This window comes from Pseudophryne corroboree, chromosome 4 (genome assembly GCF_028390025.1).
Source record: "Pseudophryne corroboree isolate aPseCor3 chromosome 4, aPseCor3.hap2, whole genome shotgun sequence".
Taxonomy (NCBI): Eukaryota; Metazoa; Chordata; class Amphibia; order Anura; family Myobatrachidae; genus Pseudophryne; species Pseudophryne corroboree.
In genome coordinates this window covers 63,627,012-63,699,100 of record NC_086447.1, presented here as the reverse complement: position 1 = coordinate 63,699,100, position 72,089 = coordinate 63,627,012, and the positions used below count along the sequence as shown (strand labels likewise).

At 47.8% G+C, this 72,089-nt stretch overlaps 1 protein-coding gene across 1 annotated transcript; it reads left to right on the top strand.

Moving 5' to 3' along the window:
* Positions 1–45,245: 45,245 nt before the first annotated feature.
* On the top strand, positions 45,246–66,430 carry CTSB (cathepsin B). The gene is made up of 10 exons (XM_063915108.1): positions 45,246–45,335; positions 50,283–50,424; positions 53,970–54,058; positions 54,297–54,411; positions 54,502–54,620; positions 54,739–54,824; positions 54,933–55,079; positions 55,195–55,311; positions 63,393–63,521; positions 65,736–66,430. Exons 2-10 carry the CDS (start codon positions 50,299–50,301, stop codon positions 65,810–65,812), a joined length of 1,005 nt encoding a protein of 334 aa, XP_063771178.1. The 5' UTR covers positions 45,246–45,335; positions 50,283–50,298; the 3' UTR covers positions 65,813–66,430.
* Positions 66,431–72,089: the final 5,659 nt, after the last annotated feature.

The following is a 72,089-nucleotide window of genomic DNA, read 5'->3' as shown; positions in this document are numbered from 1 at the left end:
GTCAGGACTATATGACTGTGACAGCCCACTGGGTAGATGTATGGACTCCCGCCGCAAGAACAGCAGCGGCGGCACCAGTAGCAGCATCTCGCAAACGCCAACTCTTTCCTAGGCAGGCTACGCTTTGTATCACCGCTTTCCAGAATACGCACACAGCTGAAAACCTCTTACGGCAACTGAGGAAGATCATCGCGGAATGGCTTACCCCAATTGGACTCTCCTGTGGATTTGTGGCATCGGACAACGCCAGCAATATTGTGTGTGCATTAAATATGGGCAAATTCCAGCACGTCCCATGTTTTGCACATACCTTGAATTTGGTGGTGCAGAATTTTTTAAAAAACGACAGGGGCGTGCAAGAGATGCTGTCGGTGGCCAGAAAAATTGCGGGACACTTTCGGCGTACAGGCACCACGTACAGAAGACTGGAGCACCACCAAAAACTACTGAACCTGCCCTGCCATCATCTGAAGCAAGAAGTGGTAACGAGGTGGAATTCAACCCTCTATAAGCTTCAGAGGTTGGAGGAGCAGCAAAAGGCCATTCAAGCCTATACAATTGAGCACGATATAGGAGGTGGAATGCACCTGTCTCAAGTGCAGTGGAGAATGATTTCAACGTTGTGCAAGGTTCTGATGCCCTTTGAACTTGCCACACGTGAAGTCAGTTCAGACACTGCCAGCCTGAGTCAGGTCATTCCCCTCATCAGGCTTTTGCAGAAGAAGCTGGAGGCATTGAAGAAGGAGCTAAAAGGGAGCGATTCCGCTAGGCATGTGGGACTTGTGGATGCAGCCCTTAATTCGCTTAACAAGGATTCACGGGTGGTCAATCTGTTGAAATCAGAGCACTACATTTTGGCCACCGTGCTCGATCCTAGATTTAAAGCCTACCTTGGATCTCTCTTTCCGGCAGACACAGGTCTGCTGGGGTTGAAAGACCTGCTGGTGACAAAATTGTCAAGTCAAGCGGAACGCGACCTGTCAACATCTCCTCCTTCACATTCTCCCGCAACTGGGGGTGCGAGGAAAAGGCTCAGAATTCCGAGCCCACCCGCTGGCGGTGATGCAGGGCAGTCTGGAGCGACTGCTGATGCTGACATCTGGTCCGGACTGAAGGACCTGACAACGATTACGGACATGTCGTCTACTGTCACTGCATATGATTCTCTCAACATTGATAGAATGGTGGAGGATTATATGAGTGACCGCATCCAAGTAGGCACGTCACACAGTCCGTACTTATACTGGCAGGAAAAAGAGGCAATTTGGAGGCCCTTGCACAAACTGGCTTTATTCTACCTAAGTTGCCCTCCCACAAGTGTGTACTCCGAAAGAGTGTTTAGTGCCGCCGCTCACCTTGTCAGCAATCGGCGTACGAGGTTACATCCAGAAAATGTGGAGAAGATGATGTTCATTAAAATGAATTATAATCAATTCCTCCGCGGAGACATTAACCAGCAGCAATTGCCTCCACAAAGTACACAGGGAGCTGAGATGGTGGATTCCAGTGGGGACGAATTGATAATCTGTGAGGAGGGGGATGTACACGGTGATATATCGGAGGGTGAAGATGAGGTGGACATCTTGCCTCTGTAGAGCCAGTTTGTGCAAGGAGAGATTAATTGCTTCTTTTTTGGGGGGGGGTCCAAACCAACCCGTCATATCAGTCACAGTCGTGTGGCAGACCCTGTCACTGAAATGATGGGTTGGTTAAAGTGTGCATGTTTTGTTTATACAACATAAGGGTGGGTGGGAGGGCCCAAGGATAATTCCATCTTGCACCTCTTTTTTCTTTTCTTTTTCTTTGCATCATGTGCTGTTTGGGGAGGGTTTTTTGGAAGGGACATCCTGCGTGACACTGCAGTGCCACTCCTAGATGGGCCCGGTGTTTGTGTCGGCCACTAGGGTCGCTTATCTTACTCACATAGCGACCTCGGTGCAAATTTTAGGACTAAAAATAATATTGTGAGGTGTGAGGTATTCAGAATAGACTGAAAATGAGTGTAAATTATGGTTTTTGAGGTTAATAATACTTTGGGATCAAAATGACCCCCAAATTCTATGATTTAAGCTGTTTTTTAGTGTTTTTTGAAAAAAACACCCGAATCCAAAACACACTCGAATCCGACAAAAAAAATTCGGTGAGGTTTTGCCAAAACGCGTTCGAACCCAAAACACGGCCGCGGAACCGAACCCAAAACCAAAACACAAAACCCGAAAAATTTCAGGCGCTCATCTCTAAAATTGACAAGGAGGATTCTGATGGTGAGGTAGTTTGTTTAAGTCAGGCACCCGGGGAGACACCTGTTGTCCGTGGGACGAATATGGCCTGGTCAAAAAAAAAAAAAAATCAGCTCTTCGGTGTGGAATTATTTCAACACAAATGCGGACAACAGGTGTCAAGCCGTGTGTTCCCTTTGTCAAGCTGTAATAAGTAGGGGTAAGGACGTTAACCACCTCGGAACATCCTCCCTTATACGTCACCTGCAGCGCATTCATAATAAGTCAGTGACAAGTTCAAAAACTTTGGGTGACAGCGGAAGCAGTCCACTGACCAGTAAATCCCTTCCTCTTGTAACCAAGCTCACGCAAACCACCCCACCAACTCCCTCAGTGTCAATTTCCTCCTTCCCCAGGAAAGCCAATAGTCCTGCAGGCAATGTCACTGTCAAGTCTGACGAGTCCTCTCCTGCCTGGGATTCCTCTGATGCATCCTTGAGTGTAACGCCTACTGCTGCTGGCGCTGCTGTTGTTGCTGCTGGGAGTCGATCGTCATCCCAGAGGGGAAGTCGGAAGACCACTTGTACTACTTCCAGTAAGCAATTGACTGTCCAACAGTCCTTTGCGAGGAAGATGAAATATCACAGCAGTCATCCTGCTGCAAAGCGGATAACTCAGGTCTTGTCAGCCTGGGTGGTGAGAAACGTGGTTCCGGTATCCATCGTTAATTCAGAGGCAACTATAGACTTGATTGAGGTACTGTGTCCCCGGTACCAAATACCATCTAGGTTCCATTTCTCTAGGCAGGCGATACCGAAAATGTACACAGATGTCAGAAAAAGAGTCACCAGTGTCCTAAAAAATGCAGTTGTACCCAATGTCCACTTAACCACGGACATGTGGACAAGTGGAGCAGGGCAGACTCAGGACTATATGACTGTGACAGCCCACTGGGTAGATGTATTGCCTCCCGCAGCAAGAACAGCAGCGGCGGCACCAGTAGCAGCATCTCGCAAATGCCAACTCGTTCCTAGGCAGGCTATGCTTTGTATCACCGCTTTCCAGAAGAGGCACACAGCTGACAACCTCTTACGGAAACTGAGGAACATCATTGCAGAATGGCTTACCCCAATTGGACTCTCCTGGGGATTTGTGACATCGGACAACGCCACCAATATTGTGCGTGCATTACATCTGGGCAAATTCCAGCACGTCCCATGTTTTGCACATACATTGAATTTGGTGGTGCAGAATTATTTAAAAAACGACAGGGGCGTGCAAGAGATGCTGTCGGTGGCCCGAAGAATTGCGGGCCACTTTCGGCATTCAGCCGCCGCGTGCCGAAGACTGGAGCACCACCAAACATTCCTGAACCTGCCCTGCCATCATCTGAAGCAAGAGGTGGTAACGAGGTGGAATTCAACCCTCTATATGCTTCAGAGGATGGAGGAGCAGCAAAAGGCCATTCAAGCCTATACATCTGCCCACGATATAGGCAAAGGAGGGGGAATGCACCTGACTCAAGCGCAGTGGAGAATGATTTCAACGTTGTGCAAGGTTCTGCAACCCTTTGAACTTGCCATACGTGAAGTCAGTTCAGACACTGCCAGCCTGAGTCAGGTCATTCCCCTCATCAGGCTTTTGCAGAAGAAGCTGGAGACATTGAAGGAGGAGCTAAAACAGAGCGATTCCGCTAGGCATGTGGGACTTGTGGATTGAGCCCTTAATTCGCTTAACCAGGATTCACGGGTGGTCAATAGGTTGAAATCAGAGCACTACATTTTGGCCACCGTGCTCGATCCTAGATTTAAAACCTACGTTATATCTCTCTTTCCGGCAGACACAAGTCTGCAGAGGTTCAAAGACCTGCTGGTGAGAAAATTGTCAAGTCAAGCGGAACGTGACCCGTCAACAGCTCCTCCTTCACATTCTCCCGCAACTGGGGGTGCGAGGAAAAGGCTACGAATTCCGAGCCCACCCGCTGGCGGTGATGCAGGGAGTCTGGAGCGAGTGCTGACATCTGGTCCGGACTGAAGGACCTGGCAACGATTACTGACATGTCGTCTACTGTCACTGCATATGATGCTGTCACCATTGAAAGAATGGTGGAGGATTATATGAGTGACCGCATCCATGTAGGCACGTCAGACAGTCCGTACGTATACTGGCAGGAAAAAGAGGCAATTTGGAGGCCCTTGCACAAACTGGCTTTATTCTACCTAAGTTGCCCTCCCTCCAGTGTGTACTCCGAAAGAGTGTTTAGTGCAGCCGCTCACCTTGTCAGCAATCGGCGTACGAGGTTACTTCCAGAAAATGTGGAGAAGATGATGTTCATCAAAATGAATTATAATCAATTCCTCCGTGGAGACATTCACCAGCAATTGCCTCCAGAAATCACACAGGGATCTGAGATGGTGGATTCCAGTGGGGACGAATTAATAATCTGTGAGGAGGGGGATGTACACAGTGAAAGGGGTGAGGAATCGGAGGATGATGATGAGGTGGACCTCTTGCCTCTGTAGAGCCAGTTTGTGCAAGGAGAGATTGATTGCTTCTTTTTTGGTGGGGGCCCAAACCAACCAGTCATTTCAGTCACAGTCGTGTGGCAGACCCTGTCGCTGAAATGATGGGTTCGTTAAAGTGTGCATGTCCTGTTTATACAACATAAGGGTGGGTTGGAGGGCCCAAGGACAATTCCATCTTGCACCTCTTTTTTCTTTCATTTTTCTTTGCATCATGTGCTGTTTGGGGACAATTTTTTTGAAGTGCCATCCTGTCTGACACTGCAGTGCCACTCCTAGATGGGCCAGGTGTTTGTGTCGGCCACTTGGGTCGCTTAGCTTAGTCACACAGCGACCTCATTGCGCCTCTTTTTTTCTTTGCATCATGTGCTGTTTGGGGACTATTTTTTTGAAGTGCCATCCTGCCTGACACTGCAGTGCCACTCCTAGATGGGCCAGGTGTTTGTGTCGGCCACTTGGGTTCGCTTAGCTTAGTCACACAGCTACCTCATTGCGCCTCTTTTTTTCTTTGCATCATGTGCTGTTTGGGGACTATTTTTTTGAAGTGCCATCCTGCCTGACACTGCAGTGCCACTCCTAGATGGGCCAGGTGTTTGTGTCGGCCACTTGTGTCGCTTAGCTTAGTCACACAGCGACCTTGGTGTGCCTCTTTTTTTCTTTGCATCATGTGCTGTTTGGGGACAATTTTTTGGAAGTGCCATCCTGCCTGACACTGCAGTGCCACTCCTAGATAGGCCAAGTGTTTGTGTCGGCCACTTGTGTCGCTTAGCTTAGCCATCCAGCGACCTCGGTGCAAATTTTAGGACTAAAAATAATATTGTGAGGTGTGAGGTGTTCAGAATAGACTGTAAATTAGTGGAAATTATGGTTATTGAGGTTAATAATACTTTGGGATCAAAATGACCCCCAAATTCTATGATTTAAGCTGTTTTTTTAGGGTTTTTTGAAAAAAACATCCGAATCCAAAACACACCCGAATCCAACAAAAAAATTTCGGTGAGGTTTTGCCAAAATGCGTCTGAATCCAAAACACGGCCGCGGAACCGAATCCAAAACCAAAACACAAAACCCGAAAAATGTCCGGTGCACATCACTAGTAAAAATATTCATTGGGAACTTCCTGTTAGGTCGGATGCGGTGTGCTCCATCACCTGATCCGCAAACAGTTTTAGCCTGGTAAAAACGGCAAGATATCGCAATTAATGACCGATGGTCATTATCATGGTATCCTATTACAGGCCGTTTTCATCAGGCGAAAACTGAACCGTGATCACGCGATAACACTCCCATCTGTTATCGTGACTCTGTCAGCCACATTGCGGATTATGCTTTGGGTGCCTGAAGTTTAATCAGTGATAAGTGGGGGGAGGAGCCCGACACATCAGGCCTAATAGAATAGCCCCCGGCGATACTTTGGGTAATTGGATCCCCCCCCTGTTTCAGCATAGAACTCCTACCATAGTATTAAAGGAAACAAATGCAGATTTGTTATTGTATCCAGTTGTGTCAACAGCATAAATGCAACTATTTACCAAAGGGTAAATCCTGTTTAAAAAATGATTAGAGACAAAGGGGGCCATTCCAAGTTGTTCGCTCGCTAGCGGTTTTTAGCATCCGTGCAAACGCATAGTCGCCGCCCACGGGGGAGTGTATTTTCACTTTGCAGGAGTGCGAACGCCTGTGCAGCAGAGCGCCTGCAAACACATTTTGTGCAAAACAAGACCAGCCCTGTAGTTACTTATCCTGTGCGATGATTGCTGCGACGAGTGACACGGTAATGACGTCAGATACCCGCCCAGCAAACGCCCGGCCACGCCTGCGTTTTTCCAATAAACGCCCTCTTTCTGTCAATCTCCTTGCGTTCGGCTATGCGATTGGAATCGTTGCTAGAACCAGTGCAAAACCACAATGGACTTCGTACCTATACGACGCACGTGCGCATTGCGGTGCATACGCATGCGCAGATTAGCCAATTTTTTCACTGATCGCTACGCAGCGAACAACGGCAGCTAGCGATCAATTCGGAATGACCCCCAAAATGCTGATAAATACAGCTACTTGCAAGTGTATCTAATTGTATCAAGCTTGCTGTTGTATATAGCATTCCTATATAAATATAAATGATTGTGCACAAATCTCAGGATTGTTAATCTTATAGGAACTGACTGTATTCAGACTGTATCCAAACACAAGCGTACGATATTGCGCAATCCACTGATTCACGTTTTAACCAGCAAATGTTTGAAAGTTCTTATTTTCAATGTTTTTTTTTGAGGTTAATAAAGCATAAAATAAGAGGGGAGGGGGGTGCAGAAAGAAAGAGGGGGGATGGGGACCAGGCAAAGTGGACACACCAAAACATTCCAGCCATATGCATGTGTATTGGAGGGTATCCGGTCTATAGAGCTACACTAAAAAGGTCTACAGTCAATAGGTCGACCACTAATGGTCGACATGCATTAGGTAGACATGGTCAAAAGGTTGACGGGGTCAAAATGTCGACGTGTGGTCAGAAGGTTGACGTATGGTCGACATGTATTTTAGGGTCTTGCTGCATTTACTATACATGTCACAAACTATTACCCTTAGTAACCTTGTGGTGAGTGAAGCGGAGCGAGCCACCGAGCCCGAAGCGTGGCGAGCGGATGCATTTCATCAAATTGACTATCCATGTCACAAACTATCACTGTTGGTAACCTTGTGGCGAGCAAAGTGAGTCCGGTGAGCAAAGCAAGCCTGCCAGGCGACGCATTTCAACAAATTGGGGTAAAAAAATGTTTAAACACACAAAACACCCAAATTTTTGGTGTGTCAACATTTTGACCCTAAACCACAAATACAAAGAAGGGTAAACTTATCTGGCGCTACTGATAGGTTAAAGATCCATACGAATGATCCTTCAGTACATGTCAGCTATGAGAACTTGTATCCACCCAAAAGTAAAACAAAGTTACATATAGTGAAGTACAATTTTTAATTCTCGTCTTGGGTTAATAGCAATTAAAACAAGTCACATATAAAAGCTCCACACACAACTACTTAAAACAAATGGAAGCCTTAATGACTGTGATTGAATGATTTACCAGAAGCAAAGAACTGACAAAGCTGTTCAGTATCAGCATATGTGTAGTGTGTCCCGGGCTCCCACAGATCTTATATCACCGCTGAATCAGCTTGCCTGAAAAAGACCTCAGTTTTAGAGGTGGAAACGCGTTGGAAACGGGGACATCGATACTTGGTGGTCGAGGTGACAGTGACGAAGTGAAACCCAGGCATGCTGATTCAGCGGTGATATAAGATCTGTGGGATCTGTGTTGACCTTTTGACTGTCGACCTTTTACTGCCGACCTAATAACTGTCTATCTTTTTAATGTCTATCTTCTAATCACACCCGTATCGGAGTACAGACAATAACAAGGTTCTTCCAATATGAAAACTGTAAGAGTAATATTATTATTATTATTATTATTATTAATAACAACAACATTATTACAGTCGCTCAGACATACAAACAGAAAAAAAGAAAGAAAAACACTAACAGAAAAAAAAAGAAAAAAGGCAAAGAAAATAGCACACATAGCAACAGTAGCTGGAAAATCCTCACTATCGGAGGTATAATATGGACCAAAACTAGGAAGGTCATATACCTACAAAAGGCAGGCTAAATCTTGTGGTTAGCGGCCCAGTATTCACTCCAGCTGAACCAGCGTAGTAGCGGGTCATTGGCTGATGATGAATAAGAAGATCCCGCAGTTTCAGACTCAGGATGGGACTGTACATTCTTCTCTACCATAATAACATTGGGGACAGTAGCCGAAGACCTGTGTTGGGCAATCAGGAGTTTAGTCAAAATGAGTATATGGCCCATTATATATCTGTCATTAACAGAGATGTCTCCGTGCAATACATGGAATAGAGCCAGTAGCGGATTTGGAGAGACAGAAAAATGCAGCATTTTTTTAAATAACAGCAAAAACTGAAGAGCATAAAGCAGTGACGGCGAGGCAAGACCAGAATATGTGGATGAGGGAGCCAACATTACTACAGTTACGCCAACATAGGTTAGAATGTGATCTAGGTGGGAGACGCATTGAGATAAGTGAAAGCATGTCTGGAAAATCGAGTGCCAATCGTCATCAGTTAGAGAGCACGATAGATCGGCCTCCCATTTTAATAATGAGGGGAATTTAAAAGGGTCTCGGGTGCTCACCCTAATGGCGTACCACTATGAGATCCCTCCTTTACTGTCCGCTTTATTAAATCTATCAGTGTGATATTTAGGGAGTTTAGGTAATACATGTGGGGTCGTCGTGACACTAAATAGACAGTGCCTAAGCTGGTGATACTTATAGAAGTCTCTAGGGGACAGGGAATACTGTGATTGTATTTGGGAGTGTGGTTAAGAACACCACGTAGTGTTAACTCGGTCATGGAATGGACCACCTGAGATAGCCAAGAGTCATACCTGAGGTTCGGGATAAGGAGCGCTAAACCTCTGAGGGAAAGTGCAGTAGAGGGGAGAGAGATATCGTCAGATCTCGCTACAAATTCTAACCACGCTTTGAAAGTTCTTATTAGTGCTCCAATGAAATATATATATATATGCACTTTGGGATACACGGTATCTGGTCTTTAGGTCGACTACACTTAGGCCCTCATTCCGAGTTGTTTGCTCGCTAGCTGCTTTTAGCAGCATTGCACATGCTAAGCCGCCGCCTACTGGGAGTGTATCTTCACTTAGCAGAATTGCGAACGAAAGATTAGCAGAATTGCGAATATAAAATTCTTAGCAGTTTCTGAGTAGCTCCAGACTTACTCCTACACTGCGATCAGTTCAGTCAGTTTCGTTCCTGGTTTGACGTCACAAACACACCCAGCGTTCGCCCAGACACTCCCCCCGTTTCTTCAGACACTCCCGCGTTTTTCCCAGAAACGGTAGCGTTTTTTCACACACTCCCATAAAACGGCCAGTTTCCGCCCAGAAACACCCACTTCCTGTCAATCACACTACGATCACCAGAACGATGAAAAAACTTTGTTACGCCGTGAGTAAAATACCAAACTTTTGTGCTGATTTACTTGGCGCAGGCGCACTGCGAACATTGCGCATGCGCAGTTTGCGACTAATCGCTCTGTTGCGAAAAAAACTAACGAGCGAACAACTCGGAATCACCCCCTTAGGTCGACAGTCATTAGGTCGACCACTGCTGGTTGACATGCCTTAGGTCGACATGGTCTTTAGGTTGACATGGCAAAGGTCGACACATGAAAAGGTCAACATGAATTTTTCACAATTTTTTCAACTTTTTCATACTTTACGATCCACGTGAACTACGATTGGAAGGGTAATCTGTGCCGAGCGCAGCGGTAGTGGGGCGAGACACTAATTGGGGTTCCCGGTCACTGTGCAAGGAAAACGACCCCCCCCCCCCCCCCCCCCCCGAAAAAAGTCAAGTCGACCTCTCCCATGTCGACCTAATGACGGTGTCGACCTATTTCAGGTGTCGACATAGTTACTGATGACCAATCGTAGACGACCTAATGACTGTTGACCTAGTTAGGGTCGACCCCATGAACCACCCCCGGGATATACAGGGGGCGAGTATAGTATAGCTCCAACGTCCTGCATGACACTATTATCTGCTGAAATGCTGGGACTTACAGGTAAATAACGGGCAGTGTCTGCAAAAGTGCAGGCCTGAAGTGACCGTTTTTTTGCGGTGTGTCTTGGTGTGCTGCTGCAACCCCATACGCATAAGGCATGGCGCCATTGCCGCAGCTCCTACAGCCATTCTGCAAGGCCATGAAGGCACTTATGGAGCCGATGTTCCTGGTCAGAGTATGCAGTCGCTGAGCATGTTGCGATGACTTCGGTGGGCATGTCTGTTCACTTGTGGGTGGCTGCTACACTTGCGTCGCAGTTCCGTCACTGGAATGGATTGCTGCTGCATGGGCATTGCGACCGCAACTGAATCAGGCCCACTGTGTACAACTATACGCTCAATTACCTGACAAAAGAAAGATTGCACCAAACAGTTACAAAAATCTTCAAATGCTAACACATAAACACTTTTACCCCATACTTTATATACAAGACTTCCATGGCTGTCTGGTAGGACCCAGCACTAGGTGTTACCGCTGCAATTTGATGATGTCATCATCATTTGCACCATTGTGCTGTCATAAGTCTGCTCCGCCATTACTCACGCAGTTCCCTCCATCTGTCCCGGATGACAGCTCCGAATGGTTAGTTCGTACATTTTACACTGGTCAATGACTGGGTCAGATGTATTAAACAAAGAGATCTATAACATATTGCTCAAACTTATATGTTTTAGACTGAGTATATCATTACTTATTAATAGCGGGGCAGATATTTTACCCTGATTTCGCCATTTACAAGACAGAAAGGTCAGAGAGGGTTCATCAGGAAGACATCAATTCTTGGAGTTTCAGCCTGAGCTGAGTGTGTTACTGTAAGTGCCAGATTCCATAGGTGATACTAGAAAGGGGGGTAAGTGGCTTGTTATAGAGAAGTGCTCAGGGATGACGTGCGCTGTGAGACACTATAAGTGTCAGGAATCCCAGCTCACTCTCAGCACAGGTCACACCCCAGGTGAAGTGGTTTAGTCACCAGGAGTGAAGGATTATGGTGCTGCAGTTACACAGGTCAGGCTCACCGCTCAGTGACAGGGTGAGAGCCGCGGAAGGTCTTGGAACGCATGATCTTCTCATCAGTCCTGATCTTCTCTGTCTTTTTCTGTTGTATCCATTATAGGTCCTAGGAGTCATTAATAAAGAAATGGGACAGATACACGGTGGCTTTTGTTCTTCTGGGCCTTGAGCGAGTACTGAAAATCAGGAATACCCATAATGCTCTTCTGAATCCTCCATTCCTACCAATGTCCCAATTTTGGGGGAAAACAGTCCCTAACTTGTACCCCAATTTTTTTATAAATTAATTTAATTTCAGTGACCTGCCCCAACCAGAAGGAGCACCTCTAATTTGTACTAATACTGCAATAAAGTGTGACACTACGGGTGACACTCAGCGAGTCCCCATTGCTATGGGTGGTTAGAATCATTGAGCTCAGCTTTCCATTTACAGTATATCATTGCTGAGCAGTGCTGCGTTCTGTACATGACCTGTAGTTACCTACTCTCCAACGGATGTCAAGGAGACTGCATCCTGCATGGTGGGCAGGGATTTGCGGGGATGGCGCAAATGACATCATCCAACTGCAGTTACCTCATTATGGGCCTGATAGAGAGTTGAATGCAAATCTGCTGTAATTACTCCAGCATAGCGTGCAGTGACCTGAAAACATACCTCCCAACAAATGATGTCTACGAATTAGGGATGGCCATCGACCATCGATGATTTGAAATCATCGATGGTTTATGACCGATGTCAGCAGAGCCGGCCCTAACCAATATGATGCCCTAGGCAAGATTTTGGCTGGTGCCCCCTAGCACCACCGCTAGTTCCGCCTCTGACCCTGCAACCCTTTCCCAGCACCATCACCCCCCACCCATAGCAGTCCTTTTTTTTGTTTTCCTACCCCCTGTAATTTAAATAAGAACAGTGTGCACATTTGGCCTTACACATATGCCGCACATTAGTAGTGCCCTTATACACATAATGACACACATAGTGCCCCTTACACATATGTTACACATTATTAATGCCCTTATACACATAATGACACATGTAGTTCCCAGCGTGAGTCAACTGGCAGCTCTGCTAACGTCGGGTGCCTATTTTTTTATGAAAATGCATCTTATTTGCATTGCTATGTGGCTAGGATGCACAAGCAGCTTCTGCTGATTAAAATGATATGTGGCATGCCTATATACTGTGTGCGACTGTGGCTGTATCTGCATACAAAATGCTACACACAGAATATAGGCATGCCGCATATCATTTTAATCAGCAGAAGCTGCTGATGCCCCTAGGCATACCAGATGCCCTAGGCAATTGCCTAGTTTGCCTATACCTAGGGCCGGCTCTGGATGTCAGATACTTTTACCATTGATGGGGGAGAACCAGATAGTTTCCCTCCATCGATGGTTCAGTGCTACTGATTTTTTCCCCCCATCCCTCAAAGGGTCAGTCCCGGCCCCTGACTCCCGTGAAGCCACGCCCATGGGTTCTGATTGGCCCACACTTCATTATACAGGAATCCAGGGGTGACCATGGATGGGTAAAACCTTACAGATGGTTTTACACCATCAAGGTTATCAATCGATGGTACCGTCGATGATGACGATCGATGTATTACCCACCGATGGCTATCCCTACTACAAATCGTTGACCTTGCATGCCTCCGAAAAGGGGGTGAGGCCTCAGTTGGATGGGGTGTGGTCTTGGATGGGTAGGCGTGGCCTCACGGCATGTCCTCCATTTTTGTCAGTTTATGGGCATGTCCAGCGCTCCCCTGGCCCACCGTGCACTGTTTAAATGCCATGCGTATATCCGCCCATACGCAGATCGGTACACAACTTTGCAGAGCACCCCTATTTGCATTATCATCATCAGTGCACATGTGTGCCAGCCAATACCTTTTTCCATGTCGACCTATTGCAGGTGTCGACCTAAGGTGTGTCGACCAATTGGTGTCGACCTAAGGTGTGTCAACCTTTTTGGTGTCGACTTGGAGTCCGGATACCCCCCGCACCTTCCTCGCCCCACAAATACCAATCATGCCGCGGCGTAGGGGGCACTGCGGCCATCGTTGCACACACAGACCCGCACATGCGCAGATCAGAAAACATCCGAGACCATTGGTTTTGCATATATCTCTGAATTAGGCCCTATGATTGGACAATGGGATTTTCCAGACATCCAGTTTACTGATAAATAAATAAAAGCATCGGCTGCTTCTGCACATAGTTTAACCATCGATGGCTAAACCAGCATATGGTTATGATGCAATGGCTAGTAGCCATCGCATTGCATAATTTAATGTCAGAATCCCGGCAACTGTTCAGTGCCGGCCTTCTGACGTCCATCCCTAAACACAGGGGTTAAAGTGAGCCGGAACAGGGCCGCCTCCTCCGGCTCACCTAACCCAATGTGTACCCAGCGCCGCAGGGAAATGCCGGGCGCCCGCTGAGATTGTGTTACCAGCGAGCGCCCGGCTCTCTCTCCACAGCGGAAGCCGATGGCAGGAGCTCACTACTGAGCTCCAGCTTCTGGCTCTGTCAGTGCGCGCTATGGGAGAGACGTCATGTTTTAGTTTTTTTTTTCTATATGTGAGTGCTTCTACTGGGGGCTAACTACAAGGGGGCAAACTACTGGGGGCAAGCTACTGGGGGCAGACTACAAGGGGGCAAACTACTGAGGGCAAACTATAAGAGGGCAAACTACTGGGGGCAAGCTCCAAGGGGGCAAATTACTGGGGGCAAACTACAAAACTACAGGGACATTACTGCTTGGGGGCATTACTACTTTGGGGCAAAATACAGGGGGGCTAAACTACCGGGGGCATTACTGCAAGGGGGCTTAACTACTGGGGGCATAACTACAGGGGCTAAACTACTGAGGGCATTACTACTTTGGGGCTAAACTACAAAGGGGCAAACTACAGGGGGGCATTACTACTGGGGGCTAAGCTACAAGGTGGCAAACTATAAGGGTGCTAAACTACTAGAGGCATAACTACAGGGGCTAAACTACTGGGAGCATTACTAATGGGGCAAACTACATGGGGGCTAAACTACTAGAGGCATAACTACAGGGGCTAAACTACTGGGAGCATTACTAATGGGGGCAAACTACATGGGGGCTAAACTACTAGAGGCATAACTACAGGGGCTAAACTACTGGGATCATTACTAATGGGGGCAAACTACATGGGGGCTAAACTACTAGAGGCATAACTACAGGGGCTAAACTACTGGGAGCATTACTAATGGGGGCAAACTACATGGGGGCTAAACTACTGGCGGAATAACTACTGGGGCTAAATGACTGGGGGCATTACTACAGACGACATTACTACTGGGTGAAATACTACACAGGGGCATTACCATTAAGGGCATTACTAATGGGGGCACTACTAATGAGGGCATTGTAAAGGGGCACTTGATAAGGGGCATCACTCCGAGGGACATAAGGGGCACTACTACTGGGGGCATTGCATAAGGGGCACCACTACTATGGGCTCTGTATAAGGGGCACTACCACTGTGGGCACTACCAGTACAGTGGACATTGCATACTGTGGGCATTGTATAAGGGGCGCTACTGCTGTAGGCATTATGTGTATTACGGGGTGCTACTACTGTGGGCAATTATTACTATTGTGGGGCCACGCCCCCTTTTGACATGGGTGCCGGGGGGGGGGGGGGGGGGGGCTGTGAGTTCCACCACCTCTCTAGGACCACTTTAAGCACTGCCTAAACGTGCCCCATATATGGAGCTGTATAGCCTGGGAGCTTTGTAAGCAGAGTGCAACTCCACTAACTTCCATGTCACACTGCTATCCCGTGTCTCCTGGCAACAGTATTGACAGACTTTGGCTTAACCTTAGGACTATTAATTAGTAGACTCCATGCTCCGATTAACTACTGGAAGCCTATCTAATAGGCAGTGCCTGAGTCACGGGAGTCACTTCTGGCTAATGATCACTGTGGGTTTTGTGCTTAGCCTGCACTTATATTATGAGGAGCAATGAGGCAGACGCAGGGAGGTGTTACCTATATTGTATCCAGTGCATTAAAGGTGAGAATAGCAGGAGAGTAGGCGTTGGCATGGTGACCGCCGGGATCTCGATTGTCAGTCACATGACCGCATCCCAGAGAATAGCAGAGCTGCAGTGGGAATAGCCCAAGCTGTAGAGTGAGAGGGAAGGGACAGGTATAGCGGGCTGACACTGAAGCTGCTGCGGTACTGCTTACTTGCCAGAGAGGGGCGTTGTTGCCACCAGACTGTGAATGAGGCGGATACCCCAGGTGTTGGCTATAGAGAGGACTATGACTGTAATATGTTGTTTCCCTTTATGCTGTAACGAGCTGTTACATTGTGATTGTTTAACCCTTTCATAAAAGTGTGCCTTCAGATAATATCAGGTACATTCACCCAAGTCAGGGCAGGCAAATAAACTGCAGGTGCCCCAATATTGTGCCAATCCCTACCAGTCCTACCTGTACTGTGCCAATCCCTACCAATATTGTGCAAAGCCCTACCAGTCTTACCTGTACTGTGCCAATCCCTACCAGTCCTACCAGTATTGTGCCAATCCCTACCAGTCCAACCTGTACTGTGCCAATCCCTACCAGTCCTACCAGTATTGTGCCAATCCCTACCAGTCCTACCTGTACTGTGCCAATCCCTACCAATCCTACCAGTATTGTGCCAATCCCTACCAGTCCTACCTGTACTGTGCCAATCCCTACCAGTCCTACCAGTATTGTGCCAATCCCTACCAGTCCTACCTGTACTGTGCCAATCCCTACCAATCCTACCAGTATTGTGCCACGCCCTACCAGTCTTACCTGTACTGTGCCAATCCCTACCAGTCCTACCAGTATTGTGCCAATCCCTACCAGTCCTACCTGTACTGTGCCAATCCCTACCAGTCCTACCAGTATTGTGCCAATCCCTACCAGTCCTACCTGTACTGTGCCAATCCCTACCAATCCTACCAGTATTGTGCCAATCCCTACCAGTCCTACCTGTACTGTGCCAATCCCTACCAGTCCTACCAGTATTGTGCCAATCCCTACCAGTCCTACCTGTACTGTGCCAATCCCTACCAATCCTACCAGTATTGTGCCACGCCCTACCAGTCTTACCTGTACTGTGCCAATCCCTACCAGTATTGTGCCAATCCCTACCAGTCCTACCTGTACTGTGCCAATTCCTACCAGTGTTGTGCCAATCCCTACCAGTCCTACCAGTATTGTGCCAATCCCTACCAGTCCTACCTGTACTGTGCCAATCCCTACCAGTCCTACCTGTACTGTGCCAATCCCTACCAATCCTACCAGTATTATGCCATTTTCCTACCAGTTCTATCTGTACTGTGCCAATCCCTACCAGTCCTACCTGTACTGTGCCAATTTCCTACCAGTTCTACCAGTATTGTGCCAATCCCTACCAGTTCTATCTGTACTGTGCCGATTTCCTACCAGTTCTACCTGTACTGTGCCAATCCCTACCAATCCTACCATTATTGTGTCAATCCCTACCAGTCCTACCATTATTGTGTCAATCCCTACCAGTCCTACCAGTATTGTGCCAATCCCTACCAGTCCTACCAGTATTGTGCCAATCCCTACCAGTTCTACCTGTACTGTGCCAATCCCTACAAGTTCTACCTGTACTGTGCCGATTTCCTACCAGTCCTACCAGTATTGTGCCAATCCCTACCAGTTCTACCTGTGCTGTGCCAATCCATACCAGTTCTACCAGTATTGTGCCAATCCCTACCAATCCTACCATTATTGTGCAAATCCCTACCAATCCTACCAGTATTGTGCCAATCCCTACCAATCCTACCATTATTGTGCAAATCCCTACCAATCCTACCATTATTGTGCAAATCCCTACCAATCCTACCAGTATTGTGCCAATCCCTACCAGTTCTACCTGTACTGTGCCAATCCCTACAAGTTCTACCTGTACTGTGCCGATTTCCTACCAGTCCTACCAGTATTGTGCCAATCCCTACCAGTTCTACCAGTATTGTGCCAATCCCTACCAATCCTACCATTATTGTGCAAATCCCTACCAATCCTACCATTATTGTGCAAATCCCTACCAGTTCTACCTGTACTGTGTCAATCCATACCAGTTCTACCAGTATTGTGCCAATCCCTACCAGTCCTACCAGTATTGTGCCAATCCCTACCAGTCCTACCAGTATTGTGCCAATCCCTACCAGTTCTACCTGTACTGTGTCAATCCTTACCAGTTCTACCTGTACTGTGTCAATCCATACCAGTTCTACCAGTATTGTGCCAATCCCTACCAGTTCTACCAGTATTGTGCCAATCCCTACCAATCCTACCATTATTGTGCCAATCCCTACCAGTTCTACCTGTACTGTGCCAATCCTTACCAGTCCTACCAGTATTGTGCCAATCCCTACCAGTTCTACCAGTATTGTGCCAATCCATACCAGTTCTACCAGTATTGTGCCAATCCCTACCAGTCCTACCTGTACTGTGCCAATCCCTACCAGTCCTACCAGTATTGTGCCAATCCCTACCACTCCTACAGAGTGGATAAGCTATCATGGTAGTCCACTGCAATAGGACCAAAGGAGATGTTGTGCGCTCTCTAATGGAATGGGATGGCATGCAGTGGCGTCCCATCAGAAGTGACTCAGGGGGTAATTCAGACCTGATTGCTCGCTAGCTATTTTTTGCAGCGCTGCGAGAAGATAATCGCCGCCCACGGGGGAGTGTATTTTCGCTTTGCTAGTGTGCGATCGCTTGTGCAGCCGAGCGGTACAAAAACGTTTTGTGCAGTTTCTGAATTGTCCAGGACTTACTCAGCCGCTGCGATCACTTCAGCCTGTCCGGGGCCGGAATTGACGACAGACACCCGCCCTGCAAACGCCTGGAAACGCCTGCTTTTTTCCAATCACTCCCAGAAAACGGTCAGTTGCCACCCACAAACGCCTTCTTCCTGTCAATCTCCTTGCGATCGGCTGTGCAAATGGATTCTTCGTTAAATCCATCGCTGAGCAACGATCCGCTTTGTACCCGTACGACGTGCCTTTAGGCTCTAGGTGACTGAGTTTGCTGCTCCCCCTCCACCCCATCATTACTACTCTGCTCGGGGGGCGGAGTGTCGTGCAATGACGCATTTGCGCCGTGACGTCACGTTACGCGTCATTAAAATGGGGACACTTGCTTGCCATAATGTGTAAAATGGGGACTCTTGCCTGCCGTAATGTGTAAAATGGGGATTTAATGTATCAAGGACATTGCGGTGTGTGGCATAATATGGTGCAGGGGGCATTACTGTGTGGGGCTTAATATGGTAGAATTTTTTTTTTCCTGTGGTGGCCGTGATTTGTTGGTGCAGGGTCAAAAACTGGGGTGTGAGGTAGTCGTTCCAGGCGAGGCCACGCCCATTTTAATGATCCCACACCCATTTAACAAGGCCACGCCCACTTTCCAGGAGCACACGCGCAAATTCTTTTTTTTATATTTAGGGGGGGGGGGCAATTTTTATGGCAATGGGGAAGGGGGGGGGGGGGGCATTTTTAAATCTTGCACTGGGAGCCAAATTTCCTAGAAACAGCCCTGCCTGGGTACATCTATTCTAAGTACATCTTTCAACGTACAGTTACAATTTTAAAGATAATTTTGACGTTACATCGATGTTACACTGAAGTAAAACGGAAGGGGATCATTCTATCCATAGTCAGGAATAGTGAAGGATTGCATTTACACAGCAAATGTGACTTCACTTTACTCCTCACAATACACAACCCCTGTCTGTGTAACCTGGCACTCAGCACTGCACAGTGATTTGGACACTTCAAGATCTTTCCACTACACCTGCAATTACTTGTATTTATACGTTCAGGTTTTCACAAACATCTGAATTCATAGATGTACCAATGTAATTTTGCCTTTATACATATAAAAGTCCTGTCTGAATTACCATTGCTCTTTTGCCTACCCTCTCATCCTCTCATTTCTAACATAGGGGTATATTCAATTGAAGTCGGATCCATTCCGACATTTATTCATGACCTGGGCTATTCAATGCTATCTCAATTCGACTTTTAAAAAAGTCGAATTGAGATGCGGGAGGGGAGATGGTGGAGAGCGCGGGCACATAGGGGAGAGCAGCACTACAGCAGTGGCTATATAGCCTCTGCTGTAGCGCTGCTCTCCCCCGTCTGCCTGCGGCTTCCCCCGTCTCCCATCTCTGCCTCTCCCCGTCCCCGCATCACAGCCGCTGCTCATGGCAGGGTCCACCCGGCTCCAGCAAGCGAAGTCTCGCATGCTGGAGCTGGGTGAACGCTGCTGTGAGCGGTAGCTGTGACACATCCTCCGGCGTTGCTCTCCTCATCTCCGGCGCTGCTCTCCCCATCTCACTTAGACATTTTCAAAGTCGAATTGAGATGGTCGAAAAGGAGGCCAAAACCTGTCGGTTTTGGCCCCGTTTTTGACATAAGCACGCAGATCGGCAGCTATTCCGCCGATCCATGTGCTTTTCGACGAGTCGAATTCCTCGACTTGTCGAAAAATTTGGGGTTAGATTGAATAGGTCAGAACCCCTTCCGACCTAAAAAAGTCGAAAACTGCTATGTTTTTGACAGTCGGCAGCTTTTGACTTCAATTGAATATACCCCAATAGTCCCTTAAAATTAATACCTTAAAATTCAGTTTCTGCAACTGTATCATCTTCACTTTTATTTTGCCTGATACTGTTCTACATTATTGCTGTTGCACATATACATTTACCAACCCTGTATCCTCAACCTGCATTTCTGCAGTTCTACCGCTCTGTCTTTCATATAGCCATCACCCTATATACAATTTTACACCCCCTATTTACCTCACCCACACTGCAGTATGTCTTGGTTTTCTTCAACTCTCCCTAACACTCCTTGCCTACCTAATCATTTATTTTGCCCCCTGTTCCCACCTCTATCCTTCCCCCTAGTCTCCTACATGTCCTCCTCTCTCCATACCCCTGTGTCCCTTCCACCCCTCTTCTTCCCCTCCTGTTACCCCACTTTCATTCATCTGTGCTCCACCATGGACATACTAACCCCACCTCACCTCCGTCTGCTTCACAATGTACTCTCTCCCAGTCCACCTCCTGCAGTTTCCTTCCTAGCTCAGGAGCCCGCACCATCAATACAACCGCTTTTCCCCTGCCATCCAAATGAAACTCACCTCAACGCTACAGCAACCCTATTAATCTCATTCACATCTCTCTCTCTCTCTCTCTCTCCTGTGTCCCCTGGAATACCAGATCTGTCTGTAACAAATTGATCCCCACCCATGACCTTTTTATCTCCAACTCCCTGAATGGCCTACACATTACCAAACATAGGTGTGCGCTGGGGGGGGGGGGGTGCCTGATGCGCACAGGCACCCCCTAATGTCTGGTGCAGCAATCACCGAGCAGATTACTGTCCCCTCTGTGCTGCACCCTGTCAGGACTGCATTACTGACCGGACGCCTGGGTTAATCAAGGGTGCCACTGCCACCGGCTTTCAAATTCCCTGCTCCACCTCCACGTACAAAAACAGTGTGATGTGACGTGATTACGTCATGCTGCTCGCACGCCCACCCGTCACACCCGCCACATGCCCACCTCTCTCCTTCTATGCTATGCCAACGCCAGCCACTGATGAGGAGCAGCAAGCAGCCAGCGTTCCTCTTAGGAAGACAAGTTCAATACTGGCAGGCAGTCTGCAGCAGCATTGACACGTCACTTGTTTTTCCAGCAGCAGCAGTAACTAGTCTGCGACTGTCAGTGTCAGTGAGTGACTGACTTGTAAGTAAGCTGCTGCAGCTTGCAGGGGAAAGAGAGGGGGAGCCAGACCAGGCTGAGGAGGAGCAGTGTAATTGCAGTGAGTGCCATCAGGGGTGTTTGTTTGGTGCACACCACAACATCTGACAATGTATCTGCTTTATTAGGATTGGTACAAGGGTGGACATTTTATATGCGTTGACCATCAATAGATGTCAATAGATGGTGCTAGACACACCCAAAAGGCGGTGCTAGACACACCCCTCCAACGGTGCACCCCCAAATAAAATGTGCTGCGCACGCCAGTGTTACCAAAACCTGGGTTTCCCTCTCAGACACCACCGCTGCTCTCACACTGGGTGCCTCTCATTCTCTCACACACACCGGCCTCAGGGTCACCATGGTGGTGGTGGTGGTGGGGTCCTTCTATCCTCTGGCTACTCCTACCAACTCATACCCCCAGAACCAATCCTTACATTCTCTACATGTAAGGCTATACGCCTCTTCAAACCTGTTCACCTTTGAGTAGCTGTCATTTACCATTCTCCTGGCATTCCCACCAAATTCCTTGACAACTTTGCTTCATGGCTTCCTCACTTCCATTCTTTGGACCAGAGGCAACACCCGGGGTGGCAGGCTCGAAAGGGTGTGTGGCTTAGCATGATGGGGGCATGGCTTAGCGTAGCAAAGGTGTGGCCAGGCTTCCCGATCCCCTGTTTTTTGTCACTCCAGGGGTCAGGCTGCACCGGTAGGATAAAAGAAATAGTGTGGAGAGTTCCCTAGGTGGCGCAAAACCAGCTTTGGTGTAGTAAGCTAGAAAAAAAATGTTGCCACATTTATAAACATAAATAAGATACACAAGAATTCAAGCTTATATCACACACTGAGCGCTAGAAAATTAATAATACGTCCCTTTATCATGGGCACTCTTTGGATGTATCTTCTTGCAGTAATAGGTCTCTGGTGAGCCAGTTCCAATCTAAAAAATAAAACAGGAGCACAAATGTGTAGTAGGTTCTATACGTCAGGTATGTGTAAAATGACGATGCCACAAAATCAATACTGAAGCGTACCCCCACTCACACAGATAAAAGCAAATGAATACACATCAAGGTTTCTTTGTTCCAGTCCCAATCACAAATCTTTGTAAGGAAGGGATGTATTGCCAGGAAGAAACAGGTGATTTTATTAGGTAAACACGCGTACCCCAACACTCACAGCCAACAGATTGGTGGTAAACTCATCAAGGTTTCTTTAGAGTGTACACAGATAATACACACAGCGTACCCCGACTCACAGTACAAGGTGTAGCAATGTTCACATAAAGGTATCTTTTAGGCAATATGGTGTTTTCCTCCTCCAAAAGCCAGTCCCATAATCACTTGGGTCCAGAAACCGTTTTGAAAAAATAACAACTTTTATTGGCTCACAACAAGATCCTCACATATAAACAATACCGTCCAAAAAATAAGAATTTACTTACCGATAATTCTATTTCTCGTAGTCCGTAGTGGATGCTGGGGACTCCGTCAGGACCATGGGGATTAGCGGCTCCGCAGGAGACAGGGCACAAAAGTAAAAGCTTTAGGATCAGGTGGTGTGCACTGGCTCCTCCCCCTATGACCCTCCTCCAAGCCTCAGTTAGGATACTGTGCCCGGACGAGCGTACACAATAAGGAAGGATTTTGAATCCCGGGTAAGACTCATACCAGCCACACCAATCACACTGTACAACCTGTGATCTGAACCCAGTTAACAGCATGATAACAGCGGAGCCTCTGAAAAGATGGCTCACAACAATAATAACCCGATTTTTGTAACAATAACTATGTACAAGTATTGCAGACAATCCGCACTTGGGATGGGCGCCCAGCATCCACTACGGACTACGAGAAATAGAATTATCGGTAAGTAAATTCTTATTTTCTCTGACGTCCTAAGTGGATGCTGGGGACTCCGTCAGGACCATGGGCATTATACCAAAGCTCCCAAACGGGCGGGAGAGTGCGGATGACTCTGCAGCACCGAATGAGAGAACTCCAGGTCCTCCTCAGTCAGGGTGTGCCCCTGACCAAGTAGCTGCTCGGCAAAGTTGTAAAGCCGAGACCCCTCGGGCAGCCGCCCAAGATGAGCCCACCTTCCTTGTGGAATGGGCATTTACATATTTTGGCTGTGGCAGGCCTGCCACAGCATGTGCAAGCTGAATTGTACTACACATCCAACTAGCAATCGTCTGCTTAGAAGCAAGAGCACCCAGTTTATTGGGTGCATACAGGATAACAGCAAGTCAGTTTTCCTGACTCCAGCCGTCCAGGAAACCTATATTTTCAGGGCCCTGGCAACATCTAGCAACTTGGAGTCCTCCAAGTCCCTAGTAGCCGCAGGTACCACAATAAGCTGGTTCAGGTGAAACACTGACACCACCTTAGGGAGAAACTGGGGACGAGTCCGCAGCTCTGCCCTGTCCGAATGGACAATCAGATATGGGCTTTTGTGAGACAAAGCCGCCAATTCTGACACTCGCCTGGCCGAGGCCAGGGCCAACAGCATGGTCACTTTCCATGTGAGATATTTCAAATCCACAGATTTGAGCGGTTTAAACCAATGTGATTTGAGGAATCCCAGAACTACGTTGAGATCCCACAGTGCCACTGGAGGCACAAAAGGGGGTTGTATATGCAGTACTCCCTTGACAAACTTCTGGACTTCAGGAACTGAAGCCAATTCTTTCTGGAAGAAAATCGACAGGGCCGAAATTTGAACCTTAATGGACCCCAATTTGAGGCCCATAGACACTCCTGTTTGCAGGAAATGCAGGAATCGACCGAGTTGAAATTTCTTCGTGGGGCCTTCCTGGCCTCACACCACGCAACATATTTTCGCCACATGTGGTGATAATGTTGTGCGGTCACCTCCTTCCTGGCTTTGACCAGGGTAGGAATGACCTCTTCCGGAATGCCTTTTTCCCTTAGGATCCGGCGTTCAACCGCCATGCCGTCAAACGCAGCCGCGGTAAGTCTTGGAACAGACATGGTACTTGCTGAAGCAAGTCCCTTCTTAGCGGCAGAGGCCATGAGTCCTCTGTGAGCATCTCTTGAAGTTCCAGGTACCAAGTCCTTCTTGGCCAATCCGGAGCCACGAGTATAGTTCTTACTCCTCTACGTCTTATAATTCTCAGTACCTTGGGTATGAGAAGCAGAGGAGGGAACACATACACTGACTGGTACACCCACGGTGTTACCAGAGCGTCCCCAGCTATTGCCTGAGGGTCTCTTGACCTGGCGCAATACCTGTCCAGTTTTTTGTTCAGGCGGGACGCCATCATGTCCACCTTTGGTCTTTCCCAATGGTTCACAATCATGTGGAAGACTTCCCGATGAAATCCCCACTCTCCCGGGCGTCGGAATGAACACTGCTGACAGTGCTATCACCTGATTTTCCGCCCAGCGAAGAATCCTTGCAGTTTCTGCTATTGCCCTTCTGCTTCTTGTGCCGCCCTGTCTGTTTACGTGGGCGACTGCCGTGATGTTGTCCCACTGGATCAATACCGGCTGACTTTGAAGCAGAGGTCTTGCTAAGCTTAGAGCATTGTAACTTGCCCTTAGCTCCAGTATATTTATGTGGAGAGAATTCTCCAGACTTGATCACACTCCCTGGAAATTTTTTCCCTGTGTGACTGCTCCCCAGCCTCTCAGGCTGGCATCCCTGGTCACCAGGACCCTTCCTGAATGCCGAATCTGCGGCCCATTAGTAGATGAGTACTTTGCAGCCACCGCAGAAGAAACAACCTTGTCCTTGGAGACAGGGTTATCCGCTGATGCATCTGAAGATGCGATCCGGACCATTTTTCCAGCAGATCCCACTGAAAAGTTCTTGCGTGAAAACTGCCGAATGGAATCGCTTCGTAAGAAGCCACCATTTTTCCCAGGACCCTTGTGCAATGATGCACTGACACTTTTCCTGGTTTTAGGAGGTTCCTGACTAGCTCGGATAACTCCCTGGCTTTCTTCTCCGGGAGAAACACCCTTTTCTGGACTGTGTCCAGAATCATCCCTAGGAACAGCCGATGTGTCGTCGGAAACAACTGCGGTTTTGGAATATTTAGAATCCACCCGTGCTGTCGTAGAACTACTTGAGATAGTGCTACTCCGACCTCCAACTGTTCTCTGGACCTTGCTCTTATCAGGAGGTCGTCCATTTTCTTTGAAGAAGAATCATCATTTCGGCCATTACCATGGTAAAGACCCGGGGTGCCGTGGACAATCCAAACGGCAGCGTCTGAAACTGATAGTGACAGTTCTGTACCACGAACCTGAGGTACCCTTGGTGAGAAGGGCAAATTGGGACATGGAGGTAAGTATCCCTGATGTCCCGGGACACCCTATAGTCCCCTTCTTCCTGGTTCGCTATCACTGCTCTGAGTGACTCCATCTTGATTTGAACCTTTGTAAGTGTTCAAATATTTCAGATTTAGAATAGGTCTCACCGAGCCTTCTGGCTTCAGTACCACAACATAGTGTGGAATAATACCCCTTTCCTTGTTGTAGGAGGGGTACTTTGATTATCACCTGCTGGGAATACAGCTTGTGAATTGTTTCCAATACTGCCTCCCTGTCGGAGGGAGACGTTGGTAAAGCAGACTTCAGGAACCTGCGAGGGGGAAACGTCTCGACTTTCCAATCTGTACCCCTGGGATCCTACTTGTAGGATCCAGGGGTCCTGTACGGCCCCAGCGTCATGCTGAGAAACTTGGCAGAAGCGGTGGAGGCTTCTGTTCCTGGGAATGGGCTGCCTGCTGCAGTCTTCTTCCCTTTCCTCTATCCCTGGGCAGATATGACTCTTATGGGGACGAAAGGACTGAGGCTGAAAAGACGGTGTCTTTTTCTGCAGAGATGTGACTTAGGGTAAAAACGGTGGATTTTCCAGCAGTTGCCGTGGCCACCAGGTCCGATGGACCGACCCCAAATAACTCCTCCCCTTTATACGGCAATACTTCTTTGTGCCGTTTGGAATCTGCATCACCTGACCACTGTCGTGTCCATAAACATCTTCTGGCAGATATGGACATCGCACTTACTCTTGATGCCAGAGTGCAAATATCCCTCTGTGCATCTCGTATATATAGAAATGCATCCTTTAAATGCTCTATAGTCAATAAAATACTGTCCCTGTCAAGGGTATCAATATTTTTAGTCAGGGAATCCGACCAAGCCACCCCAGCTCTGCACATCCAGGCTGAGGCGATCGCTGGTCGCAGTATAACACCAGTATGTGTGTATATACTTCTTAGGATATTTTCCAGCCTCCTATCAGTTGGCTCCTTGAGGACGGCCCTATCTGGAGACGGTACCGCCACTTGTTTTGATAAGCGTGTGAGCGCCTTATCCACCCTAAGGGGTGTTTCCCAACGCGCCCTAACTTCTGGCGGGAAAGGGTATACCGCCAATAATTTTCTATCGGGGGAAACCCACGCATCATCACACACTTCATTTAATTTATCTGATTCAGGAAAAACTACAGGTAGTTTTTTCACACCCCACATAATACCCTTTTTTGTGGTACTTGTAGTATCAGAAATATGTAACACCTCCTTCATTGCCCTTAACAAGTAACGTGTGGCACTAAAGGAAAATACGTTTGTTTCTTCACCGTCGACACTGAAATCAGTGTCCGTGTCTGTGTCTGTGTCGACCGACTGAGGTAAATGGGCGTTTTAAAGCCCCTGACGGTGTTTGAGACGCCTGGACAGGTACTATTTTGTTTGCCGGCCGTCTCTGTTGACATTATCACGTAATTCCTTGAATAAGCCATCCATTCCGGTGTCGACTCCCTAGAGAGTGACATCACCATTACAGGCAATTGCTCCGCCTCCTCACCAACATCGTCCTCATACATGTCGACACACACGTACCGACACACAGCACACACACAGGGAATGCTCTGATAGAGGACAGGACCCCACTAGCCCTTTGGGGAGACAGAGGGAGAGTTTGCCAGCACACACCAAAAACGCTATAATTATACAGGGACAACCTTTATATAAGTGTTTTTCCCTTATAGCATTTTAATATATATAGTCATATCGCCAAATAAGTGCCCCCCCTCTCTGTTTTAACCCTGTTTCTGTAGTGCAGTGCAGGGGAGAGCCTGGGAGCCTTCCCACCAGCATTTCTGTGAGGGAAAATGGCGCTGTGTGCTGAGGAGAATAGGCCCCGCCCCCTTTTCGGCAGGCTTCTTCTCCCGTTTTTCTGAGACCTGGCAGGGGTTAAATACATCCATATAGCCCCCAGGGGCTATATGTGATGTATTTTTAGCCAGAATAAGGTACTATCATTGCTGCCCAGGGCGCCCCCCCCAGCGCCCTGCACCCTCAGTGACCGCTGCTATGAAGTGTGCTGACAACAATGGCGCACAGCTGCAGTGCTGTGCGCTACCTTATGAAGACTGAAAAGTCTTCTGCCGCCGGTTTCTGGACCTCTTCACTTTTCGGCATCTGCAAGGGGGTCGGCGGCGCGGCTCCGGGACGAACCCCAGGGTGAGACCTGTGTTCCGACTCCCTCTGGAGCTAATGGTGTCCAGTAGCCTAAGAAGCCAATCCATCCTGCACGCAGGTGAGTTCACTTCTCTCCCCTAAGTCCCTCGATGCAGTGAGCCTGTTGCCAGCAGGACTCACTGAAAATAAAAAACCTAACAAAACTTTTACTCTAAGCAGCTCTTTAGGAGAGCCACCTAGATTGCACCCTTCTCGGCCGGGCACAAAAATCTAACTGAGGCTTGGAGGAGGGTCATAGGGGGAGGAGCCAGTGCACACCACCTGATCCTAAAGCTTTTACTTTTGTGCCCTGTCTCCTGCGGAGCCGCTAATCCCCATGGTCCTGACGGAGTCCCCAGCATCCACTTAGGACGTCAGAGAAAAGAAATAATAGGAAAGGCAAAAATTTCACAGAAATAAAAAAATGAAAAGAGTAAAAAATCCAAATGGTGGTGAACAGCTGCTCATGCTCCTGGTATCCTTATCAACGCGTTTCGGTCATCAGACCTTTATCAAGATGTAATGGAGTGTGCAGGAACTAGATATTTATAGTGCAAGTAGCCAATAGCATGCAATCAGGAAATTACCTCATTTAACATTCACAGAATTAAACTTCTGCGCTATTTGTATACTTTCCTTATAAGTATTCACTTAGATTAAGGAACGTCATGTGTATAATTAACTCAGAAACACAATATATACAATTAAAACAACGATAAAAACTATAAATCCCACCGCCGGCCGGAAAGATGTAATGTATGCCCCACAATCGGTGGGCTTTGAGTAAGTTTTAGTGTTAATTCTTTGTTCTTGTATGTAAGTTGTTAAGTCCAAAAAATTGATTGTATGTGTGTCCATAGTGAAGGAAAGTTTGATATTTCTGTCATTTGAATTGAGGAAGGAACAGAATGTTCTAAGGGCTTCTTCCTCTCCCCTCCAAACGAAATATCATCTATATACCGAGCATAGGTTACCAGGTTCACTCCGAGCACGCCACCTGACCAGATGGTTTCGGTCTCCCACAGTCCCATGAAAAGGTTGGCGTACCTCGGAGAGAACCTGTGATATCACGTGATCCGCGGCAACCAGAGATGAATGAGGAAACTATGTTTCCCATCATACCTATGTGTCAGTTTCCTTGCCTACCGCCGAAAACGGAAATGAGCTGTCCCACATGACGCGGTCACGTGACGTCATGTGGGCCGTGGCCAGTGAGGCTGAGGGGGAGAAACTACATCCCCCATCAGCCCCGGAACTCGTCATTTTCGGCCGGCGGCGGGATTTATAGTTTTATCGTTGTTAAGTTGTTTTTATTGTATATATTGTGTTCCTGAGTTAATTATACACATGATGTTCCTTAATCTAAGTGAATACTTATAAGGAAAGTATATAAATAGCGCAGAAGTTTAATTCTGTGAATGTTAAATGAGGTAATTTCCTGATTGCATGCTATTGGCTACTTGCACTATAAATATCTAGTTCCTGCACACTCCATTACATCTTGATAAAGGTCTGACGACCGAAACGCGTTGATAAGAATACCAGGTGTGAGTAGCTGTTCACCACCATTTGGATTTTTACTCTTTTAATTTTTTATTTCTGTGAAATTTTTGACTTTCCTATTATTTATTTTTTGGACGGTATTGTTTATATGTGAGGATCTTGTTGGGATCCAATAAAAGTTGTTCTTTTTTCAAAACGGTTTCTGGACCTAAGTGATTATGGGACTGGCTTTTGGAGGAGGAAAACACCATATTGCCTAAAAGATACCTTTATGTGAACATTGCTACACCTTGTACTGTGAGTCGGGGTACGCTGTGTGTATTATCTGTGTACACTCTAAAGAAACCTTGATGAGTTTACCACCAATCTGTTGGCTGTGAGTGTTGGGGTACGCTTGTTTACCTAATAAGATCACCTGTTTCTTCCTGACAATACATCCCTTCCTTATAAAGATTTGTGATTGGGACTGGAACAAAGATACCTTGATGTGTGTTCATTTGCTTTTATCTGTGTGAGTGGGGATACGCTACAGTATTAATTTTGTGGCATCGTCATTTTATACATACCTGACGTATAGAACCTACTACACATTTGTTCTTCTGTTTTATTTTTTATATTGGAACTGGCTCATCGGAGACCTATTACAGGTTGAGTATCCCATATCCAAATATCCGAAATACGGAATATTCCGAAATACGGACTTTTTTGAGCGAGAGTGAGATAGTGAAACTTTTGTTTTTTGATGGCTCAATGTACACAAACTTTGTTTAATACACAAAGTTATTAAAAATATTGTATTAAATGACCTTCAGGCTGTGTGTATAAGCTGTATAAGAAACATAAATGAATTGTGTGAATGTACACACACTTTGTTTAATGCACAAAGTTATAAAAAATATTTGCTAAAATGACATTCAGGCTGTGTGTATAAGGTGTATATGAAACATAAATACATTCTGTGCTTAGACTTGGGTCCCATCACCATGATATCACATTATGGTATGCAATTATTCCAAAATACGGAAAAATCCCATATCCAAAATACCTCTGGTCCCAAGCATTTTGGATAAGGGATACTCAACCTGTACTGCAAGAAGATACATCCAAAGAGTGCCCATGATAAAGGGACGTATTATTCATTTTCTAGCGCTCAGTGTGTGATATAAGCTTGAATTCTTGTGCACCCGTAGGATGTCTTGTTTGCAGTGGCGGCTGTTACACAGTGACAGGAGCCCGGATACTACACGTAATGTTACATTGCAGCACCCGGTTTCTGTCACTGAGCAGGAGCGGAGCTTTGGTGTCACCCCTTTGGTCTCTCCCAGTGGACCTCCTTGACCTCCCATGTGAGTGGGCACTCACTTGATCTGGTTTTCACTCACCGTTGTCATATTTCTGATTACTCCAAATCCCCATTCCCTCTCTCTGACCATCAACTGCTCTCTTTTAACTTATCCCTCTTTGCTTCTCCACCTCTGCCTCATAAGTGTAACATTGAGGCTATCAACATAATTTCCCCATCCTCTGTTTGTCTCACTTCTCTCTCCTATTCTCTCTCACTCCTGCCCTGAACAGGCCACTTCCCTATACAATGCCTCCCTTACTTCTGCTCTTGACTCTGTTGCTTCAGTGACCACTAATCACCCTTGCAGATCAACACTTCAGCCCTGGCATTCCAAATTCACCAGACATCTGCAAAAATGGTCATGTACCACCGAGCTACAGTGGAGAGATCACGCTCTAAGGTGAATTTCCTCCATTTAAAATGTATGCTCCCAACCTACAGTGCTGCCCTCTGTCTCTATAAACAGTTGTATTTCAAGAACCTCATCTACTCCCGTTCTTCAAAACCCCGGAGTCACTTTGCCATTGTCAACTGCCGTCTCTGCCAACCCAATATCAAATCCCTTCCTTCACTCTCTGCTCTTGACTTTGCCACCTACTTCACATCCAAAATTTACTCTATATGTCAGGATATCACATCCCACCAGACCCTCAGCAACCCACCCCCTCCTTTCCCTGACCACCCCTCTCCATCCTTCTAACCAACTCTGTATTTTTTTCTCTCCTGTATCTGGAGAGGAAGTCATGGCCCTCCTCTGTTCCTCTCTTTGTTGACCCTATCCCCTCTGACCTCTACCTCTCTCCTTCTTGCCTGTTCCCATCTTGCCACCTCCTCAATCTCTCTCTCTCATCAGACACTGGCCGTCTGTCTTCAAGCATGCCCTTGTCTCCCCAAACTTACCCTTGATCCTAACACTCCATCTCTCTCCTCCTTTTTGCCTCCAAAATCCTTGAGCATATTGTCTACAACCGCCTAACTGCCTTTCTTTCCTCTCACTCCCTGCTTGAACCATTTCAGTCTGGCTTCCATCCTCTCTACTCCACTGAAACTGCTCTCATGAAAGTTTGCAATGACTTCCTTATTGCCAAATCCAAGGTCCACCAGAGCTGCCTAGCTATAAGCAGACTAGGACTTGAGAACCACCAACTCCTCTCCTCTTGTTTCTACCTGGACAAGTTAGCTGTGACCTACATAATCAGTAAATGCGCGGGTGCTTGGAGCACGTTACCGCCATAGCTGCCGGCTGGAGTGATGAGATCTTTCTGTGGACACTGCTTTCCTGGGTGCTAAACTCCCCTCCTCCTGTAAGGTACCAATCTCCTGCCTAACATTGCCGTTCATGGCTCACGATGACCTCTGGGCCCATCCCCCACCTCCATTGCTGCCTGGTCCCCCTGTATGGAGGACTTTCTCCACTGCAGGCTGCCCGGACATATCTGCTACCCCTGGTCCCTGAGGCTGTCTCTTAGTCCGGTTGTTCTTCAGGTTGCTGGCGGTCGGGGTCCCGATGACCAGCATACCGGCACCGGCATCCCAACCGCCGGCATAGCGACATCTTTTCTCCCTCTTGGGGGTCCACAACCCCCCTGGAGGGAGAATAGATAGCGTGGCGCGCAGCATGCCACCGTGCCCACAAGGGGCTTATTTGCACTCGCCCAGCTGTCGGTATGCCGGCGGTCGGGATTCCGGCGCCGCTATGCTGGTCGCCGGGACCCCGACCGTCGGCAAACCATACTACACCCCTTAGTGCCACAGCTGCTGTGGCTGGACCCCTGCTGTTTCTGCTGCTATATAAAGTGCCTCTGGCAGTAGCAATCCAATTAAGCCTGGCTGTTACCTGCACCTCCCGGTTCATTGCTGCATAGTCAGTGCACTGAAGCAGCAGCCAGAGCCTGGTGCTAGGAGACGGGACTGGCAGAGAAAGACCACTGCACACAGGAGGATGGCGAGTGTCACACTCATTACTGCCCTCTCTCCTCCGGTAACATGGGCCTGTGCTAAGGTGTGACTGCTGCTGCGAGCCTGGCCTGTGAGTTACTGACCAGTGCCTCTGGAACCCTGAATGTTACATTGGAGAATGCTGCCTCCTGATGTTATAGGTCCTCAGTATGAACCCCTGCCCCAGTGTATATCTCTCAGGCACCACCTACCTGTCTATCTCTCCTTTCTTTTTTTCCCCTTTGGCTCATTTTTTGTATACAGTATAAGCACCTCTCTACCTGCCACCGCTCTCGGTGCCTCATCCTCCCTCATGGGTACTGGTACCTCTGTCACACCCATGTGTGCCTCTGCCATCTCCGTGTATTCCTCAACCTTCCCAATGAATGCATCTGCCTACCCTCGTGTGAGAGATGGAAGCAGGGAGTGAGAGAGGGAAGGAATAAGAGGTTCATGGGATGAGAAAAGGAGAAAAATTATGAGTGAGAGATGGAAAGAGAGGGGAATGATGTGCAAGCATGATAGAGGGAAGGAAAGAGAGATGGAAGGAGGGAGTGAGAGGCGCAGGGGTGGGAGAAGGAAGGAGGGGGTGAGAGGCGCAGGGGTGAGAGAAGGAAGGAGGGAGAGGTGCAAAGGTGAGAGAAGGAAGGAGGGAGGGAGAGGTGCAAAGGTGAGAGAAGGAAGGAGGGAGTGAGAGGTGCAGGGGTGAGAGAAGGAAGGATGGAGTGAAAGGCGCAGGGGTGAGAGAAGGAAGGAGGGAGAGGTGCAAAGGTGAGAGAAGGAAGGAGGGAGGGAGAGGTGCAAAGCTGAGAGAAGGAAGGAGGGAGTGAGAGGCGCAGGGGTGAGAGAAGGAAGGAGGGAGTGAGAGGCGCAGGTGTGAGAGAAGGAGGGAGTGAGAGGCGCAGGGGTGAGAGAAGGAAGGAGGGAGTGAGAGGCGCAGGTGTGAGAGAAGGAAGGAGGGAGTGAGAGGCGCAGGTGTGAGAGAAGGAAGGAGGGAGTGAGAGGTGCAGGACTGAGAGATGGAACGAGGGAGTGAGAGGCGCAGGGGTGAGAGAAGGAAGGAGGGAGTGAGAGGCGCAGGTGTGAGAGAAGGAAGGAGGGAGTAAGAGGTGCAGGGTTGTGAGATGGAAGGAGGGAGTGAGAGGCTCAGGGGTGAGAGATGGAAGGAGGGAGTGAGAGGCTCAGGGGTGAGAGATGGAAGGAGGGAGTGAGAGGCTCAGGGGTGAAAGATGGAAGGAGGGAGTGAGAGGCGTAGGGGTGAGAGATGGAATGAGGGAGTGAGAGGTGCAGGGGTGAGAGATGGAACGATGGAGTGAGAGGTACATGGGTGAGAGATGGAACAAAGGAGTGAGAGACGCAGGGTTGAGAGATGGAAGGAGTGAGAGATGAAGGGGTGAGAGATGGAACAGGGAGTGAGAGGTGCAGGGGTGAGAGATGGAACAGGGAGTGAGAGGTGCAGGGGTGAGAGAAGGAAGAAGGGAGTGAGAGGTGCAGGGGTGAGAGAAGGAAGGAGGGAGTGAGAGGTGCAGGGGTGAGAAAAGGAAGGAGTGAGAGGTGCAGGGTTGAGAGATGGAGGGAGTGAGAGGTGCAGGGGAGAGAGATGGAAGGAGGAAGTGAGAGGTGCAGAGGTGAGAGATGGAAGGAGGGAGTGAGAGGCGTAGGGGTGAGAGATGGAACGAGGGAGTGAGAGGTGCAGGGGTGAGAGATGGAACGAAGGAGTGAGAGGTGCAGGGTTGAGAGATGGAACGAAGGAGTGAGTGAGAGGTGCAGGGGTGAGAGATGGAACGAGGGAGCGAGAGGTGCAGGGGTGAGAGATGGAAGGAGTGAGAGGTGCAGGGGTGAGAGATGGAACAGGGAGTGAGAGGTGCAGGGGTGAGAGAAGGAAGAAGGAAGTGAGAGGTGCAGGGGTGAGAGATGGAAGGAGGGAGTGAGAGGTGCAGGGGTGAGAGATGGAAAGAGGCAGTCACAGGTGTAGGGGTGATAGCTGGAATGAGTGAGAGGTGTATGGGTGATAGATAGATAGATAGATAGATAGATAGATGGGAGGAGTGAGTGAGAGGTGTATGGGTGTTAAATAGATAGATAGAAGGAGTGAGTGAGAGGTGTAGAGGCGAGAGATGGAAGGAGGCAGTCACAGGTGTAGGGGTGATAGATGGAATGAGTGAGAGGTGTATGGGTGATAGATAGATAGATAGATAGATAGATAGATAGATAGATAGATAGATAGATAGATAGATAGATAGATTGGAGGAGTGAGTGAGAGGTGTAGAGGCGAGAGATGGAAGGAGGTAGTCACAGGTGTAGGGGTGATAGATGGAATGAGTGAGAGGTGTATGGGTGATAGATAGATAGATAGATAGATAGATAGATAGATAGATAGATAGATAGGAGGAGTGAGAGGTGTAGGGGCGAGAGATGGAAGGAGGCAGTCACAGGTGTAGGGGTGATAGATGGAATGAGTGAGAGGTGTATGGGTGATAGATAGATAGATAGATAGATAGATTGGAGGAGTGAGTGAGAGGTGTATGGGTGTTAAATAGATAGATAGAAGGAGTGAGTGAGAGGTGTAGAGGCGAGAGATGGAAGGAGGAAGTCACAGGTGTAGATGTGATTGATGGAATGAGTGAGAGGTGTATGGGTGACAGATAGATAGATAGATAGATAGATAGATAGATAGATTGGAGGAGTGAGTGAGAGGTGTAGGGGCGAGAGATGGAAGGAGGCAGTCACAGGTGTAGGGGTGATAGATGGAATGAGTGAGAGGTGTATGGGTGACAGATAGATAGATAGATAGATAGGAGGAGTGAGTGAGAGGTGTAGGGGCGAGAGATGGAAGGAGGCAGTCACAGGTGTAGGGGTGATAGATGGAATGAGTGAGAGGTTTATGGGTGACAGATAGATAGATAGATAGATAGATAGTTAGATAGATAGATAGATTGGAGGAGTGAGTGAGAGGTGTAGGGGCGAGAGATGGAAGGAGGCAGTCACAGGTGTAGGGGTGATAGATGGAATGAGTGAGAGGTGTATGGGTGATAGATAGATAGATAGATAGATAGATAGATAGATAGATAGATAGATAGATAGATAGATAGATAGATTGGAGGAGTGAGTGAGAGGTGTATGGGTGTTAAATAGATAGATAGAAGGAGTGAGTGAGAGGTGTAGAGGCGAGAGATGGAAGGAGGAAGTCACAGGTGTAGGGGTGATTGATGGAATGAGTGAGAGGTGTATGGGTGACAGATAGATAGATAGATAGATAGATAGATAGATAGATAGATAGAGATAGATTAGATAGATAGATAGATAGATTGGAGGAGTGAGTGAGAGGTGTAGGGGCGAGAGATGGAAGGAGGCAGTCACAGGTGTAGGGGTGATAGATGGAATGAGTGAGAGGTGTATGGGTGATAGATAGAAAGACAGACAGATAGATAGATAGATAGATAGATAGATAGATAGATAGATAGATAGATAGATAGATGGGAGGAGTGAGTGAGAGGTGTATGGGTGTTAAATAGATAGATAGAAGGAGTGAGTGAGAGGTGTAGAGGCGAGAGATGGAAGGAGGAAGTCACAGGTGTAGGGGTGATAGATGGAATGAGTGAGAGGTGTATGGGTGACAGATAGATAGATAGATAGATAGATAGATAGATAGATAGATAGATAGATAGATGGAGGAGTGAGTGAGAGGTGTATGGGTGTTAAATAGATAGATAGAAGGAGTGAGTGAGAGGTGTAGAGGCGAGAGATGGAAGGAGGAAGTCACAGGTGTAGGGGTGATAGATGGAATGAGTGAGAGGTGTATGGGTGACAGATAGATAGATAGATAGATAGATAGATAGATAGATAGATAGATAGATAGATAGATAGATAGATAGATTGGAGGAGTGAGTGAGAGGTGTAGGGGCGAGAGATGGAAGGAGGCAGTCACAGGTGTAGGGGTGATAGATGGAATGAGTGAGAGGTGTATGGGTGACAGATAGATAGATAGATAGATAGATAGATAGATAGATAGATAGATAGATAGATAGATTGGAGGAGTGAGTGAGAGGTGTAGGGGCGAGAGATGGAAGGAGGCAGTCACAGGTGTAGGGGTGATAGATGGAATGAGCGAGTGAAAACTGCAGGAATAAAGAGGGATAGAGGGTGTGAGAGGTACAGGAGTAAGTAAGTGAAGGAGAAAGTAAGATGAGCAGGAGTGACGTCAGTGAGGAATTTTCCATGAGGCACATCCTAGGGGAGGCACATACCTAGGGGAGGGACACGAGGCACATACCTAGGGGCGGCACATGAGGCACATACCTAAGGGAGGCACATGAGGCACATACCTAGGGGCGGCACATGAGGCACATACCTAAGGGAGGCACATGAGGCACATACCTAGGGGCGGCACATGAGGCACATACCTAAGGGAGGCACATGAGGCACATACCTAGGGGCGGCACATGGATGCTTGTGTTGTTACTGTCATCCCAAAATGTACCATTCACAGCAAGTTATTTGCACTGTACTGTGGCATGTGCCATCATGAGCTAAGTGTAAATGTGTAGCACATACTGCCCTGTGAGCTCTCCTATTCTGTACATACAGTATGTATACATCATTAAAAATAAAATGAAATATCACAGTTCTTGGCTTTTTTATTATTCTACTAAATTGGCAATTATCACATGAGGGATTAAAACTAATCAATGAAAGTAATAAAATTAGCAAGAGGGGCGGCCATTACTGTTGTGCCTACGGGTGCCCTGACCCCAAAAACCACCCATGGGTGACGCGAGACATTTAGGAACGGTGAAAAGAAACAGATATGGGGAAGAGGTGGACGGACGGGAGGGGGTTAATAGATGGACACTTACAAGGGTGACATGAGAAAGAGTGACACTTATGGTTGACATGTATTTTAGGGTTTTTCATGTTTTTACAACTTTTGCTGCATGTACTATCCATATCACTATTACCTTTCATAACCTTGGTGGTTTATTTTATTCTACATAGTGTTACTAAGTATCTAAAACTAAATTCACAGTATCAAAATCTCTAAAGCTTCTACGGTTCTAGGTGTACCGCAGACCCCGGTCATACCCCCACTTCCACCACTGGATGATAATGTAATATAATAATGTACTAGTTTGGGGATGCGGTCAGGATGCTGTTAATTGGAATCCCAGCGCCGCAATCCCGACATGCGGCCATAATGGCGACGCCGGAACGCCGAGACCAGATGAAATGCCGGCACCAGAATCCTGCCCACCAGGATGCGGGGGAGGGAGGGTTAGGATGCGGGGGAGGGAGGGTTAGGATGCGCAGGAGGGAGGGAGGGTTAGGATGTGGAGGAGGGAGGGTTAGGGTTAGGCTGCGGGGGAGGGCAGGTTAGGGTTAGGCTGCGGGGAGGGAGGGTTAGGGTGCTGGGGAGGAAGGGTTAGGATGTGGGGGAGGGAGGGTTAGGATGCGGGGGAGGGAGGGTTAGGCTACGGGGGAGGGTGGGTTAGGCTGCGGGGAGGGAGGGTTAGGATGCTGGGGAGGGAGGGTTAGGATTCGGGGTTGGGAAAGGTTAGGCTGCGGGGGAGGGAGGGTTAGGCTGCTGGGGAGGGCGGGTTAGGATGCGGCGTGGGAGGGTTAGGATTCTGGGGAGGGAGGGTTAGGATGCGGGGAAGGGAGGGTTAGGCTGCGGGGGAAGGAGGATTAGGGTTAGGATGCGGGGGAGGGAGGGTTAGGATGCGGGGGAGGGAGGGTTAGGCTGCGGGGGAAGGGTTAGAATGTGGGGGAGGGAGGGTTAGGATGCGGGGGAGGGAGGGTTAGGCTGCGGGGGAAGGAGGGTTAGGACGCGGGGAAGGGAGGGTTAGGATGCGGGGGAGGGAGGGTTAGGATGCGGGGGAGGGAGGGTTAGGCTGCAGGGGAAGGAGGGTTTAGGATGCGGGGGAGGGAGGGTTAGGGTTAGCATGCGGGGGAGGGAGGGTTAGGATGCGGGGGAGGGAGGGATAGGATGTGGGGGATGGAGGGTTAGGATGCAGGGGAGGGAGGGTTAGGATGTGGGGGAGGGAGGGTTAGGCTGCGGGGGAGGGAGGGTTAGGATGCGGGGAGGGAGGGTTAGGCTGCGGGGGAGGGAGGGTTAGGGTTGGATGTGGGGGAGGGCTAGGGTAGGATGCGGGGGAGGGAGGGCTAGGGTTAGGATGTGAGGGAGGGAGGGTTAGGGTTGGATGTCGGGGAGGGAGGGTTAGGATGTGGGGGAGGGAGGGTTAGGATGCGGGGGAGGGACGGTTAGGCTACGGGGGAGGGAGGGTTAGGGTTGGATGTGGGGGAGGGCTAGGGTTAGGATGCGGGGGAGGGAGGGTTAGGGTTGGATGTGGGGAGGGCTAGGGTTAGGATGCGGAGGAGGGAGGGTTAGGATGTGGGGGAGGGAGGGTTAGGATGTGGGGGAGGGAGGGAGGGTTAGGATGCGGGGGAGGGAGGGTTAGGCTGCGGGGGAGGGAGGGTTAGGGTTGGATGTGGGGGAGGGCTAGGGTTAGGATGCGGGGGAGGGCTAGGGTTAGGATGCGGGGGAGGGAGGGTTAGGGTTAGGATGTGGGGGAGGGAGGGTTAGGATGTGGGGGAGGGAGGGTTAGGATGCGGGGGAGGGAGGGTTAGGCTGCGGGGGAGGGAGGGTTAGGGTTGGATGTGGGGGAGGGCTAGGGTTAGGATGCGGAGGAGGGAGGGTTAGGATGTGGGGGAGGGAGGGTTAGGATGCGGGGGAGGGAGGGTTAGGGTTGGATGTGGGGGAGGGCTAGGGTTAGGATGCGGGGGAGGGAGGGTTAGGCTGCAGGGGAGGGAGGGTTAGGATGTGGGGGAGGCAGGGTTAGGATGCGGGGGAGGGAGGGTTAGGATGCGGGGGAGGGAGGGTTAGGATGTGGGAGAGGGAGGGTTAGGCTGCGGGGGAGGGAGGGTTAGGTCTAGGCTGTGGCAAGGGAGGATTAAGGAGGTATTTGGGTAGGGTAAGTATAATAAGATTTTACTTACCGATAAATCTATTTCTCGGAGTCCGTAGTGGATGCTGGGGTTCCTGAAAGGACCATGGGGAATAGCGGCTCCGCAGGAGACAGGGCACAAAAAGTAAAGCTTTTCCAGATCAGGTGGTGTGCACTGGCTCCTCCCCCTATGACCCTCCTCCAGACTCCAGTTAGGTACTGTGCCCGGACGAGCGTACACAATAAGGGAGGATTTTGAATCCCGGGTAAGACTCATACCAGCCACACCAATCACACCGTACAACTTGTGATCTAAACCCAGTTAACAGTATGATAACAGCGGAGCCTCTGAAAGATGGCTTCCTTCAACAATAACCCGAATTTGTTAACAATAACTATGTACAATTATTGCAGATAATCCGCACTTGGGATGGGCGCCCAGCATCCACTACGGACTCCGAGAAATAGATTTATCGGTAAGTAAAATCTTATTTTCTCTATCGTCCTAGTGGATGCTGGGGTTCCTGAAAGGACCATGGGGATTATACCAAAGCTCCCAAACGGGCGGGAGAGTGCGGATGACTCTGCAGCACCGAATGAGAGAACTCCAGGTCCTCCTTAGCCAGAGTATCAAATTTGTAAAATTTTACAAACGTGTTCTCCCCTGACCACGTAGCTGCTCGGCAAAGTTGTAATGCCGAGACCCCTCGGGCAGCCACCCAAGATGAGCCCACCTTCCTTGTGGAGTGGGCCTTTACAGATTTAGGCTGTGGCAGGCCTGCCACAGAATGTGCAAGTTGGATTGTGCTACAGATCCAACGAGCAATCGTCTGCTTAGACGCAGGAGCACCCATCTTGTTGGGTGCATACAATATAAACAACGAGTCAGATTTTCTGACTCCAGCTGTCCTTGCAATATATATTTTTAATGCTCTGACAACGTCCAGTAACTTGGAGTCCTCCAAGTCACTTGTAGCCGCAGGCACTACAATAGGCTGGTTCAGATGAAATGCTGACACCACCTTAGGGAGAAAATGCGGACGAGTCCGCAGTTCTGCCCTGTCCGAATGGAAAATCAGATATGGGCTTTTGTAAGATAAAGCTGCCAGTTCTGACACTCTCCTGGCCGAAGCCAGGGCTTGGAGGCACCACAGGAGGCTGTATATGCAGCACTCCCTTAACAAAGGTCTGGACTTCAGGGACTGAAGCCAATTCTTTTTGAAAGAAAATCGACAGGGCCGAAATTTGAACCTTAATAGATCCCAATTTGAGACCCATAGACAATCCTGATTGCAGGAAATGTAGGAATCGACCCAGTTGAAATTCCTCCGTCGGAGCACTCCGATCTTCGCACCACGCAACATATTTTCGCCAAATTCGGTGATAATGTTGCACGGTTACTTCCTTCCTTGCTTTAATCAAAGTAGGAATGACTTCTTCCGGCATGCCTTTTTCCTTTAGGATCCGGCGTTCAACCGCCATGCCGTCAAACGCAGCCGCGGTAAGTCTTGAAACAGACAGGGACCCTGCTGAAGCAAGTCCCTCCTTAGAGGTAGAGGCCACGGATCTTCCGTGATCATCTCTTGAAGTTCCGGATACCAAGTCCTTCTTGGCCAATCCGGAACCACTAGTATCGTTCTTACGCCTCTTTGCCGTATAATTCTCAATACTTTTGGTATGAGAGGCAGAGGAGGAAACACATACACCGACTGGTACACCCAAGGCGTTACCAGCGCGTCCACAGCTATTGCCTGCGGATCTCTTGACCTGGCGCAATACCTGTCCAGTTTTTTGTTGAGGCGAGACGCCATCATGTCCACCATTGGTCTTTCCCAACGGGTTACCAGCATGTGGAAGACTTCTGGATGAAGTCCCCACTCTCCCGGGTGAAGATCGTGTCTGCTGAGGAAGTCTGCTTCCCAGTTGTCCACTCCCGGGATGAACACTGCTGACAGTGCTATCACATGATTCTCTGCCCAGCGAAGAATCCTTGCAGCTTCTGCCATTGCACTCCTGCTTCTTGTGCCGCCCTGTCTGTTCACATGGGCGACTGCCGTGATGTTGTCCGACTGGATCAACACCGGTTTTCCCTGAAGCAGAGGTTCTGCCTGGCTTAGAGCATTGTAGATTGCTCTTAGTTCCAGAATGTTTATGTGAAGAGACGTTTCCAGGCTCGTCCATACTCCCTGGAAGTTTCTTCCTTGTGTGACTGCTCCCCAGCCTCTCAGGCTGGCGTCCGTGGTCACCAGGATCCAATCCTGTATGCCGAATCTGCGGCCCTCCAATAGATGAGCACTCTGCAACCACCACAGAAGAGACACCCTTGTCCTTGGAGACAGGGTTATCCGCAGGTGCATCTGAAGATGCGACCCTGACCATTTGTCCAACAGATTCCTTTGGAAAATTCTTGCGTGGAATCTGCCGAATGGAATTGCTTCGTAAGAAGCCACCATTTTTCCCAGGACTCTTGTGCATTGATGTACAGACACCTTTCCTGGTTTTAGGAGGTTCCTGACAAGCTCGGATAACTCCTTGGCTTTTTCCTCCGGGAGAAAAACCTTTTTCTGAACCGTGTCCAGAATCATCCCTAGGAACAGCAGACGAGTTGTCGGCATTAACTGGGATTTTGGAATATTCAGAATCCACCCGTGCTGTTTTAGCACTTCTTGAGACAGTGCTAATCCCATCTCTAGCTGTTCTCTGGACCTTGCTCTTATTAGGAGATCGTCCAAGTATGGGATAATTAATATGCCTTTTCTTCGAAGAAGAATCATCATCTCGGCCATTACCTTTGTAAAGACCCGAGGTGCCGTGGACAATCCGAACGGCAGCGTCTGAAACTGATAGTGACAGTTTTGTACAACGAACCTGAGGTACCCCTGGTGTGAGGGGTAAATTGGAACGTGGAGATACGCATCCTTGATGTCCAAGGATACCATAAAATCCCCCTCTTCCAGGTTCGCTATCACTGCTCTGAGTGACTCCATTTTGAACTTGAACTTCTTTATGTACAGGTTCAAGGACTTCAGATTTAGAATAGGCCTTACCGAGCCATCCGGCTTCGGTACCACAAAAAGAGTGGAATAATACCCCTTCCCTTGTTGTAGAAGAGGTACCTTGACTATCACCTGCTGAGAGTACAGCTTGTGAATGGCTTCCAAAACCGTCTCCCTTTCGGAGGGGGACGTTGGTAAAGCAGACTTCAGGAAACGGCGAGGTGGATCTGTCTCTAATTCCAACCTGTACCCCTGAGATATTATCTGCAGGATCCAGGGATCTACTTGCGAGTGAGCCCACTGCGCGCTGTAATTTTTGAGACGACCGCCCACCGTCCCCGAGTCCGCTTGAGAAGCCCCAGCGTCATGCTGAGGCTTTTGTAGAAGCCGGGGAGGGCTTCTGTTCCTGGGAAGGAGCTGCCTGTTGCTGTCTCTTCCCTCGACCTCTGCCTCGTGGCAGATATGAATAGCCCTTTGCTCTCTTATTTTTAAAGGAACGAAAGGGCTGCGGTTGAAAAGTCGGTGCCTTTTTCTGTTGGGGAGTGACTTGAGGTAGAAAGGTGGATTTCCCGGCTGTAGCCGTGGCCACCAAATCTGATAGACCGACTCCAAATAACTCCTCCCCTTTATACGGCAAAACTTCCATATGCCGTTTTGAATCCGCATCGCCTGTCCACTGTCGCGTCCATAAAGCTCTTCTGGCCGAAATGGACATAGCACTTACCCGTGATGCCAGTGTGCAGATATCCCTCTGTGCATCACGCATAGAAAGAAATGCATCCTTTATTTGTTCTAACGACAGTAAAATATTGTCCCTGTCCAGGGTATCAATATTTTCAATCAGGGACTCTGACCAAACTACCCCAGCACTGCACATCCAGGCAGTCGCTATAGCTGGTCGTAGTATAACACCTGCATGTGTGTATATACTTTTTTGGATATTTTCCATCCTCCTATCTGATGGATCTTTAAGTGCGGCCGTCTCAGGAGAGGGTAACGCCACTTGTTTAGATAAGCGTGTTAGCGCCTTGTCCACCCTAGGAGATGTTTCCCAGCGCTCCCTAACCTCTGGCGGGAAAGGGTATAATGCCAATAATTTCTTTGAAATTTTCAGCTTTTTATCAGGAGCAACCCACGCTTCATTACACACGTCATTTAATTCTTCTGATTCAGGAAAAACTATAGGTAGTTTTTTCACACCCCACATAATACCCTGTTTAGTGGTACCTGTAGTATCAGCTAAATGTAACGCCTCCTTCATTGCCAAAATCATATAACGTGTGGCCCTACTGGAAAATACGGTTGATTCGTCACCGTCACCACTGGAGTCAGTGCCTGTGTCTGGGTCTGTGTCGACCGACTGAGGCAAAGGGCGTTTTACAGCCCCTGACGGTGTTTGAGTCGCCTGGACAGGCACTAATTGATGGTCCGCACACACCAAAAGCGCTATATATAACAGGGATAGCCTTATAATAAGTGCTCCCTTATAGCTGCTTTATATATATAAAAATATCGCCATAAATTTGCCCCCCCTCTCTGTTTTACCCTGTTTCTGTAGTGCAGTGCAGGGGAGAGACCTGGGAGCCGTCCTGACCAGCGGAGCTGTGAGAGGAAATGGCGCCGTGTGCTGAGGAGATAGGCCCCGCCCCTTTTTTGGCGGGCTCGTCTCCCGCTATTTAGTGAATCCAGGCAGGGGTTAAATATCTCCATATAGCCTCTGGGGGCTATATGTGAGGTATTTTTAGCCTTTATATAGGTTACATTTGCCTCCCAGGGCGCCCCCCCCCAGCGCCCTGCACCCTCAGTGACTGCGTGTGAAGTGTGCTGAGAGGAAAATGGCGCACAGCTGCAGTGCTGTGCGCTACCTTTAGAAGACTGCAGGAGTCTTCAGCCGCCGATTTTGGACCTCTTCTGACTTCAGCATCTGCAAGGGGGCCGGCGGCGCGGCTCCGGTGACCATCCAGGCTGTACCTGTGATCGTCCCTCTGGAGCTGATGTCCAGTAGCCAAGAAGCCAATCCATCCTGCACGCAGGTGAGTTCACTTCTTCTCCCCTCAGTCCCTCGTTGCAGTGATCCTGTTGCCAGCAGGACTCACTGTAAAATAAAAAACCTAAGCTAAACTTTTTCTAAGCAGCTCTTTAGGAGAGCCACCTAGATTGCACCCTTCTCGGCCGGGCACAAAAATCTAACTGGAGTCTGGAGGAGGGTCATAGGGGGAGGAGCCAGTGCACACCACCTGATCTGGAAAAGCTTTACTTTTTGTGCCCTGTCTCCTGCGGAGCCGCTATTCCCCATGGTCCTTTCAGGAACCCCAGCATCCACTAGGACGATAGAGAAAATTACCTAGCCCCTGTCGGCATTCTCTCCATCGGGATGCCACCTTATTATATCATATCACATTATTAGATTGGTATAATATAGCAGTATAATAGTGTAGTAAAATAATGCAGTATAATAGTTATTATAGTGTAGTAGGATAACAGTGTAGTATTATAATGTGATAGTTAGGTGTAGTAGTTCAGTATAACAGTGTGTAATAGTATAACAGTGCAGAGTATAAGAGTGTAATAGTATAACAGTGTAGTAGAACAGTGCAGTGTATAAGAGTGTAATAGTAGAACGGTGCAGTACACCAGTATAATAGCATAGAAGACAGTATATATATAATACCCAGCTGTGACTGTACAATACATAGTGGGGACATGGAAAGCACAAGCAGCAGCAGCCACTGTGGGACAGGCCTGGCTGCTGTGTAATCACCGATCATGTGATGAGTCAGGCGGGTGTAGGGCGTAGCAGTGGGGTTGGTGGGTGGGAATATATAAGAGCAGGCTGGGAGCTCTCGGGCTGATCTCCGGCCCCAGTGTGACTGCAGCAGCCCAGGTAACACAGCATGATATACACATACAGTACACACAGGGTGCAGGCCTCCTGCTGATACAGAGTGAGTCTGCAGCTTCTGTGGGACTACTGGCCCCAGCAAGCTCTCTGTATGAGCTGCATGGCTGTGTAATAGTGAGGGATGTAGCAGAGTGTGAGCCGGGCGGAGAGGGTACAGTGTAGCAGGGTGTAGTGTTGCATTGTATCCGGGGAGCAGAGTGTAGCTAGTGGTGGTCTCTCCACGTGACCTGTGTGTCTGGGACCCGCTGATCCCAGCTGGGAGATATATATATATATATATATATATATATATATATATATATATATATATATATATACTCTGACTGTATACAGCGATAAAGACCTGTATCTGTAGTACCAGCATATAGTGACCATGACCTGTATATAAAATAGTATGTGTGTAGAGTATGACCTTCATATAGCAGTAATAACCTGTATATATTGTTAGTCTGTATATAACAGTAATAACCTGTATATTGCAGTAATGACCTGTATATAGTGGTAGTATGTCTATAGCGGTAATAACATGTACAGTATATAGCAGTAATGTGTATAGTGACATAGCAGTAGTAATAACCTGTATATAGCAGTAACAACCTGTGTACAGGGATCAGTGTAGCAGTCACATGTCTGTTCCTTGTTTACAGCAGGGCTGCCCTGGAAGTGCCTGTACTGGGAGGGGTTACTGTTATACTGGACATTGGGAGGGGCTACTGTTATACTGGACAGTGGGGGATAAGGGTGCTTATTGTGTTCTATAGACTGGATATAATCCATTATCCTGGTCCATATTCATTACTGAGGTGTATGTACTATAACATGGAATATCTATGCTGGGAGGCTGCACTTACCACTGATGGATATGGTACTGTAAGTGTGTGGCGCACTCCGCATTGTTCATATTGGACAATAGAAGTCCTAGGAGGCCCTTAATGTGTCCTGATACTTGGGACAGATTCCGTTACAGTTCGCGGTGTGCCTCTATCTGTGATTACAGGCTCACCTCCATAGGATGTGAACAGAATCTGCTCCTGTGAGGTTGCGCAAAAGTAATCCGCTTTTCTGGTGACTTAATGGAATCATTTTTTATTTTTTTTGTAATGTAAGATTTTGTCCTTGCAGTAAATGTGTTCTGCACTGCTGGTGCAGGTTATACGTCTATAATATTTTCTGTCTCCCCGATATTGGGTAATCACAATTCCCAGATTATGCAATACACAAACAGTGCAGCTGACAAACAACAAACTCTGTTTATTCTAATTCACTGAATATGTTTCCTGTGACCTATAACACTTTGGTGCCTGGTGACCTGTGCACCTTCACACCTAACCAGTCATTGTGTAATAGTCTCTGCTTGTTCAGACATGGCCCTAGTAGAGTAACATAGCTCAGATAATCTACCAGCCCAGTGCGTTATTAATCCCACATCACTCGGATGTGTACATTGTGATGGGGCCCTACCTTGTAAATTTAGTTGAGGTTTGTTTAATGCCTAATGACTCAATAAGAGATCAAACACTAACATTGAGTTTTGCAGCCTAAAATGTGACCGTAAAGTGCAGAATCCAGACATAATTTATTCCTCTGGTATCATTGGATCCCCCTTACAGCACAAATTAAGTTGAACATTGAATATATTCGATAATGGCTCAGTTGCAGCAGAAATGTAGAACAAAACAAGTAAATGGGGAGAAATGGCATTACTCTTTCCTATAAAACTTGATGTAATACCTCCTTTGTGGGTCCAGAAATATCAATCCTGTTAACTATGAAACTGCAAGCCTGACACTAAATTTGCACATATACAATACTCTACATTTAGGACAGCTAGTGTAACAAACACTAATGTACGTTTTATGGGGCGCCAATAGATGTGATTCCGGATGGATTGGGTAAATGTGGCCAGACAACTGCATGTGAGTAATCTGTAGTCTTCTGACTGCACTAAACTCGTGATCTGGGCAGACGACACAAGTGGCTGGCCTATACACTGGTTTCTCTACCTCCCCACAGTGGCACATGATAGGTGCTGTCCTACTGAACTGCTTTGTGAAGACCCCATATCTTGTCAATGAAAATAATCTAGGTTTATACTCAAGCCTAGTCCCAATTTACTGCTTAAGGATAAACCTAGATCATTTTCATTGACAAGATATAGTGTCTTTACAAGGACTAGGCTTGTGCAACAGGCTATAGCCTAAACCAACAAAAAGCGCATTACTAGATATGGCATGTTGGTTGTAGCAGCCTAATACCCCTTTTACACTCACATGAAAATCCCGGGATTTTGCACGTGAACGCGCATCATCCCGGGATTTTTCTCAGTGTGAAAGGGTACAGGGTCAATTTCCCGGGACGAGCATCCTGGGATTTCAACCCAGGTCTCGACCAGGGTTGGTCCCGGGAAGCTGTGTAGTGTGAAAGGGTCCGTCCTGGGATTCACTATCCCGGGACTGTTAAAAGGCCTTGGATTGGAGCTTTCTTGGGCTCAGAAAAGATGTCATCTTTCTGAGCCCTGGGGAGCGTCCAGGAAGCGTAAGAGAAAGCCGCTGCGGCCGCTATACTCTGTACGCAACCTACGTACTTTGTACACCGTTTGCGTACAGAGTCCCGTACCGTGTACGGACTTTGTGTACAAACGCCGCGCTGGGGGTACAAAGTACACACAGCGCAAAACACCCAGAGATACACCGCAAACCCTATAAAAATTAAAAATAAAAATTCGCCAAACATCATGTGTTGATTCTTCTTCACCCCTCCCTTTGTTGACTAGTGTGACCTCATCTATGTGAGCCAGAAAAAGGCCATTTCTAATGACATACATATGCATTTGCAGGGATATCCCGGGATCTGTGTAAATGGGGCTGTCCCGGGTCGATCCCAGGTCTTAGTGCAGTGTGAAAGGGGTCAGTCCCGGGAATGCATCCCGGAAGTGACCCGGGAGCTTCCATGGTGTTGGAGTGATGGGCAAAATCTACAATACTACAGCTTAGAATAATAAGGGTCCTAAATCCTATATTGTTGTTTTCCCCCCATTGCATTAAAATATTAACCTTTACTCCTAAATTGGGTGAAAAATTCACAAGATCCATGTGGGGGCCTCAATGCAGGAATTTACTCCATGCTGCCATTAAAGGGGTGATGTCTCTACCTATAATCCTTTTCTCAGAACTCTCCTGTCAAACTTCCTGGGGCCTTATAATATCAGGAATAGCATAACTGGTGTTCGGCCTAGTGGCAGCATGTATGATATGCCTGACGTATCCCATAACTGGTGTTCGGCCTAGTGGTAGCATGTACAATATGCCTGACGTATCCCATAACTGGTGTTCGGCCTAGTGGTAGCATGTACAATATGCCTGACGTATCCCATAACTGGTGTTCGGCCTAGTGGTAGCATGTACAATATGCCTGACTTATCCCATAACTGGTGTTCGGCCTAGTGGCAGCATGTACAATATGCCTGACTTATCCCAATACTGGTGTTCGGCCTAGTGGCAGCATGTACGATATGCCTGACGTATACCGTAACTGGTGTTCGGCCTAGTGGTAGCATGTACAATATGCCTGACTTATCCCAATACTGGTGTTCGGCCTAGTGGCAGCATGTACGATATGCCTGACGTATCCCATAACTGGTGTTCGGCCTAGTGGCAGCATGTACAATATGCCTGACGTATCCCATAACTGGTGTTCGGCCTAGTGGTAGCATGTACAATATGCCTGACGTATACCACAACTGGTGTCTGGCCTAGTGGCAGCATGCATGTTATGTCTGACATTATTGGACATGAGTGATGCCATTGTATGTAAGGACAGAATATACAAGAGGTGGCACGCACAACGCAATGTTCCACATGGCCTAAACTGAGGCCTAACATAAAATGACCAACTCTAAGCTTTCCTATGTGCCATTTAGGAAAGCGGACCAAAGTAACAGGCCCTTTCTGTAGATCTTCTAGTTGAACCTGTCGGACGCTGCTTGTGTATCAGTGGTTGGTGCAGGCAGGTGATACTCAGGCCTGATTATTCCTGGATGTAGGTCATTGATCAGGCTGTGAAGTAATGAGAGGATTCCACTTTTATTGGAATTCAGGTGTCTGCCCTCCTGACCTCGTTCTCACAGTGCCGGCTGTGTACTGTCCTAGGTGGCCGGTTACACTGCAGCTCTGGTTTCTGTTTACACCACAAAAATAACATTTCTGTCATCTTGGCCGAACACCAGCAACTTTACACCGTATTGTCTGGTAACGCGAGCCTCTTCCTGCAGTCTGGTGTCCACATGCTCCCATATGTATGATGTTATACACACACAACTGATAGAGCAAGAAAAACATTTATTCTAGTGTTTTGCTAAATTAGATTGTGTATTAAGGCTCTGAATAATATCTATATAATAGCGCCGTATCCTTAAATCACTCAATAGCTCAGTCATGCTCTTTTATTCCTCTTGTAGGAGGGACAGGTTGGTTTTGCAGAGCAGGCAGGCTGTGACCATCTTGGCAGACTTGCTTTGCAGAAACGCACGGGGGTTTATCAGTTGCTTCATACGCAGGGGTGGGGTCGGTGATCACAGCGATTCAGTCTCTGCTTCTTCACCTGTATGAGATCCCATGGGGGCCCTGTATTAAAGATGTGGGAGGAGCTTTCTTTGTAATGGAAGGGAAGGTAATGGCAGACTCCGTTGCAGCTCTGTTATGTAATGTGTGTGGGTGATGGTAGGACACAAGGAGAATAATCTTGCTCCATGCGGCTGGCACCCTGACTTGGTACTGATCCGCTGGCTCCAGCACTGCAGCTGTATGAAACGCTGGCACACAGTGAATGGATGGGCGGCGTCCTCGGTGCGGCTGCCAGCGCTCTATATAGATGATGGCTGTACAGACAGACTCTGAATTAACCCCCTGTACTCATTGTTTCTTTCCACAGAGGGAGTCCTGCAGCAATGTGGCAAACAGTGGCCCTCCTCTGCGCCCTGGCAACCGTCGCCAGCTGCCGCAATGTTCCCCTGTTCGCGCCTTTGTCCAATGACATGGTCAACTTCATCAATAAACTGAACACCACGTGGAAGGTGAGTACCACTGACCGATGGCTCAGGCTGTAGTGTATATCATCCGGTCTGCAGTGGTCCCAGCGTTTGTCACAGTGACTCCCGCTAGCTTGTGATTTCCCCATCAGTCTGTGTAGACTTCTAGATGGCTACACTCGGGCTGACTCCCATTGCAGATCAGGCAGTCACAAGTGACCTGTTTGGGCAGCTGTCGAAGGGTAATTCTAAGGTAGCAGTCCTTAATCCTCATACGGTTTGCTGTAAATCTCTTCAGTTGTCCTTCATCTGTGTCACCAGTTATGAGGGGGTTGATCCTGTCAAAGTAATGTGGTATTGGCTGTTTTGCAGAGCTGCTCCGAGTACCTTGTAGTAAATACACAACAAACGAATGTATGAAAATGTTAAATCTTCTAGGAGGAAAACAAGGTGCACTGTGTGTGGGTACTGTGTGATTAAATGTGATCCTGACCAAACTTACTCCGCAAAAGGGTTAAACACCAGGCAGACAAGGGGTTAGGAGGTCCTATAAGTGGGCACTGTAATGTCCAGTGATGCACATCATCACATGACACAGCCTGCAGACACATCCCTCTTGTGCTGTTGTCTTGAGCATCCGCCGGTGCATAAATCTGGCTGCCTGTGGTATGCGCAGTGCACCGGTGACTCGTGGCCAGAGTCTGAGAGGCCTCTTGAGAGCAGCAAAGTAAATATGTTCTACAGTAAGCTTTAAATGTGAAGCTTTGATATTAATGCCTTAGGTATATTCAGTTAAGGTTGAAACTGCCGTCTTGTCGACAAGACGGCAGTTTTCAACTTTTTCAGGTCGGAAGGGGTTCCTACCTATTCAATCCCCGGCTTTTTTTATTTGACAAGTTGGTGAATTCGACTTGTCAAATAGTACGTGAATCGGCGGTATAGCTGCCGATCTGCGTGCTTCTGACGGAAACAGGGCCAAATTCCACAGGTTTTGGCCCAGTTTCCGGCCATCTCAGTTCCACTTGAACTTTGTTCAACTGAGATGAGGGACCTGAGAGGAGAAGAGGGGGGGAGAGCAGTGCTACAGCACAGCACTGCAGGAGGATGTGACACAGCCGCCACTCTCAGCAGTGTCACTCCAGCAAGTGAGGTCCTGCTTGCTGGAACTGGGTGGGTGCTGCTGTGAGGTCTGGTGGCTGTGCCACATCCTCCTGCTGTGCTGTAGTGCCACCCCCCCCCCCCCCCCCCCACTCTGGTCCCTCATCTCAATTTGACCTTTTTAAAGTCGAATTGAGATGCGCATTGAATAGCCCTTGTCGGATCCATTCCAACAAATGCATGCCAGAATGGACCCGACCTCCATTGACTATACCCCTTAGCCTGCAGTTACGGTCCTTATACTGGGCTTCATATTGTCCCAGCTGTGAAATCACTGGGGGTTTAGGGTTCCATTACCGTAGTTATAGAACTAGGTTACCTCTGATTGTTAGAAGCAGGGTTCTGGTGAATGTTTGGAGACTCCCAGGCAATGCATTTAGTGTATGATTCCAGGATGGGTGTGTCACAGGGTTTTTGAGAAATAGGCGTATAGTCTGGACACTTTAATATAACTTACTCTGGTGTTCATGTTTATACCAGATTTTTCCCCAGATGCAGCATGGCTGTCGTGCCCCCCTGCTGTCGCTGCCTTCCCCGCCGGTGTTGGCAGGCAAGTGTGTGTGCACTTGCCGACGCCGGGTCCCCGCCACCGTTCATACTGGAGTCAGCGGGGATCGGCTAGTGTGTACTGGCCTCTGCTTGTTTTAGGGGAGATCTATAAATATCAATTCCGACCAAACGTCAATTTATATAAATTTTCTCTTTGACATTTTTTGCAAATTATCTGGGTAGTCACTTGAAGACCTATTGGGGGATATGTACTAAGCCTTGGAGAGTGATAAAGTACCACCCGGTCAACTCCTAACAGCCATGTTACAGGCTATGGCCCCCATTTATCAAGCATTGGAGAGTAATAAATAGCTCGGTGATAAAATACCAACCAATCCGCTCCGAACGGTCATGTCACAGGCTGTTTGAAAAATGACAGGAGCTGATTGGCTGGTACGTTATCACCTTGTTTATCATTCTCCAAGGCTTGATAAATCTGGGCCTAGGTTTGAAAACTGACAACTAGGAGCTGATTGGCTGGTACTTTATCTCTCTCCAAGTCTTCGTAAATCTGCCCCATAGTAGTGTAGATAGTCGCACCTTAGAAACCTAGAAGTTGACAGCAGATAAGAGCCACTTGGCCCCCATCTGTTCTGCCCATGTACACACAGACACTAAAGTTATTATTTTTTTGTTGGGAGCCAATTAACCTACCAGTATATTTTTGGAGTGGGGGAAGAAACGAGTATCTGGAGGAAACTCCCACAAGCATGGGGAGAATATACAAACTCCACACAGTTAAGACCATGGTGGGAATCGAACCCATGACCTCAGTGCTGTGAGGCAGTAATGCTAACCATTACACCATCCGTGCTGCTGTACATACCACAAAGCTAAATCTACCTGTAAAGTCCGATATAATGGATATTGAAAGGTAGGGCAGGGCCGAGGGGACCCCAGTAGGACTGGTCCGCTACAGTTAGACTATTCTGCTGCCAATGGAACCAGAGGTAAGTGCCTTCTGGGCTAATGACAAAGGTCAGATGAACACTGCTCATGACTGGATGGGCTTTCTGCTCCTATTGAAATACTTTGCCTACCCAAATGGATTTAGGGGCTGGTTGTATGAAAACGACCTAAATTGATAAATTGGACCATTTGGGTGATGGGATTATTGATTTATTTGGAAGATTCCACCTTAACGATTCCTCTAACCTTGTGCATTGTTCCTAGTCGGTTGGGTTACTCCAGTATGTAGAATAAGAATAATAATGTAGAATAATATAGTACAGAAATAATGAAGTACAAAACAGCTTTTCATAAAATACAGAAGCATGGTGATACTGAAGGTACATCATGGAAATGCTTGAGTAAACAGGAAAGTCTTGAGTCTACTTTTGAAGGATTCTATAGTTGGGGCCTCTCGCACTGTGCGGGGAAGTGAGTTCCATAGAGTCGGAGCCGCATGACTTAAAGCTCAACCCCTAAATGAATTACAGGAGATTCTAGGTAATGCTAAAAGTCCTTCATCTACAGATCGCAGTAACCGAGCGGGGCAGTATGAAATCGGAAGCTGCTTCAGGTACATTGGGCCCTGGTCATGTAGTGCTTTTAAACTCTGTAAGCCAATCTTGAAGATGATTCACCATCTTACAGGCAGCCAGTGAAGGGAGTAGGGGATGGTGGGAGTTATGTGGCTAGAACGGGGCTGGTTGGATAACAGCCTGGCAGCTGTGTTTTGCACCAGCTGTAAGCGGTGCAATTCTTTTGCTGGGAGACCCAGGTAGAGGGCATTACAGTAGTCTAATCAAGATGATACAAATGCATCACTGTATAGACCGTTCTATAGTACTCCTGGTGTTACTGGTAGTTTGATCACAAATATTTCTGAGTAGTAATATTGGCTGCATTCATTTTAGAGCTGTTGTATTTTCTTCTATCAGGCTGGACAGAACTTTGCACCGTCAGACATGGCTCACGTGAAGAGACTCTGTGGAACCATACTTGGAGGAAGCCACAAATTGCCAGTCAGGTGAGACTTGGTCCTCTTGGATGTAATGCTGGCTAATGGAGTTTGTTGCACTCGTCTATAAATGGATTCTGGATGAAGCTAAACTCCCAACAATTACCCTGTGTTAATCTAGACTTAATCATATTTTAAACAATACCGGTGTTGTATAATAACCATTATTAACATTCTTCTTGGGTATCCGAGTTACTGGTTTCCTTCCTCCAAAGTTAAAGCCTCCTTTGTTTTTACCTCTTTAAAGGTACTCATTTGCCGGGCAGATGGCCCTTCCTGATAACTTTGATTCCCGGGAAGCTTGGCCAAACTGCCCCACCATCAAGGAAATTCGAGACCAGGGTTCTTGTGGCTCCTGCTGGGTGAGTAGAACCAGATAGTCAGTTGAGGGTCTGGTGACCATATGCTCCGGTTTGGGCCATTTTTTATCTAACACAACCAGTCTGTCCTAGGCATTCGGGGCAGTGGAGGCAATTTCAGATCGTTCCTGCGTGCACACCAACGCCAAGGTGAATGTGGAAGTATCTGCAGAAGATCTGCTCTCCTGCTGCGGACTGGAGTGTGGAATGGGGTAATGACTTGTTTCTGGAACTTCCCATCCCAAAGACCCATTATGTTTAATCCTCTGATGGACTCGGACTGTATCCATGTGTGTAGCTAATCCCTGAATTTTTTTTTTCCCCATGTAGCTGTAATGGTGGCTACCCCTCTGGTGCATGGAGATACTGGACAGAGAAGGGTCTGGTGTCCGGGGGCTTGTACGACTCGCACATTGGTGAGTGTTCTGACGCACTGCTGTCTCCATTGTTAGTCATGAATAATGCCTGATGGTAGCAGCGCCCCCTTCTGGTGATTGGGCTGTAATCCTGACATTTGTGTCTAGGCTGCAGGCCGTACTCTATACCTCCCTGTGAGCATCACGTGAATGGTACCAGACCATCCTGCAAGGGGGAGGAAGGAGACACTCCACGCTGCACGAAGAAGTGTGAGGACGGCTATGGTCCAGACTACAACACCGACAAACACTTTGGTGAGTGGAGTCTCCAGTCCATCATTACGTGTCCTACAGAGGAGTTCTCTCTGTTTAAGACATTGTAGTTAAATCTCTGTGGCTTATTCGCTAACACACCTTTTCTGACTTGTAGGATCTGACTCGTACAGCGTCCCTAGCAGCCAGGCAGAGATCCAGGCGGAGATCTATAAGAACGGCCCAGTAGAAGGAGCATTCACTGTGTATGAGGACTTCCCCACATACAAATCTGGTGAGTGTCCTATGAGAGACTTGTATCCACACGCCATAGTATATTCAGGGGGAGATGTCTCAAGCAGTATATCGCGTGGAGGAATGGACCAGTGAAGTTGCCCACATGAAATGGGCTTCTCGCGGTCAGTCATTATATAAATTTATACTTTTATAAATGACAAATTGAATCTGGTTGCTAAAGACAACTTCTCTACTGTTCCTGTCTTTACACTTCTTGATACATCTCCCCCCTATGTGTGATCATTGTGTAACATCAAATGGACGGCTGTTAATAAAGTTGGACATTTGCTTTATAAAGGTCTGTGACGCCACAACCTGCCTGCTTATAGAATGTGGCTGCTGTATCTGTATGATGGGGCACTAATATATAATATCTTTGTATTAACCTACGCTGGCTGTCTGTAATCATCTCAGAGGGTAATTCATATTAACCCAACTTTCTCTGACGTCCTAGTGGATGCTGGGACTCCGTAAGGACCATGGGGAATAGCGGCTCCGCAGGAGACAGGGCACAAGAATAAAAGCTTTAGGATCAGGTGGTGTGCACTGGCTCCTCCCCCTATGACCCTCCTCCAAGCCTCAGTTAGATTTTTGTGCCCGAACGAGAAGGGTGCAGGCTAGGTGGCTCTCCTGAGCTGCTTAGAATAAAAGTATATTTTAGGTTTTTTATTTTCAGTGAGTCCTGCTGGCAACAGGCTCACTGCATCGTGGGACTAAGGGGAGAAGAAACGGACTCACCTGCGTGCAGAGTGGATCGGGTTTCTTAGGCTACTGGACATTAGCTCCAGAGGGACGATCACAGGTTCAGCCTGGATGGGTCCCGGAGCCGCGCCGCCGGCCCCCTTACAGAGCCAGAAGAGCGAAGAGGTCCGGTGAAATCGGCGGCAGAAGACGATCCTGTCTTCAGACTAAGGTAGCGCACAGCACCGCAGCTGTGCGCCATTGCTCTCAGCACACTTCACACTCTGGTCACTGAGGGTGCAGGGCGCTGGGGGGGGAGCGCCCTGAGACGCAATATAACATGATATACCTTAGATTGGCTAAAGAATACATCACATATAGCTCTGGGGCTATATGGATGTATTTTAACCCCTGCCAATTTTTACAGAAAAAGCGGGAGATAAGGACGTCGTGAAGGGGCGGAGCCTATCTCAGCACACAAGCGCCATTTTCCCTCACAGCTCCGCTGGAAGGACGGCTCCCTGACTCTCCCCTGCAGACTTGCTACTGAATCAGGGTAAAAAAGAGAAGGGGGGGCACTATTGGCAGCTAAAAACTATATAAACAGCAGCTATAAGGGAATAACACTTATATAAGGTTATCCCTGTGTGTGTGTATATATGTATATATGTATATATATATATATATATATATATATATATATATATATATATATATATATATATATATATATATATATATATATATATATCGCGCTGGGTGTGTGCTGGCAGACTCTCCCTCTGTCTCTCCAAAGGGCTTGTGGGGTCCTGTCTATCAGAGCATTCCCGGTGTGTGTGCTGTGTCGGTACGTGTGTGTCGACATGTATGAGGAGGAAAATGATGTGGAGGCGGAGCAATTGCCTGGGTTAGTGATGTCACCCCCTAGGGAGTCGACACCTGACTGGATGATCGTATTTAAAGAATTAAGTGATAATGTCAGCACTTTGCAAAGAACGGTTGATGACATGAGACAGCCGGCAAATCAATTAGTGCCTGTCCAGGCGTCTCAGACACCGTCAGGGGCCCTAAAACGCCCGTTACCTCAGTGGGTTGACACAGACCCAGACACAGATACTGAGTCTAGTGTCGACGGTGAGGAGACAAACGTAATGTCCAGTAGGGCCACACGTTACATGATCACGGCAATGACGGAAGCATTGAACATTTCTGACACTACAAGTACCACAAAGAAGGGTATTATGTGGGGTGTGAAAAAACTACCAATAGTTTTCCCTGAGTCAGATGAGTTAAATGAGGTGTGTGATAAAGCGTGGGTTTCCCCCGACAAAAAACTGCTAATTTCTAAAAAATTATTGGCACTATATCCTTTCCCGTTAGAGGTTAGGACACGTTGGGAAACACCCCCTAGGGTAGATAAGGCGCTCACACGTTTATCTAAACAAGTAGCGTTACCGTCTTCTGATACGGCCACCCTCAAAGAACCAGCAGATAGAAGGCTGGAAAATATTCTTAAAAGTATATACACACATACTGGTGTTATACTGCGACCAGCAATCGCTTCAGCCTGGATGTGCAGTGCTGGCGTCGCGTGGTCGGATTCCCTGACTGAAAATATTGATACCCTGGATAGGGACAATATACTGTTAACTATAGAGCATTTGAAGGATGCATTACTATATATGCGTGATGCACAGAGGGATATTTGCACCCTGGCATCAAGAGTAAGTGCTATGTCCATTTCTGCCAGAAGAGCGTTATGGACGCGACAGTGGTCAGGCGATGCGGATTCCAAACGACATATGGAAGTATTGCCGTATAAAGGGGAGGAGTTATTTGGGGCTGGTCTATCGGACCTGGTGGCCACGGCAACGGCTGGAAAATCCACCTTTTTACCCCAGGTCACTTCACATCAGCAGAAAAAGACACCGTCTTTTCAAACTCAGTCCTTTCGTTCCCATAAGTACAAGCGAGCTAAAGGCCATTCCTTCCTGCCCCGGGGCAGAGGAAGGGGAAAAAGACTGCACCATGCATGCGCTTCCCAGGAGCAGAAGCCCTCCCCTGCTTCTGCCAAGTCTTCAGCATGACGCTGGGGCTTTACAAGCAGACTCAGACATGGTGGGGGCCCGTCAAGAATTTCAACGCGCAGTGGGCTCACTCGCAAGTGGACCCCTGGATTCTACAGGTGGTATCGCAGGGGTACAAACTGGAATTCGAGGCGTTTCCCCCTCGCCAGTTCCTGAAGTCTGCTCTACCAAAGTCTCCCTCCGACAGGGAGGCAGTTTTGGAAGCCATTCACAAGCTGTATTCCCAGCAGGTGATAATCAAGGTACCCCTCCTACAACAGGGAAAGGGGTATTATTCCACGCTGTTTGTGGTACCGAAGCCGGACGGCTCGGTGAGACCAATTTTAAATCTAAAATCCCTGAACACTTACATAAAGAGGTTCAAATTCAAGATGGAATCACTCAGAGCGGTGATAGCAAACCTGGAAGAAGGGGACAATATGGTGTCTCTGGACATCAAGGATGCTTATCTCCACGTCCCAATCTACCCGTCTCACCAAGGGTACCTCAGGTTTGTAGTACAAAACTGTCATTATCAGTTTCAGACGCTGCCGTTTGGGTTGTCCACGGCACCTCGGGTCTTTACCAAGGTAATGGCTGAAATGATGATTCTTCTTCGAAGAAAAGGCATCTTAATTATCCATTACTTGGACGATCTCCTGATAAGGGCAAGGTCCAGGGAACAGTTAGAAGTCGGAGTAGCACTATCTCAGGTAGTGTTACGTCAGCACGGGTGGATCCTAAATATTCCAAAATCGCAGCTGATTCCAACGACACGTCTACTGTTCCTAGGAATGATTCTGGACACAGTCCAGAAAAAGGTGTTTCTCCCGGAGGAGAAGGCCAGGGAGTTATCCGAGCTAGTCAGGAACCTCCTAAAACCAGGCCAGGTGTCAGTGCATCAGTGCACGAGGGTCCTGGGAAAAATGGTGGCTTCTTACGAAGCGATTCCATTCGGAAGATTCCATGCAAGAACGTTTCAGTGGGATCTACTGGACAAATGGTCCGGATCGCATCTTCAGATGCATCAGCGGATAACCCTGTCGACAAGGGTGTCTCTTCTGTGGTGGCTGCAGAGTGCTCATCTACTAGAGGGCCGCAGATTTGGCATTCAGGATTGGGTCCTGGTGACCACGGACGCCAACCTGAGAGGCTGGGGGGCAGTCACACAGGGAAAAAATTTCCAGGGCTTGTGGTCAAGCATGGAAACATCTTTTCATATAAACATTCTGGAACTAAGGGCCATTTACAATGCCCTAAGTCAAGCGAAACCCCTGCTTCAGGGTTAGGCGGTATTGATCCAATCGGACAACATCACGTCAGTCGCCCACGTAAACAGACAGGGCGGCACGAGAAGCAGGAGGGCAATGGCAGAAGCTGCAAGGATTCTTCGCTGGGCGGAAAATCATTTGATAGCTCTGTCAGCAGTGTTCATTCCGGGAGTGGACAACTGGGAAGCAGACTTCCTCAGCAGACACGACCTTCACCCGGGAGAGTGGGGACTTCACCCAGAAGTCTTCCACCTGATTGTAAACCGTTGGGAAAAACCAAAGGTGGACATGATGGCGTCACGTCTAAACAAAAAACTAGACGGATATTGCGCCAGGTCAAGGGACTCTCAGGCAATAGCGGTGGACGCTCTGGTGACACCGTGGGTGTACCAGTCAGTGTATGTGTTCCCTCCTCTGCCTCTCATACCAAAAGTACTGAGAATCCTAAGAAGGAGAGGAGTAAGAACGATACTCGTGGTTCCGGATTGGCCAAGAAGGACTTGGTACCCGGAACTTCAGAGATGCTCACGGAAGACCCGTGGCCTCTACCTCTAAGAAAGGACCTGCTCCAACAGGGGCCTTGTCTGTTCCAAGACTTACCGCGGCTGCGTTTGACGGCATGGCGGTTGAACGCCGGATCCTGAAGGAAAAAGGCATTCCAGATGAAGTCATCCCTACCCTGGTCAAAGCCAGGAAGGATGTAACCGCAAAACATTATCACCGCATTTGGCGAAAATATGTTGCGTGGTGTGAGGCCAAGAAGGCCCCTACAGAGGAATTTCAACTGGGTCGTTTCCTCCATTTCCTGCAAACAGGACTGTCTATGGGCCTAAAATTAGGGTCCATTAAGGTTCAAATTTCGGCCCTGTCGATTTTCTTCCAGAAAGAACTGGCTTCAGTACCTGAAGTTCAGATATTTGTGAAAGGGGTACTGCATATACAACCTCCTTTTGTGCCTCCAGTGGCACCTTGGGATCTCAATGTTTTGAGGTTCCTTAAGTCACATTGGTTTGAACCACTCACCACTGTGGACTTAAAATATCTCACATGGAAGGTGACGATGCTGTTGGCCCTGGCTTCAGCCAGGCGTGTGTCAGAATTGGCGGCTTTATCATATAAAAGCCCTTACTTAATTTTTCATTCTGACAGGGCAGAATTGAGGACTCGTCCTCAATTTCTCACTAAGGTGGTTTCTGCCTTTCACATGAACCAACCTATTGTGGTGCCTGCGGCTACTAGGGACTTGGAGGACTCCAAGTTACTTGACGTTGTCAGGGCCCTGAAAATATAGGTTTCCAGGACGGCGGGAGTCAAAGTCTGACTCGCTGTTTTTCCTGTATGCACCCAACAAGCTGGGTGCTCCTGCTTCTAAGCAGACTGTTGCTCGTTGGATTTGTAGTACAATTCAGCTTGCACATTCTGTGGCAGGCCTGCCACAGCCAAAATCTGTGAAAGCCCATTCCACAAGGAAAGTGGGCTCATCTTGGGCGGCTGCCCGAGGGGTCTCGGCTTTACAACTTTGCCGAGCAGCTACTTGGTCAGGGGCAAACACGTTTGCTAAATTCTACAAATTTGATACCCTGGCTGAGGAGGACCTGGAGTTCTTTCATTCGGTGCTGCAGAGTCATCCGCACTCTCCCGCCCGTTTGGGAGCTTTGGTATAATCCCCATGGTCCTTACGGAGTCCCAGCATCCACTAGGACGTCAGAGAAAATAAGATTTTACTTACCGATAAATCTATTTCTCGTAGTCCGTAGTGGATGCTGGGCGCCCATCCCAAGTGCGGATTGTCTGCAATACTTGTACATAGTTATTATTAACTAAATCGGGTTATTGTTGTTGTGAGCCATCTTTTCAGAGGCTCCTTCGTTGTTATCATACTGTTAACTGGGTTCAGATCACAAGTTGTACGGTGTGATTGGTGTGGCTGGTATGAGTCTTACCCGGGATTCAATATCCTTCCTGATTATGTACGCTCGTCCGGGCACAGTATCCTAACTGAGGCTTGGAGGAGGGTCATAGGGGGAGGAGCCAGTGCACACCACCTGATCCTAAAGCTTTTATTCTTGTGCCCTGTCTCCTGCGGAGCCGCTATTCCCCATGGTCCTTACGGAGTCCCAGCATCCACTACAGACTACGAGAAATAGATTTATCGGTAAGTAAAATCTTATTGCTACCCTGTGGCTGATACCATTATTTATTAAGTTTCTTATATAGCGCAGCATATTCTGTTGCGCTTTACAATTAGAACAGTAATAGAACAAAACTGGGTAAAAACAGACAGACAGAGGTAGGAAGGCCCTGCTCGCAAGCTTACAATCTATAGGGAAATAGGCATAGATACACAAGGATAGATGCTACCTATTGCATAATGGTCCACCAGATTGCTAGGTTCTTAATGGGTTGTATGATACCCCACAAAGTTATCCAAGTGTCAGGAGGGTGTGAGACTAACGAAAGACAAGATGTGATGTTATGGATACTCTACAGAGGATGTAATTAGATAGGGAAGCACTGAAGGTTATGTGGGTGGGTCTGGAATTTGATAGGCTTGTCTGAAGAGGTGAGTTTTCAGGGAACATTTAAAGGTTTGGAGACTAGAGGCGAGTCTTACTGTGCGTGGGAGGGCATTCCACAGAGTGGGTGAAGCCCGGATAAAGTCCTGTAATTTTGAGTGTGAACAAGTAATGCGTGTGGATGAGAGACGTAGATCTTGTGCGGAGAGGGAGGGTAGGGAGATATTTTGAGATGAGTGAAGAGATGTATGTTGGTGCAGTTTGGTTAATAGCCTTGTATGTGAGTAAAAGTATTTTATATTTAATACGGTAGAATACCGGTAACCAATGGAGGGACTGACAGAGCAGATCTGCAGACGATGAACGTCTGGCAAGGAAGATTAGCCTCGCAGCTGCATTCAAAATGGATTGTAGTGGCGAGAGCCTATGTTTGGGAAGACCGGTCAGGAGACTATTACAATAATCAATGCGGGAGATAATGAGAGCATGGATTAGAGTTGAATGTGGGTAACAAAGGACAGTTCAGAGTCAAGAATGATACCATGGCTGCCATTCACTTGGTATTCAGGTGGTGCGATTCGGCTGACCTATCTAGTGCATGCTCACATTTATCTAAACACTGGAAACATGAAGTGCCATATTAGATCCACACAAACTAGGAATTAGACGCCTAGTAGGTCTAACAGACCTGTGATTGATCAAGAGGTCTTTGGAGCTTCATTTGACAAAGTGCTTTAAAGGCTTGGATGCAGGTAGTCGGGAGGACGCTATGGACCTTGGGAGGCAAATAAAGCAATCTATACAGTGGTCAGGTATTGGGCAGGTAGTGCTACTCATTGCCCCCTCCTGAATCTGGTCCTGGTGGAGTTGCGTGTGGCACCCCCCTCCCTCTGGAGCAGGCATTCCCAACCACGGTCCTCAAGGCACACCAACAGTGCAGGTTTTAGTGATATCCAGGCTTCAGCACAGATGGTTAAATCAAAATAACTGAGGTACTAATTAAGTCACCTGTGTTCAAGCCTGGATATCACTAAAACCAGGACTGTTAGTGTGCCTTGAGGACCGTGGTTGGGAAACACTGCTCTGGAGTGAAGCGTGTTTAGTAGTATACAGGAGAAACTGGATTCCAGGGGCACATCGTGGACCTCACCCCCAAATCTGCCCCTTGCAGGGCAATTCCTGTAACGGAAATATACCCAGTTTATCTATAGCACATTACAGGGATTGCCCTGCAAGGGGCAGATTTAGTGGTGAGGCCCACAATGTGACACTGGAATCCAGCTTCCCTCCTGTATATTCCAAGACTCTTCACTCCAGAGGGGGTGCCATGTGCAACTCCACCAGGGCCCTGACCAAGCTGAGCTGGAACCAGACTGTAATGCAGTACAAGAAGCTTCCAAAATAATCCCCCCCCCCCCCCCCAGTTAACTCCCCTCTCACCCAATGACATCTCCACTAGTCTCGTAATGGCGTTTGAATTCCCCCTACTCGCTAAATGTATTTGACCAGCTGTTTGGTAACTATATAACCTATGTCTTACCCTAGGTGTCTACCGCCATGTCACTGGAGAGGAGATCGGAGGTCATGCTATTAAAATCCTGGGCTGGGGTGTGGAGAATGGAACTCCATACTGGCTGTGTGCCAACTCCTGGAACACTGACTGGGGTGCTAACGGTATGACTTGTGTCAGCTTGGGGTTTTGGTCTGAGGTGGATGAAATAATGTAGCAAAGTGCAGCCACCACTACATGTGACTGCTACAATCGTGTGATCCCTCTATGGTCTCATGATGCTGGTTCCATCAGAAACTAGTGACTCGGTGCCTCGTACCTCTGAGGCCATTATGTAATCATGAACTAAGAAGCAGTAATTCTCTGGGCAAAGCCACAAGGGTTTGGGTATGTGAGTTTGACCGTTAAAATTGCAACTCGCAACCATGGACACGGAGGTTGAACCCAAGTCCTAGCAGGGGACCCTTTTTGCTGGGGCACTTTTTTTTTTTTTTTTTTTTTTTTTTTTTTTAAATGAAAACATTGCAATTTTATGCAATCATCCCTTCTGCTCTTAGGAAAGTAATCCATGTATGTATATGCAAGAATACAATTCTAGAGGTTGAGAACGCAGTTTCTGTTTCTAGACTTTTATGTATTCACTTTTTTATATTTGCATTGCAGTTTTGTATTTCTGTACTTCTGTGTTCTTCCGTTTTTGCATTATTCAGTTTACTTCCCTAAAACTTTGGATTGTTACATTCTGGAGAGCAGAAGGAATGATTGCTTTTAATAGTAATAAAAATGTTTAAATAAAATTCTGATGGAGTGCCCCAGCAAAAAAAAAAATTATTCTCCCACATAATGGTTTTTCAGGGTCAGATGTAAAACTTCAAATCATAGAAGCAGGTTTGACGTTGTAAATTCCATTAACATGTCGTCCTGGGTTTGACCTCTGTCAACCTATTAAAGGTTAAATTACCCACTTTAGCCCGCCACATCATCTATTTGTAGGTAACAGATGCCTCATATGGAACACTACTAACTCTGAATCCATGCCTACAAGAAAATGATGCACTCTAGATCAGTGGTTCCCAAACTGTCCTAAAGGACCCCCAACAGGTCATGTTTTCCAGCTCACCTAGCAGGTGTACTCATTACTCATGGGCACACTTTAAAAGATCCACAGGTGGAGAAAATTATTTCACTTGTGATTCTTTAAGGAGACCTGGAAAACCGGAACTGCTGGGGACCACCACTCTAGAGCATCTCTTGCTAGTGTGATCTGTTCTTTCTCTATGGCAGGGTTTCCTGACTCGTCCTTGGGGACCTCTAACAGTGCATGTTTTACAGATCTCCGTAGTACAAGTGAAAATTGGCTCCACCTGTGAATCTTTCAGAATGTCAGTCAATAATGACTACACTTGAGCAACATCTAGGACAGGGGTGGCCAACCCGTGGCTCTCGAGCCGCATGCGGCTTTCATCCACCGTATGTGGCTCGGCTGGCTCCTGGCCACCGCTGCCTGGCACATACAGTTGTGTCCGGCAGCTGTGTCACTCCAATTCAGCGCCGGTCTGTGAGCCAATCAGAGCTCGCGGACCGACGGCTAAGGCTGCCGGACCGCTAGCTTTGATTGGCTCACGGACCAGCGCCTAATTGAAGAGAGACACAGCCGCCGGAGAGTGAGGGGCAAGAGGCGCACGCTGCGCTCCCCTCTCCTCCCCTTACAGAAAGCAGCAGCACGGGGGAAGGGGTCATGTATATCTGGCACTGGGGACCTGGCATTGTGGGCATAGCTGGCACTGGGGGGACATGTATATCTGGCACTAGGGGCAGAGCTGGCACTGTGTGGGGTCATGTGTATCTGGCACTGGGGGTCATGTGTATCTGGCACTGGGGGTCATGTGTATCTGGCACTGTGAAGACATATATTTCTGGCAGTGTGGAGGCACCCTTTTTTTTTTTTTTTTTTTTTTTTTTAATGTATGTGGCACTGCACTGGGGCATTATATGTATGTGGCACTGCACTGGGGCATTATATGTATGTATGTGGCACTGCACTGGGGCATTATATGTATGTGGCACTGTACAACATTACTAAAAATGGGGTTATGACACAAGGTCATACTCCTACAGACGTCATAACGAAAGGTGTGCGCACAAAATGGGGTGTGGCTTTGTGAAAACTAGGCCTTGCCCACATGCCATGATACTGGCTCTTGCCCTTGACTACAGATCTTTTCTGGCTCTTTGCCACTGACTGGTTGGCCACCCCTGATCTAGGAGGTCTGGAAAACATTTAATTATACTAGAATTTTATTTTTATTTTTTCCCCCTGCTGCCTACCTTTGTATGGTCTTACTCCAGAGTCTCAATTATTCACTCTTTTCATATAGGCTTCTTCAAGATTCTGCGTGGAGAGGACCATTGTGGAATAGAGTCTGAGATCGTCGCAGGCATTCCCAAAAATTGAGAGGAGATCACTAGAGCGGAAACCTTTAATGCACATTATTTTAGCAGAAACAGATTTTCTTTTTAATCTTCAGTAAACAATGCAATATTTGTTTGGACTTAACCAAAAACAATCAATTTTTTTTTTTTTTTTTTTGTCTCTGAATTGGCACCAAACCAGTCTGTAGCAATGACTTGGTCATATTACAGGTATGATGGACAATGTGCGTGAAGGATCTACCGTCGGCTGTTCTGCCAACAGTTGGAGATTGGTGAAACCAGGAAGAGATGGTTTGTCGGAATGTTTGGAGTTTATACTGAAATAAGAAATCTGGAATCCTTAGAAAATATTCAGTGTGGTCTTAATTTGCATTTTGCACTAGTTTTATCTCATACTTCCCGTATTTTCCTTCCCCCGACATATTACTGCATCAGTGTCATTTTAATTTTGCCCTAAATTCTGCCAGCAGATGGAATCATTGTCTATTGTAGGACAGCTGCCTGTGGTGTAATGTGACTTCGCCTTTACAAAGATTACTATGTAAGCAGATTGTATGATAGATGTTGGGTTTTTATCTGTACAGTGTAACACTTTTGTTTGCCAATAAAATGCCTCGTCTTCCTTTTTTTTACACCTCAATTCATGAAATGATTCTTCTTTGATGAGCACATTCAAGGTTTGCTTGTTAGTGTTGGAAACATTCTGTTATTGTGCAAGCGGAATCTGCCTCCTGAGGTCCGTGCGTGAGACGGCGGGTAACGGAGTAGTCCCCTTGGTCATGACAGAGGGGATATCTGTTGGAATTAACCATAAACATGGTGGAATGGTAGGACTCGTCTGCAGCTCATTTACAGACCAGCATCATGCTTAATATTATACTAGGTGAGATGATAGAAGTTCTAGTTCCTCCTAGGTGGGGAGTAGTGAGTGACCTGGGGCCCGTAGGGCAGAGGTGGCTCAATAAGAGGTGTAGTCAGAACTTTGCTGGCCCCATAGCAACATTTTGAAGGGGCCCTTGTCCCAATGCTTCTAGAGACCTCAACAGCAGTTGCTTTATGCCCCATAGTAGTGCTCTAATTCATTTGAACCATAGTAGTGCTTTAGTTAATGTTATGTCACACTGTAGGGATGCAAGTTCACGTTATGCCACACAGTGCCCCTAATTCGCGTAGTGAGTGTCTACAGTTCATATTGTGCCACACTATAATGCCTTCTAGTTCATTTTATGCCACATTACAATGAACAGGTCCAGGGGCGTGTGTGTGGTCCCTGGTAGGTGCCTGTCTTGGCTAATCTTGAGAACCACTGGTTGGATTTCGATGTAGTTTTCCACAATTCTATAAAGCATTTGTCGAAGGTTTAGGTGTATGAAACTATGACGAAAGGGAGCCGACCAGTGACTGTTTTAGTGAGGTACGAAGAATGGTAGGGTTCTACAGTGCCACACAATGGTGAATAGTGGTACTGCAGTAGCAGTTTTTTTTTTTTTTTTTTTTTTTTTTTGCATTCAAGCTATAGCCAGTCCAGATCCCTGTATCCAAGGGATTAACTACTGTGGATGCAAGGAGTATAGTTACTATGGGGACTTCAGCACCTCTGGGACACAACTTGCCACAGGGGAGATGACAGGGAGAACAAAGTGGCTATTGCGCTGGCTGCACCATGCAGCAACTTGCCGATCAGACAGCTGTTCCTTCCTACTCCTAGTTACTACCAGTATGTAATGCTGGGGGTAACATTTAGAGTGGGACAGTGAGTGAGGATTCCTCTTGCAAACAACTTTAGTCACAGGCAGGCTGCCTCCCCATGTGCACCTATCATCTTCCCTTCCTATATGAACATCTGCCCCTTTTCTCAGCAAGCATGCCTCTGTTCCCTCCCCCATGAGTGCCTCTAACTCCTACCTCTCCATGTGCATCGATCGTCTCCCCTTCCTATGTGTACCTGTGCCCCTGACCACTGCCTCCCCAATAACTTTGCCTCAGCCATCATCCCTACTATCTTTGCCCCCACCCCAAAGCTGTTGGCTGCTGATCAGAAGTAGCATGGACAAAAGGTAACAAGTTTGTTCAGAGCCACATGCCTGAGTGTACAGATAGCAGGTAAAAACAATTCTGTATTCACTAATGAGAGCTCTAGCTACGCCCCTGCCTATATCTCTATACCTAAAAAAAGATACAATAAATGACCCAGTGATTGCGCAGTAAAAAGATCTGGCTTCCTTGGTACACCTCTAAGTGAGAGAATAAACACCAATTCTCTACAAATGGATACTGGACAAAAGTTTAAGAGGGTACCCCTGGCGCTCAGTTTCTTATAGATGATTTGAATTGACCTACTACAAATAAAGTGTCTGTCTGCCACATGTAACACAAGAACATTAGGTTCGGGGAGAACAATATTTAATGGAACAGACAACACAAACACATTAAAATAGTGGGTACAGTAATTGGTCAAGTGACTTATGCATCAAAGGTGAGCAGGCTTTTTCACCCCTGGATGGTTGACAGTTGATGATATTACAAAAAATACCGTAAAGCTGTTGCTGATTGAACCGTGGTGGATAATTTCCACACCTTTCATTCTTGAGAAAGGCCGCCTATTTGGACCGAAATGTGTTGCTTGGAGAAAAAGAGCTGTATATTTTCGGGACTACTGCTGATAACACCCGTTGCGGTGGTGCCAGGCCTATCAGCCTTGGACCACATTAGCTAAATTTCCAGCTAGCCCACCGCACGGGAGGATTATGGTGAGAGATTCACTTTCCACTATATGCATCAGTCACTTTACCATTGTTGTTCATTTGCACAGAGACTCCACTCCATCACTGTGCAAGTTGTAAGTTTGTGGTGACCATTTGTGGAAATTATCTACAAGCATCAGTCACTTTACTATTATTGTTCATTTACACAGAGACTTAAATACTGTGCATGTTGTATGTTTGTGGCGACCAGGTGTGGAAATTATCCACCATGGTTCAATCAGCAACAGCTTTACGGTATTTTTTGTAATATCAACGGTCAACCATCCAGAGGTGAAAAAGCCTGCTCACCATTGATGCACAAGTCACTTGACTGATTACTGTACCCACTATTTTAATGTTTTTTTATGTGTTGTCTGTTCCATTAAATATTCTCCCCGAACCTAATGTTCTTGTGTTACATGTGGCAGACAGACACTTTATTTGTAGTAGGTCAATTCAAATCATCTATAAGAAACTGAGCGCCAGGGGTACCCTCTTAAACTTATATCTCTATACCTACTATAAAATAAGTCCGCTCCTGCCTGAAATTGTGGCAGGTCGCTAGTACCTAGGTGTATATTGCATGCCTCAAGGCAAAAGTTTGGAAGGACCCCTATCAAACCACTCAGGGGTGAAAAAAGTGTTTATAAGACATGTAACTGTGACAGGGAAGGTGGCCCCATAGCAGCTGCACTCCCTGCACCTATGGTAGCTACACCCTGTATTTAACACATGAAACTGTGACAGGGAAGGTGGCCCCTCTCAGCAGCTGCATCATACATGCCGATATGTATGCCAAGTCAGCATAGTGGGGGAGGGTGACAAGCAATGTGATGCCTAATGGGACAGGGCTGGGAGCATGACAGCGTGGCCACCTCCCCGCTACATAATATCAGGGTTACCGGCCTAACAAGGCAGGGGGTGGGGCCACAATGACGCTACTTGCATCATCGGTCCCCCTCTCGGATCGGGGGGAGGAATGTGAGAATACGGTGGGCTGCAGGGGGGATGCGGCCAGGAGACTTGCCCACTCTTCTGGGAGGCCAGGAGCGCCACCCGATTTTCAGGAGCTTCCCGGTCGTTCCGGGAGTAGGCAAGTATGAGCTGCACCTATGGTAGCTACACCCTTCCTTATAATGTTTCTCTAACGTCCTAGTGGATGCTTGGGACTCCGTAAGGACGATGGGGAATAGATGGGCTCCGCAGGAGATAGGGCACTTTAAGAAAGAATTAGGATACTGGTGTGCACTGGCTCCTCCCTCTATGTCCCTCCTCCAGACCTCAGTTTGAATCTGTGCCCGGACGAGCTGGGTGCACCTTAGTAAGCTCTCCTGAGCTTGCTAGAAAAGAAAGTATTTTGTTAGGATTTTTTATTTTCAGAGAGATCTGCTGGCAACAGACTCTCTGCTACGTGGGACTGAGGGGAGAGAAGCAGCCCTATTCACTAGAAGATAGGTCCTGCTTCTTAGGTTACTGGACACCATTAGCTCCAGAGGGATCGTACACAGGAACGCACCCTTGGTCGTCCGATCCCGGAGCCACGCCGCCGTCCCCCTCGCAGAGCCAGAAGACTTCAAAATCGGCAGCAGAAGACTCCAGTCTTCATATGTGGTAGCGCACAGCACTGCAGCTGTGCGCCATTGCTTCCACACTAAACCCACACACTCCGGTCACTGTAGGGTGCAAGGGAAGGGGGGGGGGGGGGGCGCCCTGGGCAGCAATTAGGTACCTCTTGGCAAAAGCAGCAAATATACAGTTGGGCACTGTATATATGCATGAGCCCCCGCCATTATTTTTTACACAAAACGCGGGACAGAAGCCCGCCGCTGAGGGGGCGGGGCTTCTTCCTCAGCACTCACCAGCGCCATTTTCTCTCCACAGCTCCGCTGAGAGGAAGCTCCCCAGGCTCTCCCCTGCAGAATCACGGTAGAAAGAGGATAAAAAGAGAGGGGGGGCACATAAATTTGGCGCAAAAACAGTATATACAGCAGCTACTAGGTTAACACTAAGTTACTGTGCGACTCCTGGGTAATATAGCACTGGGGTGTGTGCTGGCATACTCTCTCGCTGTCTCTCCAAAAGGCCTTGTGGGGGAACTGTCTTCAAATAGAGCATCCCCTGTGTGTATGGTGTGTCGGTACGCTTGTGTCGGCATGTTTGACAAGGAAGGCTATGTGGAAACAGAGCGGGTACAAATGAATGTGGGGTCGCCGCCGACACCCGATTGGATGGATATGTGGAAGGTTTTAAATGATAATGTTAATTCCTTGCATAAAAGGTTGGATAAAGCTGAAGCCTTGGGACAGTCAGGGTCTCAACCCATGCCTGACCCTACAACGCAGAGGCCGTCGGGGTCTCAGAAGCGCCCACTATCCCAGATTGTTGACACAGATATCGACACGGATTCTGACTCCAGTGTCGATGGCGATGATGCAAAGTTGCAGCCTAAAATGGCTAAAGCCATCCGCTACATGATTATAGCAATGAAAGATGTGTTACACATCACAGAGGAAACCCCAGTCCCTGACAAGAGGGTTTATATGTATGGGGAAAAAAAGGCAAGAGGTGACCTTTCCCCCTTCACATGAGTTATGTGAAAAGGCTTGGGAATCTCCAGATAGGAAACTGCAGATTTCCAAACGGATGCTTATGGCGCATCCTTTCCCGCCAACGGACAGGTTACGCTGGGAATCCTCCCCTAGGGTAGACAAAGCTTTAACACGCTTATCCAAGAGGGTAGCCCTGCCGTCACAGGATACGGCCACCCTAAAAGATGCTGCAAATAGAAAGCAGGAAGGTATCCTGAAATCCATTTATACACATTCAGGTACCCTGCTAAGGCCGGCAATTGCGTCGGCCTGGATGTGTAGTGCTGTAGCAGCATGGACAGATACCTTATCTGAGGAACTTGATACCTTGGACAAGGATACTATAGTACTGACCCTGGGGCATATAAAAGACGCTGTCCTATATATGAGAGATGCCCAAAGAAACATTAGCCTACTGGGCTCTAGAATAAATGCAATGTCGATTTCTGCCAGAAGGGCCCTGTGGACTCGGCAATGGACAGGCGATGCCGACTCAAAAAGGCACATGGAGGTTTTACCTTACAAGGGTGAGAAATTGTTTGGGGACGGTCTCTCGGACCTGGTCTCCACAGCTACGGCTGGAAAGTCAATTTTTTTGCCATATATTCCCTCACAACCTAAGAAAGCACCGTATTACCAAATGCAGTCCTTTCGATCACAAAAAAGCAAGAAAGTCCGAGGTGCATCCTTTCTTGCCAGAGGCAGGGGTAGAGGAAAGAAGCTGCACAATACAGCTAGTTCCCAGGAACAGAAGTCCTCCCCGGCTTCCACTAAATCCACCGCATGACGCTGGGGCTCCACAGGCGGAGCCAGGCCCGGTAGGGGCGCGTCTCCGAAATTTCAGCCACAGGTAGGTTCACTCACAGGTGGATCCCTGGGCTATAGAGATTGTGTCTCAGGGATACAAGCTGGAATTCGAAGTGATGCCCCCTCACCGTTACCTCAAATCGGCCCTGCCAGCTTCCCC

Coding starts and splice junctions, on each gene's coding strand:
- CTSB (XM_063915108.1), top strand. CDS start 50,299: ATGTGGCAAACAGTGGCCCTCCTCTGCGCCCTGGCAACCGTCGCCAGC. Junction 50,425..53,969: donor AACTGAACACCACGTGGAAG/GTGAGTACCACT, acceptor TTCTTCTATCAG/GCTGGACAGAACTTTGCACC. Junction 54,825..54,932: donor CTTGTACGACTCGCACATTG/GTGAGTGTTCTG, acceptor ATTTGTGTCTAG/GCTGCAGGCCGTACTCTATA.